Raw genomic sequence first — 72,089 nt, 5'->3', positions numbered from 1 at the left:
GCTCACCTCACCTCACCTCACCGCTCACCTCACCTCACCGCTCACCTCACCTCACCTCACAGCTCACCTCACCTCACCTCTCACCTCACCTCACCGCTCACCTCACCTCACCGCTCACCTCACCTCACCGCTCACCTCACCTCACCGCTCACCTCACCTCACCTCACCGCTCACCTCACCGCTCACCTCACCGCTCACCTCACCTCACCGCTCACCTCACCTCACCTCACCGCTCACCTCACCTCACCGCTCACCTCACCTCACCGCTCACCTCACCTCACCTCACCGCTCACCTCACCGCTCACCTCACCTCACCGCTCCGCTCACCTCAGCGCTCAGGTCACCTCACCGCTCAGCTCAGCTCACCGCTCAGCTCAGCTCACCGCTCAGCTCAGCTCACCGCTCAGCTCAGCTCACCGCTCAGCTCACCACCCAGCTCACCACCCAGCTCACCACCCAGCTCACCACTCAGCTCACCACTCAGCTCGCCACTCAGCTCGCCACTCAGCTCACCACTCAGCTCACCACACTCCACAGCTCACCACTCACCTCACCGCTCACCTCACCGCCCACCTCACCTCACCGCTCACCTCACCGCCCACCTCACCTCACCGCTCACCTCACCGCCCACCTCACCTCACTGCTCACCTCACCGCCCACCTCACCTCACCGCTCACCTCACCGCCCACCTCACCTCACCGCTCACCTCACCGCCCACCTCACCTCACCGCTCACCTCACCGCCCACCTCACCTCACCGCTCACCTCACCGCCCACCTCACCTCACCGCTCACCTCACCGCCCACCTCACCTCACCGCTCACCTCACCGCCCACCTCACCGCCCACCTCACCTCACCGCTCACCTCACCGCCCACCTCACCTCACCGCTCACCTCACCGCCCACCTCACCGCTCACCTCACCGCCCACCTCACCTCACCGCTCACCTCACCTCACCGCTCACCTCACCGCTCACCTCACCTCACCGCTCACCTCACCTCACCGCTCACCTCACCTCACCGCTCACCTCACCTCACCGCTCACCTCACCGCTCACCTCACCGCTCACCTCACCGCTCACCTCACCGCTCACCTCACCGCTCACCGCTCACCTCACCGCTCACCTCACCGCTCACCTCACCTCACCCCTCACCTCACCTCACCGCTCACCTCTCGCCTCACCGCTCACTTCACCGCTCACCTCACCTCACCGCTCAACTCCCCTCACCGCTCACCTCACCGCTCACCTCACCGCTCACCTCACCTCACCGCTCACCTCACCGCTCACCTCACCGCTCACTTCTCACCTCACCGCTCACCTCACCGCTCACCTCTCACCTCACCGCTCACCTCACCGCTCACCTCTCACCTCACCTCACCGCTCACCTCACCGCTCACCTCACCGCTCACCTCACCGCTCACCTCACCTCACCGCTCACCTCAACTCATCTCACCGCTCACCTCACCTCACCTCACCGCTCACCTCACCGCTCACCTCACCTCACCGCTCACCTCACCGCTCAGCTCACCGCTCCTCACCTCACCGCTCACCTCACCTCACACCTCACCTTACCTCACCGCTCACCTCAACTCACCTCGCCTCACCGCTCACCTCACCGCTCACCTCACCTCACCGCTCACCTCACCTCACCTCGCCTCACCGCTCACCTCGCCTCACCGCTCACCTCACCTCACCGCTCACCTCACCTCACCGCTCACCTCACCGCTCACCTCACCTCACCGCTCACCTCACCTCACCTCGCCTCACCGCTCACCTCACCGCTCACCTCACCTCACCGCTCACCTCACCTCACCTCGCCTCACGGCTCACCTCGCCTCACCGCTCACCTCACCTCACCTCACCGCTCACCTCACCTCATCGCTCACCTCACCTCACCGCTCACCTCACCTCACCGCTCACCTCACCTCACCGCTCACCTCACCCCACCTCACCGCTCACCTCATCTCACCGCTCACCTCACCTCACACCTCACCGCTCACCTCACCTCACCGCTCACCTCACCACTCACCTCACCTCACCGCTCACCTCATCTCACCTCACCGCTCACCTCACCTCACCTCACCGCTCACCTCACCTCACCTCACCGCTCACCTCACCTCACCTCACAGCTCACCTCACCTCACCTCTCACCTCACCTCACCGCTCACCTCACCTCACCGCTCACCTCACCTCACCGCTCACCTCACCTCACCGCTCACCTCACCTCACCGCTCACCTCACCTCACCGCTCACCTCACCTCACCGCTCACCTCACCTCACCTCACCGCTCACCTCACCTCACCTCACCGCTCACCTCACCTCACCTCACCGCTCACCTCACCTCACCTCACCGCTCACCTCACCGCACCGCTCACCTCACCGCTCACCTCACCTCACCTCACCGCTCACCTCACCTCACCGCTCACCTCACCTCACCGCTCACCTCACCTCACCGCTCACCTCACCTCACCGCTCACCTCACCGCTCAGCTCACCTCACCGCTCAGCTCACCTCACCGCTCAGCTCAGCTCACCGCTCAGCTCAGCTCACCGCTCAGCTCAGCTCACCGCTCAGCTCACCACCCAGCTCACCACCCAGCTCACTACCCAGCTCACCACTCAGCTCACCACTCAGCTCGCCACTCAGCTCGCCACTCAGCTCACCACTCAGCTCACCACTCAGCTCACCACACTCCACAGCTCATCACTCAGCTCACCACACTCCACAGCTCACCACACTCCACAACTCACCACACAGCTCACCACTCAGCTCACCACTCAGCTCACCACACTCCACAGCTCACCACTCAGCTCACCACACTCAGCTCACCACTCAGCTCACCACACTCCACAGCTCACCACACTAAGCTCACCACACTTCACAGCTCACCACTCAGCTCACCACACTCCACTGCTCACCACACTCCACTGCTCACCACACTCCACAGCTCACCACACTCTACACAGCTCCCAACACAACTCATCACATCAGCTCACCACATTCCAAAGCTCACAACACAACTCACCACACTCAGCTCACCACATTCCACAGCTCACCACATTCCACTGCTCACCACACTCCACAGCTCACCACGCTCAGCAGGTTTAAGCCTGGATACTACTGGCATCATAGACTCAACACAATGCATGACTGCACGGTTAAATAGGCGAGCGGGGACCACTACTTTCGCACCTAATGCCATCCTGATCATGGCCATCATCACCATTGGGTAGACTAATGTCTTTCAGTGTTCTTAACACAATTTATAAACGTGCGTTTAGAGAATTTAGCTGCTACACATGTCCACGTGATCGGCCACTTTCTTGAACTTTCATTCGTGATAGTCAGGTCGCTTCTGAAAAATACCTTTATAGCTCAGTTTGTTTCAATTACCTTTTATTGTTCACTTAATGCTTTCGTGACTGCAGGAATTCATATTCTTTGGGTCTTTCGGTAAAGTCACGGAGATAGGTTAAAAGAAAATAACAACAAATAACAACTACCACGTTTCGATCGCAACACAAGCGTTCGTCATGACGCTTGTGTTGCGATCGAAACGTCGTAGTTTTAATAATGTAATTTTTTGGTTATTTCCTTTGAACCTATCAACGTGACTTTCCCGAAAGACCCAAAGAATATCACCTTTAATTATTTTCACAACTTTATATCATCAAATATCAGAAGCAAAGCAGGCTTGAGCCTCGACCCTGGATCAGTGAGTGGTTTGCGCAGCCGATTGTTGATGTGTAAAGCTGCGTGGCCCTACCCGTTCACGCTGGCGGGACGTGTTGAAGAAGTCTCCTCCACACTGTACCCCAGCAGACATGACCTGCCCGTTCACTCAGTGGCGTTTACCATTCAAACTTTTGGGGCTGACAGAGGCGGGGTGAGGATCAACTGCTGCGCTGCGAGATCGAACTGGCAACCACCGCATTTGCCAGTCGAATGCGGGAACGAACAACACCACGGCAACATCATTCCAATGTGTGTGCGGAATTCCATCTTTATTGAGAAAGTATCAATTCTCTTTGTGAATGCGTATTAACGTTGTTCACTTGGCACCATTGTTGCGTGTTCAGTCTCCATTCACGGTCGTTGGTGACAAAGAGAACGAAAACGGAATGGGTGCACACACAATACTAGGATGATCTTGATTTTAAAAAATATGTAAATCAATGGGGCATTACTCTCTGGTTCTTTCGGTAAAGTCGCGTAGGTAGAAACAAAATAATAATAATAATAGATCACGACGTTTTGATCGCAACACAAGCGGCCGTTCTCAGGCGGAAAAAAAACAGCGAGAGAGCTGTTACAACAAGGTGATAAAGGTTATAACCTTGTTGTAACAGCGAGAGAGCTGTTACAACCTTGTTTTAAGAGCTGTTACAACAAGGTTGAAACAGTGGAACTGCTCGTTCAGCAGTTCAACTGCTGGATTATTTTTTTCCTCCTAAGGATGACCGCTTGTGTTGTGATCGAAACGTTGTGATCTATTATTATTTTTATAATAATAGATCACAGACACTCGCCAGTGGAGTGGACAACCTCCCGTTGCCATGGCTACGGGGCGGCCCGTTGGGTTCCAACCGTGGACTGTCGTTACGAACCAGTGGGCCACGTGACCACCCCACGTGGTTGAACACGTGGGCCACAGTCGAGTCTTACGAGGAGGAGCAGTGCAGCCGCTCTCTGCTGTTGTGATCGCGATCGAACGGCAAAGATGGATGTGTCCAGATGCAAGCCGTACCAAGTGATGCTCACGATGGCGTCTTTAGTCGGATTTGTCACTTGGCAAGGGGTGATGGAGCCGGCCATCTGGCTGCCACCCTCCATACTAAAGGTGAGCGATCACCTGGGGGTTAATTCCCTGATTGGATATCTCGATAACCTGGGTGGCAATGCTGCTAGTCTTGGAAATCCCGATGATCTTGGTGGCAATGTTGCTCCTCTTGGAAATCCCGATGATCTTGGTGGCAGTGCTGCTCTTCTTGGAAATCCCGATGATCTTGGTGGCAATGTTGCTCCTCTTGGAAATCCCGATGATCTTGGTGGCAGTGCTGCTCTTCTTGGAAATCCCGATGATCTTGGTGGCAATGTTGCTCCTCTTGGAAATCCCGATGATCTTGGTGGCAATGCCCCCATGGCATATGCCGACTTTGCTTCGACCGATTTTCCGAGCCAATCGATACCGGACAGCAACGAGAGAGAAGACGTCCCCGCCGAGCAGAGGCCGTGCGACATTCAACCACCGCCGGAGCCGCGAGAGCAGCACCGACATAGCCTCTTGTCGACCGTCATCTCCGCAATCAGCACGGGATTCAGTGCAGTGCAAGTGATCGCGTGGATTTGGGCACGCAAGGTACGTTCATCGCACCGCCGCACTACAACAGTCAAATAACACGTTAGCGTGGGGGTAGCGGTCAACTTTAAAATAAGTTAATATCAAATTTGTATACAGTAGATCGATCCCGGAGGGCATTTTGGTCGATTTGAGGCCGCCTCCCCCGCTACTCCCCTGCGCCCCCGCTACCCCCCACTACCCCCTCCGCTACCCCCCCACTACCCCTCACTACCCCCCCCCCCACTATCCCCACCGCTACCCCCCTCCGCTACCCCCCTCCGCTACCTCCCCTGCACACTCCCCCTCTACAACCACCACCACCCGAACCAACCCAACCCCGTTTTGGAGGCAGGTACGGGGGACCTGAACAGCGTCAGAATCTCTCTTGAGACTGGAGCAGTCCGATAAGCTATGAGGCTGTTTTAGTCTTTCACAGACGTCCAGTATGGGCGGGTCAGCAAGTTGTAGCGGCAAACAGAGCCGCGGGGCCTGCAGGAGAATGTGCGAGGCCTATAACAGGTCTCTATTCGGATGTTGCTGGCACGGCATCGGACAGGCGCATTAGCTAGTGAGCAGACGAGGCGACGTGACACATCGTGACTTAGTCGTTGTGTCCCTCTGGCCGCGGAGGGTGATGTGGGTGCGGACTGGGATGGTGGGGAGTTTTGGCCATACTTCACCTGGCTAGTCATTAGATCCGGTTCAGGGAGAGGGACGGACAGAGCGCATGCCCGGAGCTCCGTTTGTTTAAAATCATGGCCAGACGCGCAGCACGGCGTGATTCAGAAGTGTGCAGGGAAAGTTCGTTGTAAAGTGTTGCTCAGAGCAGTGTTGTGTAATTATTCAAGAAACACCTCTTACGTTTTATAATACGAGCAAATTAGGATTCAACGAGCTAGCATAAATAATGTTCGTACCTGTACGTCGAGTAATGTTTCTGAACTCCATTTGGAAATACGGAGCGTGAAGAGTTTTTTTGCATGCCAGAGATTCCACATCGTTAACGGGAGTGCGTGTGTGTGCCTCTTATTGTGCATCTTGGCTGTTGCTCTGAGAACAGAAGCCGCGTGATGGCGGCCTGAGTCCACAATTGGTGCGGAAGGCGTTTGTCTACAATTCCAAGGCCCGCTATTTCCAAAGGAGGAACCCGCGTGGGGTGAGTCGCAACACTGGGGGCGCACACAGCCGACAACACAACGCTCGTTGCTCGCGATCCACCGATGAGTCCCAGTGAGAAACGATCACGGGGAAACATTTATTATACTTCTTTTGTTCTTTCGGTAAAGTCACGTAGAATGAGAATAAAATAATAAATTGATAAAATAACACAATAATATTCTCACGACGTTTCGGCCATAGCGGGAAACAGAGCCGCGGGGCCGAAACGTCGTGAGAATATTATTGTGTTATTTTATTTTATCAATTTATTATTTTATTCTCATTCTACGTGACTTTACCGAAAGAACCAAAGAAGATGAATCATTGCAGTCACGAAAGCTTTAAATCGTAATTTATTATTCTTTTGATTTAAAGCTTTCGTGACTGCAGTAATTCATATACTTAGCTCTTTCAGTAAAGTCACGTTGAAGGGAAACAATAAAATATATAATATATATAAATAATGTAAATATATAAAAAATATAAATAATATATATAAATATATTTTTGTTCGTATATTATATATTTTATTGTTTCCCTTCAACGTGACTTTATAAAATAATAAAATATATAGAAATATATATTATTGTTTATATATTATATATTTTATTGTTTTCCTTCAACGTGACTTTACCGAAAGAGCTAAGAACATGAATTACTGCAGTCACGAAAGCTTTAAATCAAAAGTATAATAAATTTCGATTTAGAGCTTTCGTGACTGCAATGATTCATCTTCTTTGGTTCTTTCGGTAAAGTCACATAGAATGAGAATAAAATAATAAATTGATAAAATAAAATAACACAATAATATTCTCACGACGTTTCGGTCCCGCGGCTCTATTTCCCGCTATGGCCGAAACGTCGTGAGAATATTATTGTGTTATTTTATTTTATCAATTTATTATTTTATTCTCATTCTACGTGACTTACCGAAAGAACAAAAGAAGTATAATAAATGTTTCCCCGTGAATATATATAATATATTATTGTAATATATTATTGTTTAATATATAAACAATAATATATATTTCTATATATTTTATTATTTTATAAAGTCACGTTGAAGGGAAACAATAAAATATATATAATATATAAATATATATTTATACATAATATATTTATATATATTTATTATATATATTTATATATTTCTATATTATATATATTATATATTTTATTGTTTCCCTTCAACGTGACTTTATAAAATAATAAAATATATATTATTGTTTATATATTATATATTTTATTGTTTCCCTTCAACGTGACTTTACCGAAAGAGCTAAGCATATGAATTACTGCAGTCACGAAAGCTTTAAATCAAAAGTATAATAAATTTCGATTTAAAGCTTTCGTGACTGCAATGATTCATCTTCTTTGGTTCTTTTGGTAAAGTCACGTAGAATGAGAATAAAATAATAAATTGATAAAATAAAATAACACAATAATATTCTCACGACGTTTCGGCCCCGTGGCTCTGTTTCCCGCTATGGCCGAAACGTCGTGAGAATATTATTGTGTTATTTTATTTTATCAATTTATTATTTTATTCTCATTCTATGTGACTTTACCGAAAGAACAAAAGAAGTATAATAAATGTTTCCCCGTGAATATATATAATATATTATTGTTTAATATATAAACAATAATATATATTTATATATATTTTATTATTTTATAAAGTCACGTTGAAGGGAAACAATAAAATATATAATATATAAACAATAATATATATTTTATTATTTTATAAAGTCACGTTGAAGGGAAACAATAAAATATATAATATATAAACAACAATATATTTTTCGATTTAACGCTTTCGTGACTGCAATGATTCATCTTCTTTGGTTCTTTCGGTAAAGTCACGTAGAATGAGAATACAATAATAAATTGCTAAAGTTGAGGGTAAGAATCCACCCATTTTTTCGCCATATAGCATTGTGATATATAACGACTTATTGTTGGTAGCTTAGCTGATTGGAGAATATAGAGTTTATTGATAACATTAAGGTAATTTATATTTTAGTTTTTATTGGTTCACTATATAGTACTGTGAATAGCTCAGATGTGTAGGCCTTGACTTCAACATAGTCATTTCTGTGACCAGTCACTAGCTAATCACTCAGTTATTTCAATGCTAAATTCGCCTAGTTATTTCAATGCTAAATTCTCCTGTTTGATTTGTACTAAGTGCCTCGGTGAATGTGTATGGTCTGACTTTAACGTAGCTATTTCTGTGAGCAGTTACAAGCTAATCACTCAGCTATTTCAATGCTAAATTCTATGCTAATTCCATTGTCAAGGGGTGCCTCTGCGGATGTGTATGCTTTAACTTAGCTATTTCAATTGCTAAATTCTATGCTAATTCCATTGTCAAGGGGTGCCTCTGCAGATGTGTATGCTTTAACTTTTAACATAACTATTTCTGTGACCAGTCACAAGCTAATCATTCAGCCATTTCAATGCTAAATTATATGCTAATTCCTTTGTCAAGGCGCTTTGTTCCTCTCACACAGCTTAAAAGCCGTAATCTGAACGTGGCTCTTTCACTCCAGCGCTGTCCTACCAGACAGTCTCGTCCCTTCACCTGATGAAGGCCGCTTGTGTTGTGGCCGAAACGTCGTGAAAATATTATTGTGTTATTTTATTTTATCAATTTATTATTTTATTCTCATTCTACGTGACTTTATCGAAAGAACCAAAGAAGAACAATATATTTATATATATTTTATTATTTTCTTGTTTCCCTTCAACGTGACTTTACCGAAAGAGCTAAGAATATTTATTATACTCTTTGGTTCTTTCGGTAAAGTCACGTAGGTAGAAAAATAATAGATCACGACGTTTCGATCGCAACACAAGCAATCGTCATCAGGTGGGACAACCACAGCAAGACCACCTGATGACGATTGCTTGTGTTGCGATCGAAACTTCGTGATCTATTGTTTTTCTACCTACGTGACTTTTACCGAAAGAACCAAAGAAAATGGATTCCTGCAGTCACGAAAGCTTCAAATCAAGATTGAAACAAATATTGTTTGACTGGGTATTGCATTGTACATTCCTGCATCATACATTATACATCACACATTCTTGAAGATATGCCATGCGTATAAATTTTGGGTTGGATTGGAAATTGAGCTGTGTACATATCTGTCCATTCCATCCCTGGATTCCTCCCCTATCCATAAATGGTTCTGCATTCACGTGAGCCTATTGTTACAGTTGTCATTGTGAAGCTGACGGTGATTCTGATCACAGTTCTGTAGTATAAATATACACAGGTCTGTGCGTAACTCCGTACGATTGCAGCAGCTGAAATAGAACGCGACTTTGTCCCGCGTGCAAACCCAGGTGATGGTTATCCGCACGCTTCTCGTCAGCAAGGAGGACGCTGGGAGGCCCCGCAAGATGAAAGACTTCGCTGGCAGCGTGATGACCGGAAGAAGACGTGTCCAAGACGGCGGTGGCCCAGCGAAGACAACGAGCCCTTGGAGTCTTCCCAGCCTGCCAAGCTGGATTCGGCGGCAATAGCGAAATCGGGATAGAACTGTTATAAAACTGGGGGAAAAAAAATAATAATAACAAAAACATGTTCATTTATTATCTACTACAATAAATATTTATTTCCGAAGAAAATCACTTGTGATATTTCTTCTTGGTTGGTTCACTGCTTTATTTACACACCTGTGTTAAAATCCTATGGTTTACAATGTTTTTAAAAATAAAACTCATAATTAAGGCTATGGGGTTGTCACAGAAGCCGCGGTCATCACGTGAGTTGTGAATTTCAGGTCCGCTATAACCTGGACACGACTGCATAAATATTCAATCAAGCGCTCTCGAAGTTGGACTATCAGTAAAGAGGAGCCCTGGCAACCACGAGCAATTGGTCTGTGCAGATACACGCAGACACAGAGATACTACCACGTTACAGACACGGAGATACACAGCGATACAGAAGCACAGATACCACACTCTATAGCTCGCCACACTTTACAGCTCACCACACTCCACAGCTCACCACACTCCACAGCTCACCACACTCCAAAGTTCACAACAACTTACCACACTCAGCTCACCACACTCCACAGCTCACAACACTCCACAACTCACCACACTCCACAGCTCACCACTCTTAGCTCACCACACTCCACAGCTCACCACACAACTCACCACACTTCACAGCTCACCACACAACTCACCACACTTCACAACTCAACACTCCACAGCTCACCACACCCCACCGCTCACCACACAACTCACCACACTCAACACACCACACTCCACAGCTCACCACACTCCACAGCTCCCCAGACTCCAAAGCTCACCACACTCAACTCACCACACTCCCCACGCTATCGCTATGAGCCCCACATGCCGCTCACCTCACCTCACCGCTCACCTCACCGCCCACCTCACCTCACCGCTCACCTCACCGCCCACCTCACCTCACCGCTCACCTCACCGCTGACCTCACCTCACCGCTCACCTCACCGCTCACCTCACCTCACCTCACCGCTCACCTCACCGCTCACCTCACCGCTCACCGCTCACCTCACCACTCACCTCACCTCACCGCTCACCTCACCGCTCACCTCACCTCACCGCTCACCTCACCGCTCACCTCACCTCACCGCTCACCTCACCGCCCACCTCACCTCACCGCTCACCTCACCGCCCACCTCACCTCACCGCTCACCTCACCGTCCACCTCACCTCACCGCTCACCTCACCGCCCACCTCACCGCTCACCTCACCGCCCACCTCACCTCACCGCTCACCTCACCGCCCACCTCACCTCACCGCTCACCTCACCGCCCACCTCACCTCACCGCTCACCTCACCGCCCACCTCACCTCACCGCTCACCTCACCGCCCACCTCACCTCACCGCTCACCTCAACGCTCACCTCACCGCTCACCGCTGACCTCACCGCTCACCTCTCCGCTCACCTTACCGCTCACCTCACCGCTCACCGCTCACCTCACCGCTCACCTCACCGCTCACAGACACCTCACCGCTCACCTCACCTCAACGCTCACCTCACCTCACCGCTCACCTCACCTCACCTCACCCCTCACCTCACCTCACCGCTCACCTCACCGCCCACCTCACCTCACCGCTCACCTCACCGCCCACCTCACCTCACCGCACCTCACCGCTCACCTCACCGCCCACCTAACCTCACCGCTCACCTCACCGCCCACCTCACCTCACCGCTCACCTCACCGCCCACCTCACCTCACCGCTCACCTCACCGCCCACCTCACCTCACCGCTCACCTCACCGCCCACCTCACCTCACCGCTCACCTCACCGCCCACCTCACCTCACCGCTCACCTCACCGCCCACCTCACCTCACCGCTCACCTCACCGCCCACCTCACCTCACCGCTCACCTCACCGCCCACCTCACCTCACCGCTCACCTCACCGCCCACCTCACCTCACCGCACCGCTCACCTCACCGCCCACCTCACCTCACCTATATATAAACAATAATATATATTTCTATATATTTTATTATTTTATAAAGTCACGTTGAAGGGAAACAATAAAATATATAATATATAAACAATAATATATATTTTATTATTTTATAAAGTCACGTTGAAGGGAAACAATAAAATATATAATATATAAACAACAATATATTTTTCGATTTAACGCTTTCGTGACTGCAATGATTCATCTTCTTTGGTTCTTTCGGTAAAGTCACGTAGAATGAGAATACAATAATAAATTGCTAAAGTTGAGGGTAAGAATCCACCCATTTTTTCGCCATATAGCATTGTGATATATAACGACTTATTGTTGGTAGCTTAGCTGATTGGAGAATATAGAGTTTATTGATAACATTAAGGTAATTTATATTTTAGTTTTTATTGGTTCACTATATAGTACTGTGAATAGCTCAGATGTGTAGGCCTTGACTTCAACATAGTCATTTCTGTGACCAGTCACTAGCTAATCACTCAGTTATTTCAATGCTAAATTCGCCTAGTTATTTCAATGCTAAATTCTCCTGTTTGATTTGTACTAAGTGCCTCGGTGAATGTGTATGGTCTGACTTTAACGTAGCTATTTCTGTGAGCAGTTACAAGCTAATCACTCAGCTATTTCAATGCTAAATTCTATGCTAATTCCATTGTCAAGGGGTGCCTCTGCGGATGTGTATGCTTTAACTTAGCTATTTCAATTGCTAAATTCTATGCTAATTCCATTGTCAAGGGGTGCCTCTGCAGATGTGTATGCTTTAACTTTTAACATAACTATTTCTGTGACCAGTCACAAGCTAATCATTCAGCCATTTCAATGCTAAATTATATGCTAATTCCTTTGTCAAGGCGCTTTGTTCCTCTCACACAGCTTAAAAGCCGTAATCTGAACGTGGCTCTTTCACTCCAGCGCTGTCCTACCAGACAGTCTCGTCCCTTCACCTGATGAAGGCCGCTTGTGTTGTGGCCGAAACGTCGTGAAAATATTATTGTGTTATTTTATTTTATCAATTTATTATTTTATTCTCATTCTACGTGACTTTATCGAAAGAACCAAAGAAGAACAATATATTTATATATATTTTATTATTTTCTTGTTTCCCTTCAACGTGACTTTACCGAAAGAGCTAAGAATATTTATTATACTCTTTGGTTCTTTCGGTAAAGTCACGTAGGTAGAAAAATAATAGATCACGACGTTCGATCGCAACACAAGCAATCGTCATCAGGTGGGACAACCACAGCAAGACCACCTGATGACGATTGCTTGTGTTGCGATCGAAACTTCGTGATCTATTGTTTTTCTACCTACGTGACTTTTACCGAAAGAACCAAAGAAAATGGATTCCTGCAGTCACGAAAGCTTCAAATCAAGATTGAAACAAATATTGTTTGACTGGGTATTGCATTGTACATTCCTGCATCATACATTATACATCACACATTCTTGAAGATATGCCATGCGTATAAATTTTGGGTTGGATTGGAAATTGAGCTGTGTACATATCTGTCCATTCCATCCCTGGATTCCTCCCCTATCCATAAATGGTTCTGCATTCACGTGAGCCTATTGTTACAGTTGTCATTGTGAAGCTGACGGTGATTCTGATCACAGTTCTGTAGTATAAATATACACAGGTCTGTGCGTAACTCCGTACGATTGCAGCAGCTGAAATAGAACGCGACTTTGTCCCGCGTGCAAACCCAGGTGATGGTTATCCGCACGCTTCTCGTCAGCAAGGAGGACGCTGGGAGGCCCCGCAAGATGAAAGACTTCGCTGGCAGCGTGATGACCGGAAGAAGACGTGTCCAAGACGGCGGTGGCCCAGCGAAGACAACGAGCCCTTGGAGTCTTCCCAGCCTGCCAAGCTGGATTCGGCGGCAATAGCGAAATCGGGATAGAACTGTTATAAAACTGGGGGAAAAAAAATAATAATAACAAAAACATGTTCATTTATTATCTACTACAATAAATATTTATTTCCGAAGAAAATCACTTGTGATATTTCTTCTTGGTTGTTGGTTCACTGCTTTATTTACACACCTGTGTTAAAATCCTATGGTTTACAATGTTTTTAAAAATAAAACTCATAATTAAGGCTATGGGGTTGTCACAGAAGCCGCGGTCATCACGTGAGTTGTGAATTTCAGGTCCGCTATAACCTGGACACGACTGCATAAATATTCAATCAAGCGCTCTCGAAGTTGGACTATCAGTAAAGAGGAGCCCTGGCAACCACGAGCAATTGGTCTGTGCAGATACACGCAGACACAGAGATACTACCACGTTACAGACACGGAGATACACAGCGATACAGAAGCACAGATACCACACTCTATAGCTCACCACACTCTACAGCTCACCAGACTCCACAGCTCACCACACTCCACAGCTCACCACACTCCACAGCTCACCACACTCCAAAGTTCACAACAACTTACCACACTCAGCTCACCACACTCCACAGCTCACAACACTCCACAACTCACCACACTCCACAGCTCACCACTCTTAGCTCACCACACTCCACAGCTCACCACACAACTCACCACACTTCACAGCTCACCACACAACTCACCACACTTCACAACTCAACACTCCACAGCTCACCACACCCCACCGCTCACCACACAACTCACCACACTCAACACACCACACTCCACAGCTCACCACACTCCACAGCTCCCCAGACTCCAAAGCTCACCACACTCAACTCACCACACTCCCCACGCTATCGCTATGAGCCCCACAGCCGCTCACCTCACCTCACCGCTCACCTCACCGCCCACCTCACCTCACCGCTCACCTCACCGCCCACCTCACCTCACCGCTCACCTCACCGCTGACCTCACCTCACCGCTCACCTCACCGCTCACCTCACCTCACCTCACCGCTCACCTCACCGCTCACCTCACCGCTCACCGCTCACCTCACCACTCACCTCACCTCACCTCACCGCTCACCTCACCGCTCACCTCACCTCACCGCTCACCTCACCGCTCACCTCACCTCACCGCTCACCTCACCGCCCACCTCACCTCACCGCTCACCTCACCGCCCACCTCACCTCACCGCTCACCTCACCGTCCACCTCACCTCACCGCTCACCTCACCGCCCACCTCACCGCTCGCCTCACCGCCCACCTCACCTCACCGCTCGCCTCACCGCCCACCTCACCTCACCGCTCGCCTCACCGCCCACCTCACCTCACCGCTCACCTCACCGCCCACCTCACCTCACCGCTCACCTCTCCTCACCGCTCACCTCACCGCTCACCTCACCTCACCGCCCACCTCACCGCTCACCTCACCTCACCGCTCACCTCACCGCTCACCTCACCTCACCGCTCACCTCACCGCTCACCGCTCACCTCACCGCTCACCGCTCACCTCACCGCTCACCTCACCGCTCACCTCACCTCACCGCTCACCTCACCGCTCACCTCACCTCACCGCTCACCTCACCGCTCACCGCTCACCTCACCGCCCACCTCACCTCACCGCTCACCTCACCGCCCACCTCACCTCACCGCTCACCTCACCGCCCACCTCACCTCACCGCTCACCTCACCGCCCACCTCACCTCACCGCTCACCTCACCGCCCACCTCACCTCACCGCTCACCTCACCGCCCACCTCACCTCACCGCTCACCTCACCGCCCACCTCACCTCACCGCTCACCTCACCGCCCACCTCACCTCACCGCTCACCTCACCGCCCACCTCACCTCACCGCTCACCTCACCGCCCACCTCACCTCACCGCTCACCTCACCGCCCACCTCACCTCACCGCTCACCTCACCGCCCACCTCACCTCACTGCTCACCTCACCGCCCACCTCACCTCACCGCTCACCTCACCGCCCACCTCACCTCACCGCTCACCTCACCGCCCACCTCACCTCACCGCTCACCTCACCGCCCACCTCACCTCACCGCTCACCTCACCGCCCACCTCACCTCACCGCTCACCTCACCACCCACCTCACCTCACCGCTCACCTCACCGCCCACCTCACCTCACCGCTCACCTCACCGCCCACCTCACCTCACCGCTCACCTCACCGCCCACCTCACCTCACCGCTCACCTCACCGCCCACCTCACCTCACCGCTCACCTCACCGTCCACCTCACCTCACCGCTCACCTCACCGCCCACCTCACCTCACCGCTCACCTCACCGCCCACCTCACCTCACCGCTCACCTCACCGCCCACCTCACCTCACCGCTCACCTCACCGCCCACCTCACCTCACCGCTCACCTCACCGCCCACCTCACCTCACCGCTCACCTCACCCCCCACCTCACCTCACCGCTCACCTTACCGCTCACCTCACCGCTCACCGCTCACCTCACCGCTCACCTCACCGCTCACAGACACCTCACCGCTCACCTCACCTCAACGCTCACCTCACCTCACCGCTCACCTCACCTCACCTCACCCCTCACCTCACCGCTCACCTCACCGCCCACCTCACCTCACCGCTCACCTCACCGCCCACCTCACCTCACCGCACCTCACCGCTCACCTCACCGCCCACCTAACCTCACCGCTCACCTCACCGCCCACCTCACCTCACCGCTCACCTCACCGCCCACCTCACCTCACCGCTCACCTCACCGCCCACCTCACCTCACCGCTCACCTCACCGCCCACCTCACCTCACCGCTCACCTCACCGCCCACCTCACCTCACCGCTCACCTCACCGCCCACCTCACCTCACCGCTCACCTCACCGCCCACCTCACCTCACCGCTCACCTCACCGCCCACCTCACCTCACCGCTCACCTCACCGCCCACCTCACCTCACCGCACCGCTCACCTCACCGCCCACCTCACCTCACCGCACCGCTCACCTCACCGCCCACCTCACCTCACCGCTCACCTCACCGCCCACCTCACCTCACCGCTCACCTCACCGCCCACCTCACCTCACCGCTCACCTCACCGCCCACCTCACCTCACCGCTCACCTCACCGCCCACCTCACCTCACCGCTCACCTCACCGCCACCTCACCTCACCGCTCATCTCACCGCCCACCTCACCTCACCGCTCACCTCACCGCCCACCTCACCTCACCGCTCACCTCACCGCCCACCTCACCTCACCGCTCACCTCACCGCCCACCTCACCTCACCGCTCACCTCACCGCCCACCTCACCTCACCGCTCACCTCACCGCCCACCTCACCTCACCGCTCACCTCACCGCCCACCTCACCTCACCGCTCACCTCACCGCCCACCTCACCTCACCGCTCACCTCACCGCCCACCTCACCTCACCGCTCACCTCACCGCCCACCTCACCTCACCGCTCACCTCACCGCCCACCTCACCTCACCGCTCACCTCACCGCCCACCTCACCTCACCGCTCACCTCACCGCCCACCTCACCTCACCGCTCACCTCACCGCCCACCTCACCTCACCGCTCACCTCACCGCCCACCTCACCTCACCGCTCACCTCACCGCCCACCTCACCTCACCGCTCACCTCACCGCCCACATCACCTCACCGCTCACCTCACCGCCCACCTCACCTCACCGCCCACCTCACCTCACCGCTCACCTCACCGCCCACCTCACCTCACCGCTCACCTCACCGCCCACCTCACCTCACCGCTCACCTCACCGCCCACCTCACCTCACCGCTCACCTCACCGCTCACCTCTCCTCACCGCTCACCTCACCGCTCACCTCACCGCTCACCTCACCTCACCTCACCTCACCGCTCACCTCACCGCTCACCTCATCTCACCGCTCACCTCACCGCTCACCTCACCTCACCGCTCACCTCACCGCTCACCTCACCTCACCGCTCACCTCACCGCTCACATCACCTCACCGCTCACCTCACCGCTCACCTCACCTCACCGCTCACCTCACCGCTCACCTCACCGCTCACCTCTCACCTCACCGCTCACCTCACTGCTCACCTCACCGCTCACCTCTCACCTCACCTCACCGCTCACCTCTCACCTCACCGCTCACCTCACCGCTCACCTCACCGCTCACCTCACCGCTCACCGCTCACCTCACCGCTCACCTCACCGCTCACCGCTCACCTCACCGCTCACCTCACCGCTCGCCGCTCACCTCAACGCTCACCTCACCACCCCCCGCTGACCTCACCGCTCACCTCACCACTCACCTCACCGCTCACCGCTCACCTCACCGCTCACCTCACCGCTCACCTCTCACCTCACCGCTCACCTCACCGCTCACCGCTCACCTCACCGCTCACCGCTCACCTCACCGCTCACCTCACCTCACCGCTCACCTCACCGCTCACCTCACCTCACCGCTCACCTCACCGCTCACCTCACCTCACCGCTCACCTCACCTCACCACTCACCTCACCGCTCACCTCACCTCACCTAACCGCTCACCTCACCACTCACCTCACACCTCGCCTCACCGCTCACCTCACTGCTCACCTCACCTCACCGCTCACCTCACCGCCCACCTCACCTCACCGCTCACCTCACCGCTCACCTCACCTCACCGCTCACCTCACCGCTCACCTCACCTCACCGCTCACCTCACCGCTGACCTCACCGCTCACCTCACCTCACCGCTCACCTCACCGCTCACCTCACCTCACCGCTCACCTCACCGCTCACCTCACCTCACTGCTCACCTCACCGCTCACCTCACCACTCACCTCACCTCAACGCTCACCTCACCTCACCGCTCACCTCACCTCACCTCACCGCTCACCTCACCGCCCATCTCACTTCACCGCTCACCTCACCGCCCACCTCACCTCACCGCTCACCTCACCGCCCACCTCACCTCACCGCTCACCTCACCGCACCGCTCACCTCACCGCCCACCTCACCTCACCGCTCACCTCACCGCCCACCTCACCTCACCGCTCACCTCACCGCCCACCTCACCTCACCGCTCACCTCACCGCCCACCTCACCTCACCTCACCGCTCGCCTCACCGCCCACCTCACCTCACCGCTCGCCTCACCGCCCACCTCACCTCACCGCTCGCCTCACCGCCCACCTCACCTCACCGCTCACCTCACCGCCCACCTCACCTCACCGCTCACCTCTCCTCACCGCTCACCTCACCGCTCACCTCACCTCACCGCTCACCTCACCGCTCACCTCACCTCACCGCTCACCTCACCGCTCACCTCACCTCACCGCTCACCTCACCGCTCACCGCTCACCGCTCAACTCACCGCTCACCTCACCGCTCACCTCACCTCACCGCTCACCTCACCGCTCACCTCACCTCACCGCTCACCTCACCGCTCACCGCTCACCTCACCGCCCACCTCACCTCACCGCTCACCTCACCGCCCACTTCACCTCACCGCTCACCTCACCGCCCACCTCACCTCACCGCTCACCTCACCGCCCACCTCACCTCACTGCTAACCTCACCGCCCACCTCACCTCACCGCTCACCTCACCGCCCACCTCACCTCACCGCTCACCTCACCGCCCACCTCACCTCACCGCTCACCTCACCGCCCACCTCACCTCACCGCTCACCTCACCGCCCACCTCACCTCACCGCTCACCTCACCGCCCACCTCACCTCACCGCTCACCTCACCGCCCACCTCACCTCACCGCTCACCTCACCGCCCACCTCACCTCACCGCTCACCTCACCGCCCACCTCACCTCACCGCTCACCTCACCGCCCACCTCACCTCACCGCTCACCTAACCGCCCACCTCACCTCACCGCTCATCTCACCGCCCACCTCACCTCACCGCTCACCTCACCGCCCACCTCACCTCACCGCTCACCTCACCGCCCACCTCACCTCACCGCTCACCTCACCGCCCACCTCACCTCACCGCTCACCTCACCGCCCACCTCACCTCACCGCTCACCTCACCGCCCACCTCACCTCACCGCTCACCTCACCGCCCACCTCACCTCACCGCTCACCTCACCGCCCACCTCACCTCACCGCTCACCTGACCGCCCACCTCACCTCACCGCTCACCTCACCGCCCACCTCACCTCACCGCTCACCTCACCGCCCACCTCACCTCACCGCTCACCTCACCGCCCACCTCACCTCACCGCTCACCTCACCGCCCACCTCACCTCACCGCTCACCTCACCGCCCACCTCACCTCACCGCTCAGCTCACCGCCCACCTCACCTCACCGCTCACCTCACCGCCCACATCACCTCACCGCTCACCTCACCGCCCACCTCACCTCACCGCCCACCTCACCTCACCGCTCACCTCACCGCCCACCTCACCTCACCGCTCACCTCACCGCCCACCTCACCTCACCGCTCACCTCACCGCCCACCTCACCTCACCGCTCACCTCACCGCCCACCTCACCTCACCGCTCACCTCACCGCTCACCTCTCCTCACCGCTCACCTCACCGCTCACCTCACCTCACCGCTCACCTCACCGCTCACCTCACCTCACCGCTCACCTCACCGCTCACCTCACCTCACCGCTCACCTCACCGCTCACCTCACCGCTCACCTCACCTCACCACTCACCTCACCGCTCACCTCACCTCACCGCTCACCTCACCGCTCACCTCACCGCTCACCTCACCTCACCTCACCGCTCACCTCACCTCACCACTCACCTCACCGCTCTCCTCACCTCACCGCTCACCTCACCGCTCACCGCTCACCTCACCGCTCACCTCACCTCACCGCTCACCTCACCGCTCACCTCACCTCACCGCTCACCTCACCTCACCCCTCACCTCACCTCACCCCTCACCTCACCTCACCGCTCACCTCTCGCCTCACCGCTCACTTCACCGCTCACCTCACCGCTCAACTCACCTCACCGCTCACCTCACCTCACCGCTCACCTCACCGCTCACCTCACCGCTCACCTCTCACCTCACCGCTCACCTCTCACCTCACCGCCCACCTCACCTCACCGCTCACCTCACCGCTCACCTCTCCTCACCGCTCACCTCACCGCTCACCTCACCTCACCGCTCACCTCACCGCTCACCTCACCTCACCACTCACCTCACCGCTCACCTCACCTCACCGCTCACCTCATCGCTCACCTCACCTCACCACTCACCTCACCGCTCACCTCACCTCACCGCTCACCTCACCGCTCACCTCACCGCTCACCTCACCTCACCTCACCGCTCACCTCTCCGCTCACCTCACCGCTCTCCTCACCTCACCGCTCACCTCACCGCTCACCGCTCACCTCACCGCTCACCTCACCTCACCGCTCACCTCACCGCTCACCTCACCTCACCGCTCACCTCACCTCACCCCTCACCTCACCTCACCCCTCACCTCACCTCACCGCTCACCTCACCACTCACCTCTCGCCTCACCGCTCACTTCACCGCTCACCTCACCGCTCAACTCACCTCACCGCTCACCTCACCTCACCGCTCACCTCACCGCTCACCTCACCGCTCACCTCTCACCTCACCGCTCACCTCTCACCTCACCGCTCACCTCACCGCTCACCTCTCACCTCACCTCACCGCTCACCGCTCACCTCTCACCTCACCTCACCGCTCACCTCACCGCTCACCTCACCGCTCACCTCACCGCTCACCTCACCGCTCACCGCTCACCTCACCGCTCACCTCACCGCTCACCGCTCACCTCACCGCTCACCTCACCGCTCACCTCACCGCTCACCGCTCACCTCACCGCTCACCTCACCGCTCACCGCTCACCTCACCGCTCACCTCACCGCTCACCGCACCGCTCACCTCACCTCACCGCTCACCTCACCGCTCACCTCACCTCACCGCTCACCTCACCGCTCACCTCACCTCACCGCTCACCTCACCTCACCGCTCACCTCACCTCACCGCTCACCTCACCGCTCACCTCACCTAACCGCTCACCTCACCGCTCACCTCACCTCACCGCTCACCTCACCGCTCACCTCACCTCACCGCTCACCTCACCGCTCACCTCACCTCACCGCTCACCTCACCGCCAACCTCACCTCACCGCTCACCTCACCGCTCACCTCACCTCACCGCTCACCTCACCTCACCGCTCACCTCACCTCACCGCTCACCTCACCGCTCACCTCACCTCACCGCTCACCTCACCGCTCACCTCACCTCACTGCTCACCTCACCTCACCGCTCACCTCACCGCTCACCTCACCTAAACGCTCACCTCACCGCTCACCTCACCTCACCGCTCACCTCACCGCTCACCTCACCTCACCGCTCACCTCACCGCTCACCTCACCTCACCGCTCACCTCACCGCTCACCTCACCTCACCGCTCACCTCACCTCACCGCTCACCTCACCGCTCACCTCACCTCACCGCTCACCTCACCGCTCACCTCACCGTTCACCTCACCGCTCACCTCACCGCTCACCTCACCGCTCACCTCACCCCTCACCTCACCGCTCAACGCTCACCTCACCCCTCACCTCACCGCTCACCTCACCGCTCACCTCACCCCTCACCTCACCGCTCAACGCTCACCTCACCCCTCACCTCACCGCTCACCGCTCACCTCACCTCACCGCTCACCTCACCGCTCACCTCACCTCACCGCTCACCTCACCGCTCACCTCACCTCACCGCTCACCTCACCGCTCACCTCACCTCACCGCTCACCTCAACTCATCTCACCGCTCACCTCACCGCTCACCTCACCTCACCTCACCGCTCACCTCACCTCACCTCACCGCTCACCTCACCTCACCTCACCGCTCACCTCACCTCACCTCACACCTCACCTCACCGCTCACCTCACCGCTCACCTCACCTCACCTCACCGCTCACCTCACCGCTCACCTCACCTCACCGCTCACCTCACCTCACCTCGCCTCACCGCTCACCTCACCGCTCACCTCACCTCACCGCTCACCTCACCTCACCTCGCCTCACCGCTCACCTCGCCTCACCGCTCACCTCACCGCTCACCTCACCTCACCGCTCACCTGACCGCTCACCTCACCTCACCTCGCCTCACCGCTCAACTCACCGCTCACCTCACCTCACCGCTCACCTCACCTCACCTCACCTCGCCTCACCGCTCACCTCGCATCACCGCTCACCTCACCTCACCTCACCGCTCACCTCACCTCATCGCTCACCTCACCTCACCGCTCACCTCACCTCACCGCTCACCTCACCGCTCACCTCACCCCACCTCACCGCTCACCTCATCTCACCGCTCACCTCACCTCACACCTCACCGCTCACCTCACCTCACCGCTCACCGCTCACCTCACCTCACCGCTCACCTCACCTCACCGCTCACCTCACCTCACCTAACCTCACCGCTCACCTCACCTCACCGCTCACCTCACCTCACCTCACCGCTCACCTCACCTCACCTCACCGCTCACCTCACCTCACCTCACCTCTCACCTCACCTCACCTCACCGCTCACCTCACCTCACCGCTCACCTCACCTCACCGCTCACCTCACCTCACCTCACCGCTCACCTCACCGCTCACCTCACCTCACCGCTCACCTCACCTCACCTCACCGCTCACCTCACCTCACCGCTCACCTCACCGCTCACCTCACCTCACCTCACCGCTCACCTCACCTCACCTCACCGCTCACCTCACCTCACCGCTCACCTCACCTCACCGCTCACCTCACCTCACCTCACACCTCACCGCTCACCTCACCGCTCACCTCACCGCTCACCTCACCTCTCTGCTCAGCTCACCTCACCGCTCAGCTCACCTCACCTCACCGCTCACCTCACCGCCCACCTCACCTCACCGCTCACCTCACCGCCCACCTCACCTCACCGCTCACCTCACCGCCCACCTCACCTCACCGCTCACCTCACCGCCCACCTCACCTCACCGCTCACCTCACCGCTCACCTCTCCTCACCGCTCACCTCACCGCTCACCTCACCTCACCGCTCACCTCACCGCTCACCTCACCTCACCGCTCACCTCACCGCTCACCTCACCTCACCGCTCACCTCACCGCTCACCTCACCGCTCACCTCACCTCACCACTCACCTCACCGCTCACCTCACCTCACCGCTCACCTCACCGCTCACCTCACCGCTCACCTCACCTCACCTCACCGCTCACCTCACCTCACCACTCACCTCACCGCTCTCCTCACCTCACCGCTCACCTCACCGCTCACCGCTCACCTCACCGCTCACCTCACCTCACCGCTCACCTCACCGCTCACCTCACCTCACCGCTCACCTCACCTCACCCCTCACCTCACCTCACCCCTCACCTCACCTCACCGCTCACCTCTCGCCTCACCGCTCACTTCACCGCTCACCTCACCGCTCAACTCACCTCACCGCTCACCTCACCTCACCGCTCACCTCACCGCTCACCTCACCGCTCACCTCTCACCTCACCGCTCACCTCTCACCTCACCGCCCACCTCACCTCACCGCTCACCTCACCGCTCACCTCTCCTCACCGCTCACCTCACCGCTCACCTCACCTCACCGCTCACCTCACCGCTCACCTCACCTCACCACTCACCTCACCGCTCACCTCACCTCACCGCTCACCTCATCGCTCACCTCACCTCACCACTCACCTCACCGCTCACCTCACCTCACCGCTCACCTCACCGCTCACCTCACCGCTCACCTCACCTCACCTCACCGCTCACCTCTCCGCTCACCTCACCGCTCTCCTCACCTCACCGCTCACCTCACCGCTCACCGCTCACCTCACCGCTCACCTCACCTCACCGCTCACCTCACCGCTCACCTCACCTCACCGCTCACCTCACCTCACCCCTCACCTCACCTCACCCCTCACCTCACCTCACCGCTCACCTCACCACTCACCTCTCGCCTCACCGCTCACTTCACCGCTCACCTCACCGCTCAACTCACCTCACCGCTCACCTCACCTCACCGCTCACCTCACCGCTCACCTCACCGCTCACCTCTCACCTCACCGCTCACCTCTCACCTCACCGCTCACCTCACCGCTCACCTCTCACCTCACCTCACCGCTCACCGCTCACCTCTCACCTCACCTCACCGCTCACCTCACCGCTCACCTCACCGCTCACCTCACCGCTCACCTCACCGCTCACCGCTCACCTCACCGCTCACCTCACCGCTCACCGCTCACCTCACCGCTCACCTCACCGCTCACCTCACCGCTCACCGCTCACCTCACCGCTCACCTCACCGCTCACCGCTCACCTCACCGCTCACCTCACCGCTCACCGCACCGCTCACCTCACCTCACCGCTCACCTCACCGCTCACCTCACCTCACCGCTCACCTCACCGCTCACCTCACCTCACCGCTCACCTCACCTCACCGCTCACCTCACCTCACCGCTCACCTCACCGCTCACCTCACCTAACCGCTCACCTCACCGCTCACCTCACCTCACCGCTCACCTCACCGCTCACCTCACCTCACCGCTCACCTCACCGCTCACCTCACCTCACCGCTCACCTCACCGCCAACCTCACCTCACCGCTCACCTCACCGCTCACCTCACCTCACCGCTCACCTCACCTCACCGCTCACCTCACCTCACCGCTCACCTCACCGCTCACCTCACCTCACCGCTCACCTCACCGCTCACCTCACCTCACTGCTCACCTCACCTCACCGCTCACCTCACCGCTCACCTCACCTAAACGCTCACCTCACCGCTCACCTCACCTCACCGCTCACCTCACCGCTCACCTCACCTCACCGCTCACCTCACCGCTCACCTCACCTCACCGCTCACCTCACCGCTCACCTCACCTCACCGCTCACCTCACCTCACCGCTCACCTCACCGCTCACCTCACCTCACCGCTCACCTCACCGCTCACCTCACCGTTCACCTCACCGCTCACCTCACCGCTCACCTCACCGCTCACCTCACCCCTCACCTCACCGCTCAACGCTCACCTCACCCCTCACCTCACCGCTCACCTCACCGCTCACCTCACCCCTCACCTCACCGCTCAACGCTCACCTCACCCCTCACCTCACCGCTCACCGCTCACCTCACCTCACCGCTCACCTCACCGCTCACCTCACCTCACCGCTCACCTCACCGCTCACCTCACCTCACCGCTCACCTCACCGCTCACCTCACCTCACCGCTCACCTCAACTCATCTCACCGCTCACCTCACCGCTCACCTCACCTCACCTCACCGCTCACCTCACCTCACCTCACCGCTCACCTCACCTCACCTCACCGCTCACCTCACCTCACCTCACACCTCACCTCACCGCTCACCTCACCGCTCACCTCACCTCACCTCACCGCTCACCTCACCGCTCACCTCACCTCACCGCTCACCTCACCTCACCTCGCCTCACCGCTCACCTCACCGCTCACCTCACCTCACCGCTCACCTCACCTCACCTCGCCTCACCGCTCACCTCGCCTCACCGCTCACCTCACCTCACCGCTCACCTCACCTCACCGCTCACCTGACCGCTCACCTCACCTCACCTCGCCTCACCGCTCAACTCACCGCTCACCTCACCTCACCGCTCACCTCACCTCACCTCACCTCGCCTCACCGCTCACCTCGCATCACCGCTCACCTCACCTCACCTCACCGCTCACCTCACCTCATCGCTCACCTCACCTCACCGCTCACCTCACCTCACCGCTCACCTCACCGCTCACCTCACCCCACCTCACCGCTCACCTCATCTCACCGCTCACCTCACCTCACACCTCACCGCTCACCTCACCTCACCGCTCACCGCTCACCTCACCTCACCGCTCACCTCACCTCACCGCTCACCTCACCTCACCTAACCTCACCGCTCACCTCACCTCACCGCTCACCTCACCTCACCTCACCGCTCACCTCACCTCACCTCACCGCTCACCTCACCTCACCTCACCTCTCACCTCACCTCACCTCACCGCTCACCTCACCTCACCGCTCACCTCACCTCACCGCTCACCTCACCTCACCTCACCGCTCACCTCACCGCTCACCTCACCTCACCGCTCACCTCACCTCACCTCACCGCTCACCTCACCTCACCGCTCACCTCACCGCTCACCTCACCTCACCTCACCGCTCACCTCACCTCACCTCACCGCTCACCTCACCTCACCGCTCACCTCACCTCACCGCTCACCTCACCTCACCTCACACCTCACCGCTCACCTCACCGCTCATCTCACCGCTCACCTCACCTCTCTGCTCAGCTCACCTCACCGCTCAGCTCACCTCACCGCTCCGCTCACCTCAGCGCTCAGGTCACCTCACCGCTCAGCTCAGCTCACCGCTCAGCTCAGGTCACCACTCTGCTCAGCTCACCGCTCAGCTCAGCTCACCGCTCAGCTCACCACCCAGCTCACCACCCAGCTCACCACCCAGCTCACCACTCAGCTCACCACTTAGCTCGCCACTCAGCTCGCCACTCAGCTCACCACTCAGCTCACCACTCAGCTCACCACACTCCACAGCTCACCACTCACCTCACCGCTCACCTCACCGCCCACCTCACCTCACCGCTCACCTCACCGCCCACCTCACCTCACCGCTCACCTCACCGCCCACCTCACCTCACCGCTCACCTCACCGCCCACCTCACCTCACCGCTCACCTCACCGCCCACCTCACCTCACCGCTCACCTCACCGCCCACCTCACCTCACCGCTCACCTCACCGCTCACCTCACCGCCCACCTCACCTCACCGCTCACCTCACAGCCCACCTCACCTCACCGCTCACCTCACCGCCCACCTCACCTCACCGCTCACCTCACCGCCCACCTCACCTCACCGCTCACCTCACCGCCCACCTCACCGCCCACCTCACCTCACCGCTCACCTCACCGCCCACCTCACCGCTCACCTCACCGCCCACCTCACCGCTCACCTCACCGCCCACCTCACCTCACCGCTCACCTCACCGCCCACCTCACCTCACCGCTCACCTCACCGCCCACCTCACCTCACCGCTCACCTCACCGCCCACCTCACCTCACCGCTCACCTCACCGCCCACCTCACCTCACCGCTCACCTCACCGCCCACCTCACCTCACCGCTCACCTCACCGCCCACATCACCTCACCGCTCACCTCACCGCCCACCTCACCTCACCGCCCACCTCACCTCACCGCTCACCTCACCGCCCACCTCACCTCACCGCTCACCTCACCGCCCACCTCACCTCACCGCTCACCTCACCGCCCACCTCACCTCACCGCTCACCTCACCGCTCACCTCTCCTCACCGCTCACCTCACCGCTCACCTCACCGCTCACCTCACCTCACCGCTCACCTCACCGCTCACCTCACCTCACCGCTCACCTCACCTCACCGCTCACCTCACCGCTCACCTCACCTCACCGCTCACCTCACCTCACCGCTCACCTCACCGCTCACCTCACCGCTCACCTCACCGCTCACCTCACCTCACCGCTCACCTCACCTCACCCCTCACCTCACCTCACCGCTCACCTCACCGCACCGCTCACCTCACCGCTCACCTCTCGCCTCACCGCTCACCGCTCACCTCACCTCACCGCTCAACTCCCCTCACCGCTCACCTCACCGCTCACCTCACCTCACCGCTCACCTCACCGCTCACCTCACCGCTCACCTCACCGCTCACCTCACCGCTCACCTCTCACCTCACCGCTCACCTCTCACCTCACCTCACCGCTCACCTCTCACCTCACCTCACCGCTCACCTCTCACCTCACCTCACCGCTCACCTCACCTCACCGCTCACCTCAACTCATCTCACCGCTCACCTCACCTCACCTCACCGCTCACCTCACCTCACCTCACCGCTCACCTCACCTCACCTCACCGCTCACCTCACCTCACCTCACCGCTCACCTCACCTCACCGCTCACCTCTCGCCTCACCGCTCACTTCACCGCTCACCTCACCTCACCGCTCAACTCCCCTCACCGCTCACCTCACCGCTCACCTCACCGCTCACCTCACCTCACCGCTCACCTCACCGCTCACCTCACCGCTCACCTCTCACCTCACCTCTCACCTCACCGCTCACCTCTCACCTCACCTCTCACCTCACCGCTCACCTCTCACCTCACCGCTCACCTCACCGCTCACCTCACCGCTCACCTCTCACCTCACCTCACCGCTCACCTCACCGCTCACCTCACCGCTCACCTCACCTCACCGCTCACCTCACCGCTCACCTCACCTCACCGCTCACCTCAACTCATCTCACCGCTCACCTCACCTCACCTCACCGCTCACCTCACCGCTCACCTCACCTCACCGCTCACCTCACCGCTCACCTCACCGCTCCTCACCTCACCGCTCACCTCACCTCACACCTCACCTCACCTCACCGCTCACCTCAACTCACCTCGCCTCACCGCTCACCTCACCGCTCACCTCACCTCACCGCTCACCTCACCTCACCTCACCTCGCCTCACCGCTCACCTCGCCTCACCGCTCACCTCACCTCACCGCTCACCTCACCTCACCGCTCACCTCACCGCTCACCTCACCTCACCGCTCACCTCACCTCACCTCGCCTCACCGCTCACCTCACCGCTCACCTCACCTCACCGCTCACCTCACCTCACCTCACCTCGCCTCACCGCTCACCTCGCCTCACCGCTCACCTCACCTCACCTCACCGCTCACCTCACCTCATCGCTCACCTCACCTCACCGCTCACCTCACCTCACCGCTCACCTCACCTCACCGCTCACCTCACCCCACCTCACCGCTCACCTCATCTCACCGCTCACCTCACCTCACACCTCACCGCTCACCTCACCTCACCGCTCACCTCACCGCTCACCTCACCTCACCGCTCACCTCATCTCACCTCACCGCTCACCTCACCTCACCTCACCGCTCACCTCACCTCACCTCACCGCTCACCTCACCTCACCTCACCTCACCTCTCACCTCACCTCACCGCTCACCTCACCTCACCGCTCACCTCACCTCACCGCTCACCTCACCTCACCGCTCACCTCACCTCACCACTCACCTCACCGCTCACCTCACCTCACCGCTCACCTCACCTCACCTCACCGCTCACCTCACCTCACCGCTCACCTCACCTCACCGCTCACCTCACCTCACCTCACCGCTCACCTCACCGCTCACCTCACCTCACCGCTCAGCTCACCTCACCGCTCAGCTCACCTCACCGCTCCGCTCACCTCAGCGCTCAGGTCACCTCACCGCTCAGCTCAGCTCACCGCTCAGCTCAGCTCACCGCTCAGCTCACCGCTCAGCTCAGCTCACCGCTCAGCTCACCACCCAGCTCACCACCCAGCTCACCACCCAGCTCACCACTCAGCTCGCCACTCAGCTCGCCACTCAGCTCACCACTCAGCTCACCACACTCCACAGCTCACCACTCACCTCACCGCTCACCTCACCGCCCACCTCACCTCACCGCTCACCTCACCGCCCACCTCACCTCACCGCTCACCTCACCGCCCACCTCACCTCACCGCTCACCTCACCGCCCACCTCACCTCACCGCTCACCTCACCGCCCACCTCACCTCACCGCTCACCTCACCGACCACCTCACCTCACCGCTCACCTCACCGCCCACCTCACCTCACCGCTCACCTCACCGCCCACCTCACCTCACCGCTCACCTCACCGCCCACCTCACCTCACCGCTCACCTCACCGCCCACCTCACCGCTCACCTCACCGCCCACCTCACCTCACCGCTCACCTCACCGCCCACCTCACCTCACCGCTCATCTCACCGCCCACCTCACCTCACCGCTCACCTCACCGCCCACCTCACCTCACCGCTCACCTCACCGCCCACCTCACCTCACCGCTCACCTCACCGCCCACCTCACCTCACCGCTCACCTCACCGCCCACATCACCTCACCGCTCACCTCACCGCCCACCTCACCTCACCGCCCACCTCACCTCACCGCTCACCTCACCGCCCACCTCACCTCACCGCTCACCTCACCTCAGCGCTCAACTCAACTCATCTCACCGCTCACCTCACCTCACCTCACCGCTCACCTCACCTCACCTCACCGCTCACCTCACCTCACCTCACCGCTCACCTCACCTCACCGCTCACCTCTCGCCTCACCGCTCACTTCACCGCTCACCTCACCTCACCGCTCAACTCCCCTCACCGCTCACCTCACCGCTCACCTCACCGCTCACCTCACCTCACCGCTCACCTCACCGCTCACCTCACCGCTCACCTCTCACCTCACCTCTCACCTCACCGCTCACCTCTCACCTCACCTCTCACCTCACCGCTCACCTCTCACCTCACCGCTCACCTCACCGCTCACCTCACCGCTCACCTCTCACCTCACCTCACCGCTCACCTCACCTCACCTCACCGCTCACCTCACCTCACCGCTCACCTCTCGCCTCACCGCTCACTTCACCGCTCACCTCACCTCACCGCTCAACTCCCCTCACCGCTCACCTCACCGCTCACCTCACCGCTCACCTCACCTCACCGCTCACCTCACCGCTCACCTCACCGCTCACCTCTCACCTCACCTCTCACCTCACCGCTCACCTCTCACCTCACCTCTCACCTCACCGCTCACCTCTCACCTCACCGCTCACCTCACCGCTCACCTCACCGCTCACCTCTCACCTCACCTCACCGCTCACCTCACCGCTCACCTCACCGCTCACCTCACCTCACTGCTCACCTCACCGCTCACCTCACCTCACCGCTCACCTCAACTCATCTCACCGCTCACCTCACCTCACCTCACCGCTCACCTCACCGCTCACCTCACCTCACCGCTCACCTCACCGCTCACCTCACCGCTCCTCACCTCACCGCTCACCTCACCTCACACCTCACCTCACCTCACCGCTCACCTCAACTCACCTCGCCTCACCGCTCACCTCACCGCTCACCTCACCTCACCGCTCACCTCACCTCACCTCACCTCGCCTCACCGCTCACCTCGCCTCACCGCTCACCTCACCTCACCGCTCACCTCACCTCACCGCTCACCTCACCGCTCACCTCACCTCACCGCTCACCTCACCTCACCTCGCCTCACCGCTCACCTCACCGCTCACCTCACCTCACCGCTCACCTCACCTCACCTCACCTCGCCTCACCGCTCACCTCGCCTCACCGCTCACCTCACCTCACCTCACCGCTCACCTCACCTCATCGCTCACCTCACCTCACCGCTCACCTCACCTCACCGCTCACCTCACCTCACCGCTCACCTCACCCCACCTCACCGCTCACCTCATCTCACCGCTCACCTCACCTCACACCTCACCGCTCACCTCACCTCACCGCTCACCTCACCGCTCACCTCACCTCACCGCTCACCTCATCTCACCTCACCGCTCACCTCACCTCACCTCACCGCTCACCTCACCTCACCTCACCGCTCACCTCACCTCACCTCACCTCACCTCTCACCTCACCTCACCGCTCACCTCACCTCACCGCTCACCTCACCTCACCGCTCACCTCACCTCACCGCTCACCTCACCTCACCACTCACCTCACCGCTCACCTCACCTCACCGCTCACCTCACCTCACCTCACCGCTCACCTCACCTCACCGCTCACCTCACCTCACCGCTCACCTCACCTCACCTCACCGCTCACCTCACCGCTCACCTCACCTCACCGCTCAGCTCACCTCACCGCTCAGCTCACCTCACCGCTCCGCTCACCTCAGCGCTCAGGTCACCTCACCGCTCAGCTCAGCTCACCGCTCAGCTCAGCTCACCGCTCAGCTCACCGCTCAGCTCAGCTCACCGCTCAGCTCACCACCCAGCTCACCACCCAGCTCACCACCCAGCTCACCACTCAGCTCGCCACTCAGCTCGCCACTCAGCTCACCACTCAGCTCACCACACTCCACAGCTCACCACTCACCTCACCGCTCACCTCACCGCCCACCTCACCTCACCGCTCACCTCACCGCCCACCTCACCTCACCGCTCACCTCACCGCCCACCTCACCTCACCGCTCACCTCACCGCCCACCTCACCTCACCGCTCACCTCACCGCCCACCTCACCTCACCGCTCACCTCACCGACCACCTCACCTCACCGCTCACCTCACCGCCCACCTCACCTCACCGCTCACCTCACCGCCCACCTCACCTCACCGCTCACCTCACCGCCCACCTCACCTCACCGCTCACCTCACCGCCCACCTCACCGCTCACCTCACCGCCCACCTCACCTCACCGCTCACCTCACCGCCCACCTCACCTCACCGCTCATCTCACCGCCCACCTCACCTCACCGCTCACCTCACCGCCCACCTCACCTCACCGCTCACCTCACCGCCCACCTCACCTCACCGCTCACCTCACCGCCCACCTCACCTCACCGCTCACCTCACCGCCCACATCACCTCACCGCTCACCTCACCGCCCACCTCACCTCACCGCCCACCTCACCTCACCGCTCACCTCACCGCCCACCTCACCTCACCGCTCACCTCACCTCAGCGCTCAACTCAACTCATCTCACCGCTCACCTCACCTCACCTCACCGCTCACCTCACCTCACCTCACCGCTCACCTCACCTCACCTCACCGCTCACCTCACCTCACCGCTCACCTCTCGCCTCACCGCTCACTTCACCGCTCACCTCACCTCACCGCTCAACTCCCCTCACCGCTCACCTCACCGCTCACCTCACCGCTCACCTCACCTCACCGCTCACCTCACCGCTCACCTCACCGCTCACCTCTCACCTCACCTCTCACCTCACCGCTCACCTCTCACCTCACCTCTCACCTCACCGCTCACCTCTCACCTCACCGCTCACCTCACCGCTCACCTCACCGCTCACCTCTCACCTCACCTCACCGCTCACCTCACCGCTCACCTCACCGCTCACCTCACCTCACCGCTCACCTCACCGCTCACCTCACCTCACAGCTCACCTCAACTCATCTCACCGCTCACCTCAACTCACCTCACCGCTCACCTCACCGCTCACCTCACCTCACCGCTCACCTCACCGCTCACCTCACCGCTCCTCACCTCACCGCTCACCTCACCTCACACCTCACCTCACCTCACCGCTCACCTCAACTCACCTCGCCTCACCGCTCACCTCACCGCTCACCTCACCTCACCGCTCACCTCACCTCACCTCACCTCGCCTCACCGCTCACCTCGCCTCACCGCTCACCTCACCTCACCGCTCACCTCACCTCACCGCTCACCTCACCGCTCACCTCACCTCACCGCTCACCTCACCTCACCTCGCCTCACCGCTCACCTCACCGCCCACCTCACCTCACCGCTCACCTCACCGCCCACCTCACCTCACCGCTCACCTCACCGCCCACCTCACCTCACCGCTCACCTCACCGCCCACCTCACCTCACCGCTCACCTCACCACCCACCTCACCTCACCGCTCACCTCACCGCCCACCTCACCTCACCGCTCACCTCACCGCCCACATCACCTCACCGCTCACCTCACCGCCCACCTCACCTCACCGCCCACCTCACCTCACCGCTCACCTCACCGCCCACCTCACCTCACCGCTCACCTCACCGCCCACCTCACCTCACCGCTCACCTCACCGCCCACCTCACCTCACCGCTCACCTCACCGCTCACCTCTCCTCACCGCTCACCTCACCGCTCACCTCACCGCTCACCTCACCTCACCGCTCACCTCACCGCTCACCTCACCTCACCGCTCACCTCACCTCACCGCTCACCTCACCGCTCACCTCACCTCACCGCTCACCTCACCTCACCGCTCACCTCACCGCTCACCTCACCGCTCACCTCACCGCTCACCTCACCTCACCCCTCACCTCACCTCACCGCTCACCTCACCGCACCGCTCACCTCACCGCTCACCTCTCGCCTCACCGCTCACCGCTCACCTCACCTCACCGCTCAACTCCCCTCACCGCTCACCTCACCGCTCACCTCACCTCACCGCTCACCTCACCGCTCACCTCACCGCTCACCTCACCGCTCACCTCTCACCTCACCGCTCACCTCTCACCTCACCTCACCGCTCACCTCTCACCTCACCTCACCGCTCACCTCTCACCTCACCTCACCGCTCACCTCTCACCTCACCTCACCGCTCACCTCTCACCTCACCTCACCGCTCACCTCACCGCTCACCTCACCGCTCACCTCACCTCACCGCTCACCTCACCTCACCGCTCACCTCACCTCACCGCTCACCTCAACTCATCTCACCGCTCACCTCACCTCACCTCACCGCTCACCTCACCTCACCTCACCGCTCACCTCACCTCACCGCTCACCTCTCGCCTCACCGCTCACTTCACCGCTCACCTCACCTCACCGCTCAACTCCCCTCACCGCTCACCTCACCGCTCACCTCACCGCTCACCTCACCTCACCGCTCACCTCACCGCTCACCTCACCGCTCACCTCTCACCTCACCTCTCACCTCACCGCTCACCTCTCACCTCACCTCTCACCTCACCGCTCACCTCTCACCTCACCGCTCACCTCACCGCTCACCTCACCGCTCACCTCTCACCTCACCTCACCGCTCACCTCACCGCTCACCTCACCGCTCACCTCACCTCACCGCTCACCTCACCGCTCACCTCACCTCACCGCTCACCTCAACTCATCTCACCGCTCACCTCACCTCACCTCACCGCTCACCTCACCGCTCACCTCACCTCACCGCTCACCTCACCGCTCACCTCACCGCTCCTCACCTCACCGCTCACCTCACCTCACACCTCACCTCACCTCACCGCTCACCTCAACTCACCTCGCCTCACCGCTCACCTCACCGCTCACCTCACCTCACCGCTCACCTCACCTCACCTCACCTCGCCTCACCGCTCACCTCGCCTCACCGCTCACCTCACCTCACCGCTCACCTCACCTCACCGCTCACCTCACCGCTCACCTCACCTCACCGCTCACCTCACCTCACCTCGCCTCACCGCTCACCTCACCGCTCACCTCACCTCACCGCTCACCTCACCTCACCTCACCTCGCCTCACCGCTCACCTCGCCTCACCGCTCACCTCACCTCACCTCACCGCTCACCTCACCTCATCGCTCACCTCACCTCACCGCTCACCTCACCTCACCGCTCACCTCACCTCACCGCTCACCTCACCCCACCTCACCGCTCACCTCATCTCACCACTCACCTCACCTCACACCTCACCGCTCACCTCACCTCACCGCTCACCTCACCGCTCACCTCACCTCACCGCTCACCTCATCTCACCTCACCGCTCACCTCACCTCACCTCACCGCTCACCTCACCTCACCTCACCGCTCACCTCACCTCACCTCACAGCTCACCTCACCTCACCTCTCACCTCACCTCACCGCTCACCTCACCTCACCGCTCACCTCACCTCACCGCTCACCTCACCTCACCGCTCACCTCACCTCACCTCACCACTCACCTCACCGCTCACCTCACCTCACCGCTCACCTCACCTCACCTCACCGCTCACCTCACCTCACCGCTCACCTCACCTCACCGCTCACCTCACCTCACCTCACCGCTCACCTCACCGCTCACCTCACCGCCCACCTCACCTCACCGCTCACCTCACCGCCCACCTCACCTCACCGCTCATCTCACCGCCCACCTCACCTCACCGCTCACCTCACCGCCCACCTCACCTCACCGCTCACCTCACCGCCCACTTCACCTCACCGCTCACCTCACCGCCCACCTCACCTCACCGCTCACCTCACCGCCCACATCACCTCACCGCTCACCTCACCGCCCACCTCACCTCACCGCCCACCTCACCTCACCGCTCACCTCACCTCACCGCTCACCTCACCTCACCTCGCCTCACCGCTCACCTCACCGCTCACCTCACCTCACCGCTCACCTCACCTCACCTCACCTCGCCTCACCGCTCACCTCGCCTCACCGCTCACCTCACCTCACCTCACCGCTCACCTCACCTCATCGCTTACCTCACCTCACCGCTCACCTCACCTCACCGCTCACCTCACCTCACCGCTCACCTCACCCCACCTCACCGCTCACCTCATCTCACCGCTCACCTCACCTCACACCTCACCGCTCACCTCACCTCACCGCTCACCTCACCGCTCACCTCACCTCACCGCTCACCTCATCTCACCTCACCGCTCACCTCACCTCACCTCACCGCTCACCTCACCTCACCTCACCGCTCACCTCACCTCACCTCACAGCTCACCTCACCTCACCTCTCACCTCACCTCACCGCTCACCTCACCTCACCGCTCACCTCACCTCACCGCTCACCTCACCTCACCGCTCACCTCACCTCACCTCACCACTCACCTCACCGCTCACCTCACCTCACCGCTCACCTCACCTCACCTCACCGCTCACCTCACCTCACCGCTCACCTCACCTCACCGCTCACCTCACCTCACCTCACCGCTCACCTCACCGCTCACCTCACCGCCCACCTCACCTCACCGCTCACCTCACCGCCCACCTCACCTCACCGCTCATCTCACCGCCCACCTCACCTCACCGCTCACCTCACCGCCCACCTCACCTCACCGCTCACCTCACCGCCCACCTCACCTCACCGCTCCCCTCACCGCCCACCTCACCTCACCGCTCACCTCACCGCCCACATCACCTCACCGCTCACCTCACCGCCCACCTCACCTCACCGCCCACCTCACCTCACCGCTCACCTCACCGCCCACCTCACCTCACCGCTCACCTCACCTCAGCGCTCAACTCAACTCATCTCACCGCTCACCTCACCTCACCTCACCGCTCACCTCACCTCACCTCACCGCTCACCTCACCTCACCTCACCGCTCACCTCACCTCACCGCTCACCTCTCGCCTCACCGCTCACTTCACCGCTCACCTCACCTCACCGCTCAACTCCCCTCACCGCTCACCTCACCGCTCACCTCACCGCTCACCTCACCGCTCACCTCACCTCACCGCTCACCTCACCGCTCACCTCACCGCTCACCTCTCACCTCACCTCTCACCTCACCGCTCACCTCTCACCTCACCTCTCACCTCACCGCTCACCTCTCACCTCACCGCTCACCTCACCGCTCACCTCACCGCTCACCTCTCACCTCACCTCACCGCTCACCTCACCGCTCACCTCACCGCTCACCTCACCTCACCGCTCACCTCACCGCTCACCTCACCTCACAGCTCACCTCAACTCATCTCACCGCTCACCTCAACTCACCTCACCGCTCACCTCACCGCTCACCTCACCTCACCGCTCACCTCACCGCTCACCTCACCGCTCCTCACCTCACCGCTCACCTCACCTCACACCTCACCTCACCTCACCGCTCACCTCAACTCACCTCGCCTCACCGCTCACCTCACCGCTCACCTCACCTCACCGCTCACCTCACCTCACCTCACCTCGCCTCACCGCTCACCTCGCCTCACCGCTCACCTCACCTCACCGCTCACCTCACCTCACCGCTCACCTCACCGCTCACCTCACCTCACCGCTCACCTCACCTCACCTCGCCTCACCGCTCACCTCACCGCTCACCTCACCTCACCGCTCACCTCACCTCACCTCACCTCGCCTCACCGCTCACCTCGCCTCACCGCTCACCTCACCTCACCTCACCGCTCACCTCACCTCATCGCTCACCTCACCTCACCGCTCACCTCACCTCACCGCTCACCTCACCTCACCGCTCACCTCACCCCACCTCACCGCTCACCTCATCACACCGCTCACCTCACCTCACACCTCACCGCTCAGCTCACCTCACCGCTCACCTCACTGCTCACCTCACCTCACCGCTCACCTCATCTCACCTCACCGCCCACCTCACCTCACCGCTCACCTCACCGCCCACCTCACCTCACCGCTCACCTCACCGCTCACCTCTCCTCACCGCTCACCTCACCGCTCACCTCACCGCTCACCTCACCTCACCGCTCACCTCACCGCTCACCTCACCTCACCGCTCACCTCACCTCACCGCTCACCTCACCGCTCACCTCACCTCACCGCTCACCTCACCTCACCGCTCACCTCACCGCTCACCTCACCGCTCACCTCACCGCTCACCTCACCTCACCCCTCACCTCACCTCACCGCTCACCTCACCGCACCGCTCACCTCACCGCTCACCTCTCGCCTCACCGCTCACCGCTCACCTCACCTCACCGCTCAACTCCCCTCACCGCTCACCTCACCGCTCACCTCACCTCACCGCTCACCTCACCGCTCACCTCACCGCTCACCTCACCGCTCACCTCTCACCTCACCGCTCACCTCTCACCTCACCTCACCGCTCACCTCTCACCTCACCTCACCGCTCACCTCTCACCTCACCTCACCGCTCACCTCTCACCTCACCTCACCGCTCACCTCTCACCTCACCTCACCGCTCACCTCACCGCTCACCTCACCGCTCACCTCACCGCTCACCTCACCTCACCGCTCACCTCACCTCACCGCTCACCTCAACTCATCTCACCGCTCACCTCACCTCACCTCACCGCTCACCTCACCTCACCTCACCGCTCACCTCACCTCACCGCTCACCTCTCGCCTCACCGCTCACTTCACCGCTCACCTCACCTCACCGCTCAACTCCCCTCACCGCTCACCTCACCGCTCACCTCACCGCTCACCTCACCTCACCGCTCACCTCACCGCTCACCTCACCGCTCACCTCTCACCTCACCTCTCACCTCACCGCTCACCTCTCACCTCACCTCTCACCTCACCGCTCACCTCTCCTCACCGCTCACCTCACCGCTCACCTCACCGCTCACCTCACCTCACCGCTCACCTCACCGCTCACCTCACCTCACCGCTCACCTCACCTCACCGCTCACCTCACCGCTCACCTCACCTCACCGCTCACCTCACCTCACCGCTCACCTCACCGCTCACCTCACCGCTCACCTCACCGCTCACCTCACCTCACCCCTCACCTCACCTCACCGCTCACCTCACCGCACCGCTCACCTCACCGCTCACCTCTCGCCTCACCGCTCACCGCTCACCTCACCTCACCGCTCAACTCCCCTCACCGCTCACCTCACCGCTCACCTCACCTCACCGCTCACCTCACCGCTCACCTCACCGCTCACCTCACCGCTCACCTCTCACCTCACCGCTCACCTCTCACCTCACCTCACCGCTCACCTCTCACCTCACCTCACCGCTCACCTCTCACCTCACCTCACCGCTCACCTCTCACCTCACCTCACCGCTCACCTCTCACCTCACCTCACCGCTCACCTCACCGCTCACCTCACCGCTCACCTCACCGCTCACCTCACCTCACCGCTCACCTCACCTCACCGCTCACCTCAACTCATCTCACCGCTCACCTCACCTCACCTCACCGCTCACCTCACCTCACCTCACCGCTCACCTCACCTCACCGCTCACCTCTCGCCTCACCGCTCACTTCACCGCTCACCTCACCTCACCGCTCAACTCCCCTCACCGCTCACCTCACCGCTCACCTCACCGCTCACCTCACCTCACCGCTCACCTCACCGCTCACCTCACCGCTCACCTCTCACCTCACCTCTCACCTCACCGCTCACCTCTCACCTCACCTCTCACCTCACCGCTCACCTCTCACCTCACCGCTCACCTCACCGCTCACCTCACCGCTCACCTCTCACCTCACCTCACCGCTCACCTCACCGCTCACCTCACCGCTCACCTCACCTCACCGCTCACCTCACCGCTCACCTCACCTCACCGCTCACCTCAACTCATCTCACCGCTCACCTCACCTCACCTCACCGCTCACCTCACCGCTCACCTCACCTCACCGCTCACCTCACCGCTCACCTCACCGCTCCTCACCTCACCGCTCACCTCACCTCACACCTCACCTCACCTCACCGCTCACCTCAACTCACCTCGCCTCACCGCTCACCTCACCGCTCACCTCACCTCACCGCTCACCTCACCTCACCTCACCTCGCCTCACCGCTCACCTCGCCTCACCGCTCACCTCACCTCACCGCTCACCTCACCTCACCGCTCACCTCACCGCTCACCTCACCTCACCGCTCACCTCACCTCACCTCGCCTCACCGCTCACCTCACCGCTCACCTCACCTCACCGCTCACCTCACCTCACCTCACCTCGCCTCACCGCTCACCTCGCCTCACCGCTCACCTCACCTCACCTCACCGCTCACCTCACCTCATCGCTCACCTCACCTCACCGCTCACCTCACCTCACCGCTCACCTCACCTCACCGCTCACCTCACCCCACCTCACCGCTCACCTCATCTCACCACTCACCTCACCTCACACCTCACCGCTCACCTCACCTCACCGCTCACCTCACCGCTCACCTCACCTCACCGCTCACCTCATCTCACCTCACCGCTCACCTCACCTCACCTCACCGCTCACCTCACCTCACCTCACCGCTCACCTCACCTCACCTCACAGCTCACCTCACCTCACCTCTCACCTCACCTCACCGCTCACCTCACCTCACCGCTCACCTCACCTCACCGCTCACCTCACCTCACCGCTCACCTCACCTCACCTCACCACTCACCTCACCGCTCACCTCACCTCACCGCTCACCTCACCTCACCTCACCGCTCACCTCACCTCACCGCTCACCTCACCTCACCGCTCACCTCACCTCACCTCACCGCTCACCTCACCGCTCACCTCACCGCCCACCTCACCTCACCGCTCACCTCACCGCCCACCTCACCTCACCGCTCATCTCACCGCCCACCTCACCTCACCGCTCACCTCACCGCCCACCTCACCTCACCGCTCACCTCACCGCCCACCTCACCTCACCGCTCACCTCACCGCCCACCTCACCTCACCGCTCACCTCACCGCCCACATCACCTCACCGCTCACCTCACCGCCCACCTCACCTCACCGCCCACCTCACCTCACCGCTCACCTCACCTCACCGCTCACCTCACCTCACCTCGCCTCACCGCTCACCTCACCGCTCACCTCACCTCACCGCTCACCTCACCTCACCTCACCTCGCCTCACCGCTCACCTCGCCTCACCGCTCACCTCACCTCACCTCACCGCTCACCTCACCTCATCGCTTACCTCACCTCACCGCTCACCTCACCTCACCGCTCACCTCACCTCACCGCTCACCTCACCCCACCTCACCGCTCACCTCATCTCACCGCTCACCTCACCTCACACCTCACCGCTCACCTCACCTCACCGCTCACCTCACCGCTCACCTCACCTCACCGCTCACCTCATCTCACCTCACCGCTCACCTCACCTCACCTCACCGCTCACCTCACCTCACCTCACCGCTCACCTCACCTCACCTCACAGCTCACCTCACCTCACCTCTCACCTCACCTCACCGCTCACCTCACCTCACCGCTCACCTCACCTCACCGCTCACCTCACCTCACCGCTCACCTCACCTCACCTCACCACTCACCTCACCGCTCACCTCACCTCACCGCTCACCTCACCTCACCTCACCGCTCACCTCACCTCACCGCTCACCTCACCTCACCGCTCACCTCACCTCACCTCACCGCTCACCTCACCGCTCACCTCACCGCCCACCTCACCTCACCGCTCACCTCACCGCCCACCTCACCTCACCGCTCATCTCACCGCCCACCTCACCTCACCGCTCACCTCACCGCCCACCTCACCTCACCGCTCACCTCACCGCCCACCTCACCTCACCGCTCCCCTCACCGCCCACCTCACCTCACCGCTCACCTCACCGCCCACATCACCTCACCGCTCACCTCACCGCCCACCTCACCTCACCGCCCACCTCACCTCACCGCTCACCTCACCGCCCACCTCACCTCACCGCTCACCTCACCTCAGCGCTCAACTCAACTCATCTCACCGCTCACCTCACCTCACCTCACCGCTCACCTCACCTCACCTCACCGCTCACCTCACCTCACCTCACCGCTCACCTCACCTCACCGCTCACCTCTCGCCTCACCGCTCACTTCACCGCTCACCTCACCTCACCGCTCAACTCCCCTCACCGCTCACCTCACCGCTCACCTCACCGCTCACCTCACCGCTCACCTCACCTCACCGCTCACCTCACCGCTCACCTCACCGCTCACCTCTCACCTCACCTCTAACCTCACCGCTCACCTCTCACCTCACCTCTCACCTCACCGCTCACCTCTCACCTCACCGCTCACCTCACCGCTCACCTCACCGCTCACCTCTCACCTCACCTCACCGCTCACCTCACCGCTCACCTCACCGCTCACCTCACCTCACCGCTCACCTCACCGCTCACCTCACCTCACAGCTCACCTCAACTCATCTCACCGCTCACCTCAACTCACCTCACCGCTCACCTCACCGCTCACCTCACCTCACCGCTCACCTCACCGCTCACCTCACCGCTCCTCACCTCACCGCTCACCTCACCTCACACCTCACCTCACCTCACCGCTCACCTCAACTCACCTCGCCTCACCGCTCACCTCACCGCTCACCTCACCTCACCGCTCACCTCACCTCACCTCACCTCGCCTCACCGCTCACCTCGCCTCACCGCTCACCTCACCTCACCGCTCACCTCACCTCACCGCTCACCTCACCGCTCACCTCACCTCACCGCTCACCTCACCTCACCTCGCCTCACCGCTCACCTCACCGCTCACCTCACCTCACCGCTCACCTCACCTCACCTCACCTCGCCTCACCGCTCACCTCGCCTCACCGCTCACCTCACCTCACCTCACCGCTCACCTCACCTCATCGCTCACCTCACCTCACCGCTCACCTCACCTCACCGCTCACCTCACCTCACCGCTCACCTCACCCCACCTCACCGCTCACCTCATCACACCGCTCACCTCACCTCACACCTCACCGCTCAGCTCACCTCACCGCTCACCTCACTGCTCACCTCACCTCACCGCTCACCTCATCTCACCTCACCGCTCACCTCACCTCACCTCACCGCTCACCTCACCTCACCGCTCACCTCACCTCACCTCACAGCTCACCTCACCTCACCTCTCACCTCACCTCACCGCTCACCTCACCTCACCGCTCACCTCACCTCACCGCTCACCTCACCTCACCGCTCACCTCACCTCACCTCACCGCTCACCTCACCGCTCACCTCACCGCTCACCTCACCTCACCGCTCACCTCACCTCACCGCTCACCTCACCTCACCGCTCACCTCACCTCACCGCTCACCTCACCTCACCTCACCGCTCACCTCACCGCTCACCTCACCTCACCGCTCAGCTCACCTCACCGCTCAGCTCACCTCACCGCTCCGCTCACCTCAGCGCTCAGGTCACCTCACCGCTCAGCTCAGCTCACCGCTCAGCTCAGCTCACCGCTCAGCTCAGCTCACCGCTCAGCTCACCACCCAGCTCACCACCCAGCTCACCACCCAGCTCACCACTCAGCTCACCACTCAGCTCGCCACTCAGCTCGCCACTCAGCTCACCACTCAGCTCACCACACTCCACAGCTCACCACTCACCTCACCGCTCACCTCACCGCCCACCTCACCTCACCGCTCACCTCACCGCCCACCTCACCTCACCGCTCACCTCACCGCCCACCTCACCTCACTGCTCACCTCACCGCCCACCTCACCTCACCGCTCACCTCACCGCCCACCTCACCTCACCGCTCACCTCACCGCCCACCTCACCTCACCGCTCACCTCACCGCCCACCTCACCTCACCGCTCACCTCACCGCCCACCTCACCTCACCGCTCACCTCACCGCCCACCTCACCTCACCGCTCACCTCACCGCCCACCTCACCGCCCACCTCACCTCACCGCTCACCTCACCGCCCACCTCACCTCACCGCTCACCTCACCGCCCACCTCACCGCTCACCTCACCGCCCACCTCACCTCACCGCTCACCTCACCGCTCACCTCACCTCACCGCTCACCTCACCGCTCACCTCACCTCACCGCTCACCTCACCTCACCGCTCACCTCACCTCACCGCTCACCTCACCGCTCACCTCACCGCTCACCTCACCGCTCACCGCTCACCTCACCGCTCACCTCACCGCTCACCTCACCTCACCCCTCACCTCACCTCACCGCTCACCTCTCGCCTCACCGCTCACTTCACCGCTCACCTCACCTCACCGCTCAACTCCCCTCACCGCTCACCTCACCGCTCACCTCACCGCTCACCTCACCTCACCGCTCACCTCACCGCTCACCTCACCGCTCACTTCTCACCTCACCGCTCACCTCACCGCTCACCTCTCACCTCACCGCTCACCTCACCGCTCACCTCTCACCTCACCTCACCGCTCACCTCACCGCTCACCTCACCGCTCACCTCACCGCTCACCTCACCTCACCGCTCACCTCAACTCATCTCACCGCTCACCTCACCTCACCTCACCGCTCACCTCACCGCTCACCTCACCTCACCGCTCACCTCACCGCTCAGCTCACCGCTCCTCACCTCACCGCTCACCTCACCTCACACCTCACCTTACCTCACCGCTCACCTCAACTCACCTCGCCTCACCGCTCACCTCACCGCTCACCTCACCTCACCGCTCACCTCACCTCACCTCGCCTCACCGCTCACCTCGCCTCACCGCTCACCTCACCTCACCGCTCACCTCACCTCACCGCTCACCTCACCGCTCACCTCACCTCACCGCTCACCTCACCTCACCTCGCCTCACCGCTCACCTCACCGCTCACCTCACCTCACCGCTCACCTCACCTCACCTCGCCTCACGGCTCACCTCGCCTCACCGCTCACCTCACCTCACCTCACCGCTCACCTCACCTCATCGCTCACCTCACCTCACCGCTCACCTCACCTCACCGCTCACCTCACCTCACCGCTCACCTCACCCCACCTCACCGCTCACCTCATCTCACCGCTCACCTCACCTCACACCTCACCGCTCACCTCACCTCACCGCTCACCTCACCACTCACCTCACCTCACCGCTCACCTCATCTCACCTCACCGCTCACCTCACCTCACCTCACCGCTCACCTCACCTCACCTCACCGCTCACCTCACCTCACCTCACAGCTCACCTCACCTCACCTCTCACCTCACCTCACCGCTCACCTCACCTCACCGCTCACCTCACCTCACCGCTCACCTCACCTCACCGCTCACCTCACCTCACCTCACCGCTCACCTCACCTCACCGCTCACCTCACCTCACCGCTCACCTCACCTCACCTCACCGCTCACCTCACCTCACCTCACCGCTCACCTCACCTCACCTCACCGCTCACCTCACCTCACCTCACCGCTCACCTCACCTCACCGCACCGCTCACCTCACCGCTCACCTCACCTCACCTCACCGCTCACCTCACCTCACCGCTCACCTCACCTCACCGCTCACCTCACCTCACCGCTCACCTCACCTCACCGCTCACCTCACCGCTCAGCTCACCTCACCGCTCAGCTCACCTCACCGCTCAGCTCAGCTCACCGCTCAGCTCAGCTCACCGCTCAGCTCAGCTCACCGCTCAGCTCACCACCCAGCTCACCACCCAGCTCACTACCCAGCTCACCACTCAGCTCACCACTCAGCTCGCCACTCAGCTCGCCACTCAGCTCACCACTCAGCTCACCACTCAGCTCACCACACTCCACAGCTCATCACTCAGCTCACCACACTCCACAGCTCACCACACTCCACAACTCACCACACAGCTCACCACTCAGCTCACCACTCAGCTCACCACACTCCACAGCTCACCACTCAGCTCACCACACTCAGCTCACCACTCAGCTCACCACACTCCACAGCTCACCACACTAAGCTCACCACACTTCACAGCTCACCACTCAGCTCACCACACTCCACTGCTCACCACACTCCACTGCTCACCACACTCCACAGCTCACCACACTCTACACAGCTCCCAACACAACTCATCACATCAGCTCACCACATTCCAAAGCTCACAACACAACTCACCACACTCAGCTCACCACATTCCACAGCTCACCACATTCCACTGCTCACCACACTCCACAGCTCACCACGCTCAGCAGGTTTAAGCCTGGATACTACTGGCATCATAGACTCAACACAATGCATGACTGCACGGTTAAATAGGCGAGCGGGGACCACTACTTTCGCACCTAATGCCATCCTGATCATGGCCATCATCACCATTGGGTAGACTAATGTCTTTCAGTGTTCTTAACACAATTTATAAACGTGCGTTTAGAGAATTTAGCTGCTACACATGTCCACGTGATCGGCCACTTTCTTGAACTTTCATTCGTGATAGTCAGGTCGCTTCTGAAAAATACCTTTATAGCTCAGTTTGTTTCAATTACCTTTTATTGTTCACTTAATGCTTTCGTGACTGCAGGAATTCATATTCTTTGGGTCTTTCGGTAAAGTCACGGAGATAGGTTAAAAGAAAATAACAACAAATAACAACTACCACGTTTCGATCGCAACACAAGCGTTCGTCATCACGCTTGTGTTGCGATCGAAACGTCGTAGTTTTAATAATGTAATTTTTTGGTTATTTCCTTTGAACCTATCAACGTGACTTTCCCGAAAGACCCAAAGAATATCACCTTTAATTATTTTCACAACTTTATATCATCAAATATCAGAAGCAAAGCAGGCTTGAGCCTCGACCCTGGATCAGTGAGTGGTTTGCGCAGCCGATTGTTGATGTGTAAAGCTGCGTGGCCCTACCCGTTCACGCTGGCGGGACGTGTTGAAGAAGTCTCCTCCACACTGTACCCCAGCAGACATGACCTGCCCGTTCACTCAGTGGCGTTTACCATTCAAACTTTTGGGGCTGACAGAGGCGGGGTGAGGATCAACTGCTGCGCTGCGAGATCGAACTGGCAACCACCGCATTTGCCAGTCGAATGCGGGAACGAACAACACCACGGCAACATCATTCCAATGTGTGTGCGGAATTCCATCTTTATTTAGAAAGTATCAATTCTCTTTGTGAATGCGTATTAACGTTGTTCACTTGGCACCATTGTTGCGTGTTCAGTCTCCATTCACGGTCGTTGGTGACAAAGAGAACGAAAACGGAATGGGTGCACACACAATACTAGGATGATCTTGATTTTAAAAAATATGTAAATCAATGGGCCATTACTCTCTGGTTCTTTCGGTAAAGTCGCGTAGGTAGAAACAAAATAATAATAATAGATCACGACGTTTCGATCGCAACACAAGCGGCCGTTCTCAGGCGGAAAAAAACAGCGAGAGAGCTGTTACAACAAGGTGATAAAGGTTATAACCTTGTTGTAACAGCGAGAGAGCTGTTACAACAAGGTGATAAAGGTTATAACCTTGTTGTAACAGCGAGAGAGCTGTTACAACCTTGTTTTAAGAGCTGTTACAACAAGGTTGAAACAGTGGAACTGCTCGTTCAGCAGTTCAACTGCTGGATTATTTTTTTCCTCCTAAGGATGACCGCTTGTGTTGTGATCGAAACGTTGTGATCTATTATTATTTTTATAATAATAGATCACAGACACTCGCCAGTGGAGTGGACAACCTCCCGTTGCCATGGCTACGGGGCGGCCCGTTGGGTTCCAACCGTGGACTGTCGTTACGAACCAGTGGGCCACGTGACCACCCCACGTGGTTGAACACGTGGGCCACAGTCGAGTCTTACGAGGAGGAGCAGTGCAGCCGCTCTCTGCTGTTGTGATCGCGATCGAACGGCAAAGATGGATGTGTCCAGATGCAACCCGTACCAAGTGATGCTCACGATGGCGTCTTTAGTCGGATTTGTCACTTGGCAAGGGGTGATGGAGCCGGCCATCTGGCTGCCACCCTCCATACTAAAGGTGAGCGATCACCTGGGGGTTAATTCCCTGATTGGATATCTCGATAACCTGGGTGGCAATGCTGCTAGTCTTGGAAATCCCGATGATCTGGGTGGCAATGTTGCTCCTCTTGGAAATCCCGATGATCTTGGTGGCAGTGCTGCTCTTCTTGGAAATCCCGATGATCTTGGTGGCAATGTTGCTCCTCTTGGAAATCCCGATGATCTTGGTGGCAGTGCTGCTCTTCTTGGAAATCCCGATGATCTTGGTGGCAATGTTGCTCCTCTTGGAAATCCCGATGATCTTGGTGGCAATGTTGCTCCTCTTGGAAATCCCGATGATCTTGGTGGCAGTGCTGCTCCTCTTGGAAATCCCGATGATCTTGGTGGCAATGCCCCCATGGCATATGCCGACTTTGCTTCGACCGATTTTCCGAGCCAATCGATACCGGACAGCAACGAGAGAGAAGACGTCCCCGCCGAGCAGAGGCCGTGCGACATTCAACCACCGCCGGAGCCGCGAGAGCAGCACCGACATAGCCTCTTGTCGACCGTCATCTCCGTAATCAGCACGGGATTCAGTGCAGTGCAAGTGATCGCGTGGATTTGGGCACGCAAGGTACGTTCATCGCATCGCCGCACTACAACAGTCAAATAACACGTTAGCGTGGGGGTAGCGGTCAACTTTAAAATAAGTTAATATCAAATTTGTATACAGTAGATCGATCCCGGAGGGCATTTTGGTCGATTTGAGGCCGCCTCCCCCGCTATTCCCCTGCGCCCCCGCTACCCCCCCCACTACCCCCTCTGCTACCCCCCCACTACCCCTCACTACCCCCCCACTATCCCCACCGCTACCCCCCTCCGCTACCCCCCTCCGCTACCTCCCCTGCACACTCCCCCTCTACAACCACCACCACCCGAACCAACCCAACCCCGTTTTGGAGGCAGGTACGGGGGACCTGAACAGCGTCAGAATCTCTCTTGAGACTGGAGCAGTCCGATAAGCTATGAGGCTGTTTTAGTCTTTCACAGACGTCCAGTATGGGCGGGTCAGCAAGTTGTAGCGGCAAACAGAGCCGCGGGGCCTGCAGGAGAATGTGCGAGGCCTATAACAGGTCTCTATTCGGATGTTGCTGGCACGGCATCGGACAGGCGCATTAGCTAGTGAGCAGATGAGGCGACGTGACACATCGTGACTTAGTCGTTGTGTCCCTCTGGCCGCGGAGGGTGATGTGGGTGCGGACTGGGATGGTGGGGAGTTTTGGCCATACTTCACCTGGCTAGTCATTAGATCCGGTTCAGGGAGAGGGACGGACAGAGCGCATGCCCGGAGCTCCGTTTGTTTAAAATCATGGCCAGACGCGCAGCACGGCGTGATTCAGAAGTGTCCAGGGAAAGTTCGTTGTAAAGTGTTGCTCAGAGCAGTGTTGTGTAATTATTCAAGAAACACCTCTTACGTTTTATAATACGAGCAAATTAGGAATCAACGAGCTAGTATAAATAATGTTCGTACCTGTACGTCGAGTAATGTTTCTGAACTCCATTTGGAAATACGGCGAGTGAAGAGGTTTTTTTTGCATGCCAGAGATTCCACATCGTTAACGGGAGTGCGTGTGTGTGCCTCTTATTGTGCATCTTGGCTGTTGCTCTGAGAACAGAAGCCGCGTGATGGCGGCCTGAGTCCACAATTGGTGCGGAAGGCGTTTGTCTACAATTCCAAGGCCCGCTATTTCCAAAGGAGGAACCCGTGTGGGGTGAGTCGCAACACAACGCTCGTTGCTCGCGATCCACCGATGAGTCCCAGTGAGAAACGATCACGGGGAAACATTTATTATACTTCTTTTGTTCTTTCGGTAAAGTCACGTAGAATGAGAATAAAATAATAAATTGATGAAATAAAATAACACAATAATATTCTCACGACGTTTCGGCCATAGCGGGAAACAGAGCCGTGGGGCCGAAACGTCGTGAGAATATTTGTGTTATTTTATTTTATCAATTTATTATTTTATTCTCATTCTACGTGACTTTACCGAAAGAACCAAATTAGATGAATCATTGCAGTCACGAAAGCTTTAAATCGTAATTTATTATTCTTTTGATTTAAAGCTTTCGTGACTGCAGTAATTCATATACTTAGCTCTTTCGGTAAAGTCACGTTGAAGGGAAACAATAAAATATATAATATATATAAATAATATAAATATATAAATAATATATAAAAATATATTTTTGTTCATATATTATATATTTTATTGTTTCCCTTCAGCGTGACTTTATAAAATAATAAAATATATAGAAATATATTATTGTTTATATATTATATATTTTATTCTTTTCCTTCAACGTGACTTTACCGAAAGAGCTAAGAACATGAATTACTGCAGTCACGAAAGCTTTAAATCAAAAGTATAATAAATTTCGATTTAGAGCTTTCGTGACTGCAATGATTCATCTTCTTTGGTTCTTTCGGTAAAGTCACGTAGAATGAGAATAAAATAATCAATTGATAAAATAAAATAACACAATAATATTCTCACGACGTTTCGGCCCCGCGGCTCTGTTTCCCGCTATGGCCGAAACGTCGTGAGAATATTATTGTGTTATTTTATTTTATCAATTTATTATTTTATTCTCATTCTACGTGACTTTACCGAAAGAACAAAAGAAGTATAATAAATGTTTCCCCGTGAATATATATAATATATTATTGTTTAATATATAAACAATAATATATATTTATATATTTTATTATTTTAGAAAGTCACGTTGAAGGGAAACAATAAAATATATAATATATAAACAATAATATATACTTATATATATTTTATTATTTTATTGTTTCCCTTCAACGTGACTTTACCGAAAGAGCTAAGAATATTTATTATACTCTTTGGTTCTTTCGGTAAAGTCACGTAGGTAGAAAAATAATAGATCACGACGTTTCGATCGCAACACAAGCAATCGTCATCAGGTGGGACAACCACAGCAAGACCACCTGATGACGATTGCTTGTGTTGCGATCGAAACTTCGTGATCTATTGTTTTTCTACCTACGTGACTTTTACCGAAAGAACCAAAGAAAATGGATTCCTGCAGTCACGAAAGCTTCAAATCAAGATTGAAACAAATATTGTTTGACTGGGTATTGCATTGTACATTCCTGCATCATACATTATACATCACACATTCTTGAAGATATGCCATGCGTATAAATTTTGGGTTGGATTGGAAATTGAGCTGTGTACATATCTGTCCATTCCATCCCTGGATTCCTCCCCTATCCATAAATGGTTCTGCATTCACGTGATCCTATTGTTACAGTTGTCATTGTGAAGCTGACGGTGATTCTGATCACAGTTCTGTAGTATAAATATACACAGGTCTGTGCGTAACTCCGTACGATTGCAGCAGCTGAAATAGAACGCGACTTTGTCCCGCGTGCAAACCCAGGTGATGGTTATCCGCACGCTTCTCGTCAGCAAGGAGGACGCTGGGAGGCCCCGCAAGATGAAAGACTTCGCTGGCAGCGTGATGACCGGAAGAAGACGTGTCCAAGACGGCGGTGGCCCAGCGAAGACAACGAGCCCTTGGAGTCTTCCCAGCCTGCCAAGCTGGATTCGGCGGCAATAGCGAAATCGGGATAGAACTGTTATAAAACTGGGGGAAAAAAAATAATAATAACAAAAACATGTTCATTTATTATCTACTACAATAAATATTTATTTCCGAAGAAAATCACTTGTGATATTTCTTCTTGGTTGGTTCACTGCTTTATTTACACACCTGTGTTAAAATCCTATGGTTTACAATGTTTTTAAAAATAAAACTCATAATTAAGGCTATGGGGTTGTCACAGAAGCCGCGGTCATCACGTGAGTTGTGAATTTCAGGTCCGCTATAACCTGGACACGACTGCATAAATATTCAATCAAGCGCTCTCGAAGTTGGACTATCAGTAAAGAGGAGCCCTGGCAACCACGAGCAATTGGTCTGTGCAGATACACGCAGACACAGAGATACTACCACGTTACAGACACGGAGATACACAGCGATACAGAAGCACAGATACCACACTCTATAGCTCGCCACACTTTACAGCTCACCACACTCCACAGCTCACCACACTCCACAGCTCACCACACTCCAAAGTTCACAACAACTTACCACACTCAGCTCACCACACTCCACAGCTCACAACACTCCACAACTCACCACACTCCACAGCTCACCACTCTTAGCTCACCACACTCCACAGCTCACCACACAACTCACCACACTTCACAGCTCACCACACAACTCACCACACTTCACAACTCAACACTCCACAGCTCACCACACCCCACCGCTCACCACACAACTCACCACACTCAACACACCACACTCCACAGCTCACCACACTCCACAGCTCCCCAGACTCCAAAGCTCACCACACTCAACTCACCACACTCCCCACGCTATCGCTATGAGCCCCACATGCCGCTCACCTCACCTCACCGCTCACCTCACCGCCCACCTCACCTCACCGCTCACCTCACCGCCCACCTCACCTCACCGCTCACCTCACCGCTGACCTCACCTCACCGCTCACCTCACCGCTCACCTCACCTCACCTCACCGCTCACCTCACCGCTCACCTCACCGCTCACCGCTCACCTCACCACTCACCTCACCTCACCGCTCACCTCACCGCTCACCTCACCTCACCGCTCACCTCACCGCTCACCTCACCTCACCGCTCACCTCACCGCCCACCTCACCTCACCGCTCACCTCACCGCCCACCTCACCTCACCGCTCACCTCACCGTCCACCTCACCTCACCGCTCACCTCACCGCCCACCTCACCGCTCACCTCACCGCCCACCTCACCTCACCGCTCACCTCACCGCCCACCTCACCTCACCGCTCACCTCACCGCCCACCTCACCTCACCGCTCACCTCACCGCCCACCTCACCTCACCGCTCACCTCACCGCCCACCTCACCTCACCGCTCACCTCAACGCTCACCTCACCGCTCACCGCTGACCTCACCGCTCACCTCTCCGCTCACCTTACCGCTCACCTCACCGCTCACCGCTCACCTCACCGCTCACCTCACCGCTCACAGACACCTCACCGCTCACCTCACCTCAACGCTCACCTCACCTCACCGCTCACCTCACCTCACCTCACCCCTCACCTCACCTCACCGCTCACCTCACCGCCCACCTCACCTCACCGCTCACCTCACCGCCCACCTCACCTCACCGCACCTCACCGCTCACCTCACCGCCCACCTAACCTCACCGCTCACCTCACCGCCCACCTCACCTCACCGCTCACCTCACCGCCCACCTCACCTCACCGCTCACCTCACCGCCCACCTCACCTCACCGCTCACCTCACCGCCCACCTCACCTCACCGCACCGCTCACCTCACCGCCCACCTCACCTCACCTATATATAAACAATAATATATATTTCTATATATTTTATTATTTTATAAAGTCACGTTGAAGGGAAACAATAAAATATATAATATATAAACAATAATATATATTTTATTATTTTATAAAGTCACGTTGAAGGGAAACAATAAAATATATAATATATAAACAACAATATATTTTTCGATTTAACGCTTTCGTGACTGCAATGATTCATCTTCTTTGGTTCTTTCGGTAGTCACGTAGAATGAGAATACAATAATAAATTGCTAAAGTTGAGGGTAAGAATCCACCCATTTTTTCGCCATATAGCATTGTGATATATAACGACTTATTGTTGGTAGCTTAGCTGATTGGAGAATATAGAGTTTATTGATAACATTAAGGTAATTTATATTTTAGTTTTTATTGGTTCACTATATAGTACTGTGAATAGCTCAGATGTGTAGGCCTTGACTTCAACATAGTCATTTCTGTGACCAGTCACTAGCTAATCACTCAGTTATTTCAATGCTAAATTCGCCTAGTTATTTCAATGCTAAATTCTCCTGTTTGATTTGTACTAAGTGCCTCGGTGAATGTGTATGGTCTGACTTTAACGTAGCTATTTCTGTGAGCAGTTACAAGCTAATCACTCAGCTATTTCAATGCTAAATTCTATGCTAATTCCATTGTCAAGGGGTGCCTCTGCGGATGTGTATGCTTTAACTTAGCTATTTCAATTGCTAAATTCTATGCTAATTCCATTGTCAAGGGGTGCCTCTGCAGATGTGTATGCTTTAACTTTTAACATAACTATTTCTGTGACCAGTCACAAGCTAATCATTCAGCCATTTCAATGCTAAATTATATGCTAATTCCTTTGTCAAGGCGCTTTGTTCCTCTCACACAGCTTAAAAGCCGTAATCTGAACGTGGCTCTTTCACTCCAGCGCTGTCCTACCAGACAGTCTCGTCCCTTCACCTGATGAAGGCCGCTTGTGTTGTGGCCGAAACGTCGTGAAAATATTATTGTGTTATTTTATTTTATCAATTTATTATTTTATTCTCATTCTACGTGACTTTATCGAAAGAACCAAAGAAGAACAATATATTTATATATATTTTATTATTTTCTTGTTTCCCTTCAACGTGACTTTACCGAAAGAGCTAAGAATATTTATTATACTCTTTGGTTCTTTCGGTAAAGTCACGTAGGTAGAAAAATAATAGATCACGACGTTTCGATCGCAACACAAGCAATCGTCATCAGGTGGGACAACCACAGCAAGACCACCTGATGACGATTGCTTGTGTTGCGATCGAAACTTCGTGATCTATTGTTTTTCTACCTACGTGACTTTTACCGAAAGAACCAAAGAAAATGGATTCCTGCAGTCACGAAAGCTTCAAATCAAGATTGAAACAAATATTGTTTGACTGGGTATTGCATTGTACATTCCTGCATCATACATTATACATCACACATTCTTGAAGATATGCCATGCGTATAAATTTTGGGTTGGATTGGAAATTGAGCTGTGTACATATCTGTCCATTCCATCCCTGGATTCCTCCCCTATCCATAAATGGTTCTGCATTCACGTGAGCCTATTGTTACAGTTGTCATTGTGAAGCTGACGGTGATTCTGATCACAGTTCTGTAGTATAAATATACACAGGTCTGTGCGTAACTCCGTACGATTGCAGCAGCTGAAATAGAACGCGACTTTGTCCCGCGTGCAAACCCAGGTGATGGTTATCCGCACGCTTCTCGTCAGCAAGGAGGACGCTGGGAGGCCCCGCAAGATGAAAGACTTCGCTGGCAGCGTGATGACCGGAAGAAGACGTGTCCAAGACGGCGGTGGCCCAGCGAAGACAACGAGCCCTTGGAGTCTTCCCAGCCTGCCAAGCTGGATTCGGCGGCAATAGCGAAATCGGGATAGAACTGTTATAAAACTGGGGGAAAAAAAATAATAATAACAAAAACATGTTCATTTATTATCTACTACAATAAATATTTATTTCCGAAGAAAATCACTTGTGATATTTCTTCTTGGTTGGTTCACTGCTTTATTTACACACCTGTGTTAAAATCCTATGGTTTACAATGTTTTTAAAAATAAAACTCATAATTAAGGCTATGGGGTTGTCACAGAAGCCGCGGTCATCACGTGAGTTGTGAATTTCAGGTCCGCTATAACCTGGACACGACTGCATAAATATTCAATCAAGCGCTCTCGAAGTTGGACTATCAGTAAAGAGGAGCCCTGGCAACCACGAGCAATTGGTCTGTGCAGATACACGCAGACACAGAGATACTACCACGTTACAGACACGGAGATACACAGCGATACAGAAGCACAGATACCACACTCTATAGCTCGCCACACTTTACAGCTCACCACACTCCACAGCTCACCACACTCCACAGCTCACCACACTCCAAAGTTCACAACAACTTACCACACTCAGCTCACCACACTCCACAGCTCACAACACTCCACAACTCACCACACTCCACAGCTCACCACTCTTAGCTCACCACACTCCACAGCTCACCACACAACTCACCACACTTCACAGCTCACCACACAACTCACCACACTTCACAACTCAACACTCCACAGCTCACCACACCCCACCGCTCACCACACAACTCACCACACTCAACACACCACACTCCACAGCTCACCACACTCCACAGCTCCCCAGACTCCAAAGCTCACCACACTCAACTCACCACACTCCCCACGCTATCGCTATGAGCCCCACATGCCGCTCACCTCACCTCACCGCTCACCTCACCGCCCACCTCACCTCACCGCTCACCTCACCGCCCACCTCACCTCACCGCTCACCTCACCGCTGACCTCACCTCACCGCTCACCTCACCGCTCACCTCACCTCACCTCACCGCTCACCTCACCGCTCACCTCACCGCTCACCGCTCACCTCACCACTCACCTCACCTCACCTCACCGCTCACCTCACCGCCCACCTCACCTCACCGCTCACCTCACCGTCCACCTCACCTCACCGCTCACCTCACCGCCCACCTCACCGCTCACCTCACCGCCCACCTCACCTCACCGCTCACCTCACCGCCCACCTCACCTCACCGCTCACCTCACCGCCCACCTCACCTCACCGCTCACCTCACCGCCCACCTCACCTCACCGCTCACCTCACCGCCCACCTCACCTCACCGCTCACCTCAACGCTCACCTCACCGCTCACCGCTGACCTCACCGCTCACCTCTCCGCTCACCTTACCGCTCACCTCACCGCTCACCGCTCACCTCACCGCTCACCTCACCGCTCACAGACACCTCACCGCTCACCTCACCTCAACGCTCACCTCACCTCACCGCTCACCTCACCTCACCTCACCCCTCACCTCACCTCACCGCTCACCTCACCGCCCACCTCACCTCACCGCTCACCTCACCGCCCACCTCACCTCACCGCACGTCACCGCTCACCTCACCGCCCACCTAACCTCACCGCTCACCTCACCGCCCACCTCACCTCACCGCTCACCTCACCGCCCACCTCACCTCACCGCTCACCTCACCGCCCACCTCACCTCACCGCTCACCTCACCGCCCACCTCACCTCACCGCTCACCTCACCGCCCACCTCACCTCACCGCTCACCTCACCGCCCACCTCACCTCACCGCTCACCTCACCGCCCACCTCACCTCACCGCTCACCTCACCGCCCACCTCACCTCACCGCTCACCTCACCGCCCACCTCACCTCACCGCTCACCTCACCGCCCACCTCACCTCACCGCTCACCTCACCGCCCACCTCACCTCACCGCACCGCTCACCTCACCGCCCACCTCACCTCACCTATATATAAACAATAATATATATTTCTATATATTTTATTATTTTATAAAGTCACGTTGAAGGGAAACAATAAAATATATAATATATAAACAATAATATATATTTTATTATTTTATAAAGTCACGTTGAAGGGAAACAATAAAATATATAATATATAAACAACAATATATTTTTCGATTTAACGCTTTCGTGACTGCAATGATTCATCTTCTTTGGTTCTTTCGGTAAAGTCACGTAGAATGAGAATACAATAATAAATTGCTAAAGGTGAGGGTAAGAATCCACCCATTTTTTCGCCATATAGCATTGTGATATATAACGACTTATTGTTGGTAGCTTAGCTGATTGGAGAATATAGAGTTTATTGATAACATTAAGGTAATTTATATTTTAGTTTTTATTGGTTCACTATATAGTACTGTGAATAGCTCAGATGTGTAGGCCTTGACTTCAACATAGTCATTTCTGTGACCAGTCACTAGCTAATCACTCAGTTATTTCAATGCTAAATTCGCCTAGTTATTTCAATGCTAAATTCTCCTGTTTGATTTGTACTAAGTGCCTCGGTGAATGTGTATGGTCTGACTTTAACGTAGCTATTTCTGTGAGCAGTTACAAGCTAATCACTCAGCTATTTCAATGCTAAATTCTATGCTAATTCCATTGTCAAGGGGTGCCTCTGCGGATGTGTATGCTTTAACTTAGCTATTTCAATTGCTAAATTCTATGCTAATTCCATTGTCAAGGGGTGCCTCTGCAGATGTGTATGCTTTAACTTTTAACATAACTATTTCTGTGACCAGTCACAAGCTAATCATTCAGCCATTTCAATGCTAAATTATATGCTAATTCCTTTGTCAAGGCGCTTTGTTCCTCTCACACAGCTTAAAAGCCGTAATCTGAACGTGGCTCTTTCACTCCAGCGCTGTCCTACCAGACAGTCTCGTCCCTTCACCTGATGAAGGCCGCTTGTGTTGTGGCCGAAACGTCGTGAAAATATTATTGTGTTATTTTATTTTATCAATTTATTATTTTATTCTCATTCTACGTGACTTTATCGAAAGAACCAAAGAAGAACAATATATTTATATATATTTTATTATTTTCTTGTTTCCCTTCAACGTGACTTTACCGAAAGAGCTAAGAATATTTATTATACTCTTTGGTTCTTTCGGTAAAGTCACGTAGGTAGAAAAATAATAGATCACGACGTTTCGATCGCAACACAAGCAATCGTCATCAGGTGGGACAACCACAGCAAGACCACCTGATGACGATTGCTTGTGTTGCGATCGAAACTTCGTGATCTATTGTTTTTCTACCTACGTGACTTTTACCGAAAGAACCAAAGAAAATGGATTCCTGCAGTCACGAAAGCTTCAAATCAAGATTGAAACAAATATTGTTTGACTGGGTATTGCATTGTACATTCCTGCATCATACATTATACATCACACATTCTTGAAGATATGCCATGCGTATAAATTTTGGGTTGGATTGGAAATTGAGCTGTGTACATATCTGTCCATTCCATCCCTGGATTCCTCCCCTATCCATAAATGGTTCTGCATTCACGTGAGCCTATTGTTACAGTTGTCATTGTGAAGCTGACGGTGATTCTGATCACAGTTCTGTAGTATAAATATACACAGGTCTGTGCGTAACTCCGTACGATTGCAGCAGCTGAAATAGAACGCGACTTTGTCCCGCGTGCAAACCCAGGTGATGGTTATCCGCACGCTTCTCGTCAGCAAGGAGGACGCTGGGAGGCCCCGCAAGATGAAAGACTTCGCTGGCAGCGTGATGACCGGAAGAAGACGTGTCCAAGACGGCGGTGGCCCAGCGAAGACAACGAGCCCTTGGAGTCTTCCCAGCCTGCCAAGCTGGATTCGGCGGCAATAGCGAAATCGGGATAGAACTGTTATAAAACTGGGGGGAAAAAAATAATAATAACAAAAACATGTTCATTTATTATCTACTACAATAAATATTTATTTCCGAAGAAAATCACTTGTGATATTTCTTCTTGGTTGGTTCACTGCTTTATTTACACACCTGTGTTAAAATCCTATGGTTTACAATGTTTTTAAAAATAAAACTCATAATTAAGGCTATGGGGTTGTCACAGAAGCCGCGGTCATCACGTGAGTTGTGAATTTCAGGTCCGCTATAACCTGGACACGACTGCATAAATATTCAATCAAGCGCTCTCGAAGTTGGACTATCAGTAAAGAGGAGCCCTGGCAACCACGAGCAATTGGTCTGTGCAGATACACGCAGACACAGAGATACTACCACGTTACAGACACGGAGATACACAGCGATACAGAAGCACAGATACCACACTCTATAGCTCGCCACACTTTACAGCTCACCACACTCCACAGCTCACCACACTCCACAGCTCACCACACTCCAAAGTTCACAACAACTTACCACACTCAGCTCACCACACTCCACAGCTCACAACACTCCACAACTCACCACACTCCACAGCTCACCACTCTTAGCTCACCACACTCCACAGCTCACCACACAACTCACCACACTTCACAGCTCACCACACAACTCACCACACTTCACAACTCAACACTCCACAGCTCACCACACCCCACCGCTCACCACACAACTCACCACACTCAACACACCACACTCCACAGCTCACCACACTCCACAGCTCCCCAGACTCCAAAGCTCACCACACTCAACTCACCACACTCCCCACGCTATCGCTATGAGCCCCACATGCCGCTCACCTCACCTCACCGCTCACCTCACCGCCCACCTCACCTCACCGCTCACCTCACCGCCCACCTCACCTCACCGCTCACCTCACCGCTGACCTCACCTCACCGCTCACCTCACCGCTCACCTCACCTCACCTCACCGCTCACCTCACCGCTCACCTCACCGCTCACCGCTCACCTCACCACTCACCTCACCTCACCTCACCGCTCACCTCACCGCCCACCTCACCTCACCGCTCACCTCACCGTCCACCTCACCTCACCGCTCACCTCACCGCCCACCTCACCGCTCACCTCACCGCCCACCTCACCTCACCGCTCACCTCACCGCCCACCTCACCTCACCGCTCACCTCACCGCCCACCTCACCTCACCGCTCACCTCACCGCCCACCTCACCTCACCGCTCACCTCACCGCCCACCTCACCTCACCGCTCACCTCAACGCTCACCTCACCGCTCACCGCTGACCTCACCGCTCACCTCTCCGCTCACCTTACCGCTCACCTCACCGCTCACCGCTCACCTCACCGCTCACCTCACCGCTCACAGACACCTCACCGCTCACCTCACCTCAACGCTCACCTCACCTCACCGCTCACCTCACCTCACCTCACCCCTCACCTCACCTCACCGCTCACCTCACCGCCCACCTCACCTCACCGCTCACCTCACCGCCCACCTCACCTCACCGCACCTCACCGCTCACCTCACCGCCCACCTAACCTCACCGCTCACCTCACCGCCCACCTCACCTCACCGCTCACCTCACCGCCCACCTCACCTCACCGCTCACCTCACCGCCCACCTCACCTCACCGCTCATCTCACCGCCCACCTCACCTCACCGCTCACCTCACCGCCCACCTCACCTCACCGCTCACCTCACCGCCCACCTCACCTCACCGCTCACCTCACCGCCCACCTCACCTCACCGCTCACCTCACCGCCCACCTCACCTCACCGCACCGCTCACCTCACCGCCCACCTCACCTCACCTATATATAAACAATAATATATATTTCTATATATTTTATTATTTTATAAAGTCACGTTGAAGGGAAACATTAAAATATATAATATATAAACAATAATATATATTTTATTATTTTATAAAGTCACGTTGAAGGGAAACAATAAAATATATAATATATAAACAACAATATATTTTTCGATTTAACGCTTTCGTGACTGCAATGATTCATCTTCTTTGGTTCTTTCGGTAAAGTCACGTAGAATGAGAATACAATAATAAATTGCTAAAGTTGAGGGTAAGAATCCACCCATTTTTTCGCCATATAGCATTGTGATATATAACGACTTATTGTTGGTAGCTTAGCTGATTGGAGAATATAGAGTTTATTGATAACATTAAGGTAATTTATATTTTAGTTTTTATTGGTTCACTATATAGTACTGTGAATAGCTCAGATGTGTAGGCCTTGACTTCAACATAGTCATTTCTGTGACCAGTCACTAGCTAATCACTCAGTTATTTCAATGCTAAATTCGCCTAGTTATTTCAATGCTAAATTCTCCTGTTTGATTTGTACTAAGTGCCTCGGTGAATGTGTATGGTCTGACTTTAACGTAGCTATTTCTGTGAGCAGTTACAAGCTAATCACTCAGCTATTTCAATGCTAAATTCTATGCTAATTCCATTGTCAAGGGGTGCCTCTGCGGATGTGTATGCTTTAACTTAGCTATTTCAATTGCTAAATTATATGCTAATTCCATTGTCAAGGGGTGCCTCTGCAGATGTGTATGCTTTAACTTTTAACATAACTATTTCTGTGACCAGTCACAAGCTAATCATTCAGCCATTTCAATGCTAAATTATATGCTAATTCCTTTGTCAAGGCGCTTTGTTCCTCTCACACAGCTTAAAAGCCGTAATCTGAACGTGGCTCTTTCACTCCAGCGCTGTCCTACCAGACAGTCTCGTCCCTTCACCTGATGAAGGCCGCTTGTGTTGTGGCCGAAACGTCGTGAAAATATTATTGTGTTATTTTATTTTATCAATTTATTATTTTATTCTCATTCTACGTGACTTTATCGAAAGAACCAAAGAAGAACAATATATTTATATATATTTTATTATTTTCTTGTTTCCCTTCAACGTGACTTTACCGAAAGAGCTAAGAATATTTATTATACTCTTTGGTTCTTTCGGTAAAGTCACGTAGGTAGAAAAATAATAGATCACGACGTTTCGATCGCAACACAAGCAATCGTCATCAGGTGGGACAACCACAGCAAGACCACCTGATGACGATTGCTTGTGTTGCGATCGAAACTTCGTGATCTATTGTTTTTCTACCTACGTGACTTTTACCGAAAGAACCAAAGAAAATGGATTCCTGCAGTCACGAAAGCTTCAAATCAAGATTGAAACAAATATTGTTTGACTGGGTATTGCATTGTACATTCCTGCATCATACATTATACATCACACATTCTTGAAGATATGCCATGCGTATAAATTTTGGGTTGGATTGGAAATTGAGCTGTGTACATATCTGTCCATTCCATCCCTGGATTCCTCCCCTATCCATAAATGGTTCTGCATTCACGTGAGCCTATTGTTACAGTTGTCATTGTGAAGCTGACGGTGATTCTGATCACAGTTCTGTAGTATAAATATACACAGGTCTGTGCGTAACTCCGTACGATTGCAGCAGCTGAAATAGAACGCGACTTTGTCCCGCGTGCAAACCCAGGTGATGGTTATCCGCACGCTTCTCGTCAGCAAGGAGGACGCTGGGAGGCCCCGCAAGATGAAAGACTTCGCTGGCAGCGTGATGACCGGAAGAAGACGTGTCCAAGACGGCGGTGGCCCAGCGAAGACAACGAGCCCTTGGAGTCTTCCCAGCCTGCCAAGCTGGATTCGGCGGCAATAGCGAAATCGGGATAGAACTGTTATAAAACTGGGGGAAAAAAAATAATAATAACAAAAACATGTTCATTTATTATCTACTACAATAAATATTTATTTCCGAAGAAAATCACTTGTGATATTTCTTCTTGGTTGGTTCACTGCTTTATTTACACACCTGTGTTAAAATCCTATGGTTTACAATGTTTTTAAAAATAAAACTCATAATTAAGGCTATGGGGTTGTCACAGAAGCCGCGGTCATCACGTGAGTTGTGAATTTCAGGTCCGCTATAACCTGGACACGACTGCATAAATATTCAATCAAGCGCTCTCGAAGTTGGACTATCAGTAAAGAGGAGCCCTGGCAACCACGAGCAATTGGTCTGTGCAGATACACGCAGACACAGAGATACTACCACGTTACAGACACGGAGATACACAGCGATACAGAAGCACAGATACCACACTCTATAGCTCGCCACACTTTACAGCTCACCACACTCCACAGCTCACCACACTCCACAGCTCACCACACTCCAAAGTTCACAACAACTTACCACACTCAGCTCACCACACTCCACAGCTCACAACACTCCACAACTCACCACACTCCACAGCTCACCACTCTTAGCTCACCACACTCCACAGCTCACCACACAACTCACCACACTTCACAGCTCACCACACAACTCACCACACTTCACAACTCAACACTCCACAGCTCACCACACCCCACCGCTCACCACACAACTCACCACACTCAACACACCACACTCCACAGCTCACCACACTCCACAGCTCCCCAGACTCCAAAGCTCACCACACTCAACTCACCACACTCCCCACGCTATCGCTATGAGCCCCACATGCCGCTCACCTCACCTCACCGCTCACCTCACCGCCCACCTCACCTCACCGCTCACCTCACCGCCCACCTCACCTCACCGCTCACCTCACCGCTGACCTCACCTCACCGCTCACCTCACCGCTCACCTCACCTCACCTCACCGCTCACCTCACCGCTCACCTCACCGCTCACCGCTCACCTCACCACTCACCTCACCTCACCTCACCGCTCACCTCACCGCCCACCTCACCTCACCGCTCACCTCACCGTCCACCTCACCTCACCGCTCACCTCACCGCCCACCTCACCGCTCACCTCACCGCCCACCTCACCTCACCGCTCACCTCACCGCCCACCTCACCTCACCGCTCACCTCACCGCCCACCTCACCTCACCGCTCACCTCACCGCCCACCTCACCTCACCGCTCACCTCACCGCCCACCTCACCTCACCGCTCACCTCAACGCTCACCTCACCGCTCACCGCTGACCTCACCGCTCACCTCTCCGCTCACCTTACCGCTCACCTCACCGCTCACCGCTCACCTCACCGCTCACCTCACCGCTCACAGACACCTCACCGCTCACCTCACCTCAACGCTCACCTCACCTCACCGCTCACCTCACCTCACCTCACCCCTCACCTCACCTCACCGCTCACCTCACCGCCCACCTCACCTCACCGCTCACCTCACCGCCCACCTCACCTCACCGCACCTCACCGCTCACCTCACCGCCCACCTAACCTCACCGCTCACCTCACCGCCCACCTCACCTCACCGCTCACCTCACCGCCCACCTCACCTCACCGCTCACCTCACCGCCCACCTCACCTCACCGCTCATCTCACCGCCCACCTCACCTCACCGCTCACCTCACCGCCCACCTCACCTCACCGCTCACCTCACCGCCCACCTCACCTCACCGCTCACCTCACCGCCCACCTCACCTCACCGCTCACCTCACCGCCCACCTCACCTCACCGCACCGCTCACCTCACCGCCCACCTCACCTCACCTATATATAAACAATAATATATATTTCTATATATTTTATTATTTTATAAAGTCACGTTGAAGGGAAACAATAAAATATATAATATATAAACAATAATATATATTTTATTATTTTATAAAGTCACGTTGAAGGGAAACAATAAAATATATAATATATAAACAACAATATATTTTTCGATTTAACGCTTTCGTGACTGCAATGATTCATCTTCTTTGGTTCTTTCGGTAAAGTCACGTAGAATGAGAATACAATAATAAATTGCTAAAGTTGAGGGTAAGAATCCACCCATTTTTTCGCCATATAGCATTGTGATATATAACGACTTATTGTTGGTAGCTTAGCTGATTGGAGAATATAGAGTTTATTGATAACATTAAGGTAATTTATATTTTAGTTTTTATTGGTTCACTATATAGTACTGTGAATAGCTCAGATGTGTAGGCCTTGACTTCAACATAGTCATTTCTGTGACCAGTCACTAGCTAATCACTCAGTTATTTCAATGCTAAATTCGCCTAGTTATTTCAATGCTAAATTCTCCTGTTTGATTTGTACTAAGTGCCTCGGTGAATGTGTATGGTCTGACTTTAACGTAGCTATTTCTGTGAGCAGTTACAAGCTAATCACTCAGCTATTTCAATGCTAAATTCTATGCTAATTCCATTGTCAAGGGGTGCCTCTGCGGATGTGTATGCTTTAACTTAGCTATTTCAATTGCTAAATTCTATGCTAATTCCATTGTCAAGGGGTGCCTCTGCAGATGTGTATGCTTTAACTTTTAACATAACTATTTCTGTGACCAGTCACAAGCTAATCATTCAGCCATTTCAATGCTAAATTATATGCTAATTCCTTTGTCAAGGCGCTTTGTTCCTCTCACACAGCTTAAAAGCCGTAATCTGAACGTGGCTCTTTCACTCCAGCGCTGTCCTACCAGACAGTCTCGTCCCTTCACCTGATGAAGGCCGCTTGTGTTGTGGCCGAAACGTCGTGAAAATATTATTGTGTTATTTTATTTTATCAATTTATTATTTTATTCTCATTCTACGTGACTTTATCGAAAGAACCAAAGAAGAACAATATATTTATATATATTTTATTATTTTCTTGTTTCCCTTCAACGTGACTTTACCGAAAGAGCTAAGAATATTTATTATACTCTTTGGTTCTTTCGGTAAAGTCACGTAGGTAGAAAAATAATAGATCACGACGTTTCGATCGCAACACAAGCAATCGTCATCAGGTGGGACAACCACAGCAAGACCACCTGATGACGATTGCTTGTGTTGCGATCGAAACTTCGTGATCTATTGTTTTTCTACCTACGTGACTTTTACCGAAAGAACCAAAGAAAATGGATTCCTGCAGTCACGAAAGCTTCAAATCAAGATTGAAACAAATATTGTTTGACTGGGTATTGCATTGTACATTCCTGCATCATACATTATACATCACACATTCTTGAAGATATGCCATGCGTATAAATTTTGGGTTGGATTGGAAATTGAGCTGTGTACATATCTGTCCATTCCATCCCTGGATTCCTCCCCTATCCATAAATGGTTCTGCATTCACGTGAGCCTATTGTTACAGTTGTCATTGTGAAGCTGACGGTGATTCTGATCACAGTCCTGTAGTATAAATATACACAGGTCTGTGCGTAACTCCGTACGATTGCAGCAGCTGAAATAGAACGCGACTTTGTCCCGCGTGCAAACCCAGGTGATGGTTATCCGCACGCTTCTCGTCAGCAAGGAGGACGCTGGGAGGCCCCGCAAGATGAAAGACTTCGCTGGCAGCGTGATGACCGGAAGAAGACGTGTCCAAGACGGCGGTGGCCCAGCGAAGACAACGAGCCCTTGGAGTCTTCCCAGCCTGCCAAGCTGGATTCGGCGGCAATAGCGAAATCGGGATAGAACTGTTATAAAACTGGGGGAAAAAAAATAATAATAACAAAAACATGTTCATTTATTATCTACTACAATAAATATTTATTTCCGAAGAAAATCACTTGTGATATTTCTTCTTGGTTGGTTCACTGCTTTATTTACACACCTGTGTTAAAATCCTATGGTTTACAATGTTTTTAAAAATAAAACTCATAATTAAGGCTATGGGGTTGTCACAGAAGCCGCGGTCATCACGTGAGTTGTGAATTTCAGGTCCGCTATAACCTGGACACAACTGCAGAAATATTCAATCAAGCGCTCTCGAAGTTGGACTAGCAGTAAAGAGGAGCCCTGGCAACCACGAGCAATTGGTCTGTGCAGATACACGCAGACACAGAGATACTACCACGTTACAGACACGGAGATACACAGCGATACAGAAGCACAGATACCACACTCTATAGCTCGCCACACTTTACAGCTCACCACACTCCACAGCTCACCACACTCCACAGCTCACCACACTCCAAAGTTCACAACAACTTACCACACTCAGCTCACCACACTCCACAGCTCACAACACTCCACAACTCACCACACTCCACAGCTCACCACTCTTAGCTCACCACACTCCACAGCTCACCACACAACTCACCACACTTCACAGCTCACCACACAACTCACCACACTTCACAACTCAACACTCCACAGCTCACCACACCCCACCGCTCACCACACAACTCACCACACTCAACACACCACACTCCACAGCTCACCACACTCCACAGCTCCCAGACTCCAAAGCTCACCACACTCAACTCACCACACTCCCCACGCTATCGCTATGAGCCCCACATGCCGCTCACCTCACCTCACCGCTCACCTCACCGCCCACCTCACCTCACCGCTCACCTCACCGCCCACCTCACCTCACCGCTCACCTCACCGCTGACCTCACCTCACCGCTCACCTCACCGCTCACCTCACCTCACCTCACCGCTCACCTCACCGCTCACCTCACCGCTCACCGCTCACCTCACCACTCACCTCACCTCACCTCACCGCTCACCTCACCGCTCACCTCACCTCACCGCTCACCTCACCGCTCACCTCACCTCACCGCTCACCTCACCGCCCACCTCACCTCACCGCTCACCTCACCGCCCACCTCACCTCACCGCTCACCTCACCGTCCACCTCACCTCACCGCTCACCTCACCGCCCACCTCACCGCTCACCTCACCGCCCACCTCACCTCACCGCTCACCTCACCGCCCACCTCACCTCACCGCTCACCTCACCGCCCACCTCACCTCACCGCTCACCTCACCGCCCACCTCACCTCACCGCTCACCTCACCGCCCACCTCACCTCACCGCTCACCTCAACGCTCACCTCACCGCTCACCGCTGACCTCGCCGCTCACCTCTCCGCTCACCTTACCGCTCACCTCACCGCTCACCGCTCACCTCACCGCTCACCTCACCGCTCACAGACACCTCACCACTCACCTCACCTCAACGCTCACCTCACCTCACCGCTCACCTCACCTCACCTCACCCCTCACCTCACCTCACCGCTCACCTCACCGCCCACCTCACCTCACCGCTCACCTCACCGCCCACCTCACCTCACCGCACCTCACCGCTCACCTCACCGCCCACCTAACCTCACCGCTCACCTCACCGCCCACCTCACCTCACCGCTCACCTCACCGCCCACCTCACCTCACCGCTCACCTCACCGCCCACCTCACCTCACCGCTCACCTCACCGCCCACCTCACCTCACCGCTCACCTCACCGCCCACCTCACCTCACCGCTCACCTCACCGCCCACCTCACCTCACCGCTCACCTCACCGCCCACCTCACCTCACCGCTCACCTCACCGCCCACCTCACCTCACCGCTCACCTCACCGCCCACCTCACCTCACCGCTCACCTCACCGCCCACCTCACCTCACCGCACCGCTCACCTCACCGCCCACCTCACCTCACCTATATATAAACAATAATATATTTCTATATATTTTATTATTTTATAAAGTCACGTTGAAGGGAAACAATAAAATATATAATATATAAACAATAATATATATTTTATTATTTTATAAAGTCACGTTGAAGGGAAACAATAAAATATATAATATATAAACAACAATATATTTTTCGATTTAACGCTTTCGTGACTGCAATGATTCATCTTCTTTGGTTCTTTCGGTAAAGTCACGTAGAATGAGAATACAATAATAAATTGCTAAAGTTGAGGGTAAGAATCCACCCATTTTTTCGCCATATAGCATTGTGATATATAACGACTTATTGTTGGTAGCTTAGCTGATTGGAGAATATAGAGTTTATTGATAACATTAAGGTAATTTATATTTTAGTTTTTATTGGTTCACTATATAGTACTGTGAATAGCTCAGATGTGTAGGCCTTGACTTCAACATAGTCATTTCTGTGACCAGTCACTAGCTAATCACTCAGTTATTTCAATGCTAAATTCGCCTAGTTATTTCAATGCTAAATTCTCCTGTTTGATTTGTACTAAGTGCCTCGGTGAATGTGTATGGTCTGACTTTAACGTAGCTATTTCTGTGAGCAGTTACAAGCTAATCACTCAGCTATTTCAATGCTAAATTCTATGCTAATTCCATTGTCAAGGGGTGCCTCTGCGGATGTGTATGCTTTAACTTAGCTATTTCAATTGCTAAATTCTATGCTAATTCCATTGTCAAGGGGTGCCTCTGCAGATGTGTATGCTTTAACTTTTAACATAACTATTTCTGTGACCAGTCACAAGCTAATCATTCAGCCATTTCAATGCTAAATTATATGCTAATTCCTTTGTCAAGGCGCTTTGTTCCTCTCACACAGCTTAAAAGCCGTAATCTGAACGTGGCTCTTTCACTCCAGCGCTGTCCTACCAGACAGTCTCGTCCCTTCACCTGATGAAGGCCGCTTGTGTTGTGGCCGAAACGTCGTGAAAATATTATTGTGTTATTTTATTTTATCAATTTATTATTTTATTCTCATTCTACGTGACTTTATCGAAAGAACCAAAGAAGAACAATATATTTATATATATTTTATTATTTTCTTGTTTCCCTTCAACGTGACTTTACCGAAAGAGCTAAGAATATTTATTATACTCTTTGGTTCTTTCGGTAAAGTCACGTAGGTAGAAAAATAATAGATCACGACGTTTCGATCGCAACACAAGCAATCGTCATCAGGTGGGACAACCACAGCAAGACCACCTGATGACGATTGCTTGTGTTGCGATCGAAACTTCGTGATCTATTGTTTTTCTACCTACGTGACTTTTACCGAAAGAACCAAAGAAAATGGATTCCTGCAGTCACGAAAGCTTCAAATCAAGATTGAAACAAATATTGTTTGACTGGGTATTGCATTGTACATTCCTGCATCATACATTATACATCACACATTCTTGACGATATGCCATGCGTATAAATTTTGGGTTGGATTGGAAATTGAGCTGTGTACATATCTGTCCATTCCATCCCTGGATTCCTCCCCTATCCATAAATGGTTCTGCATTCACGTGAGCCTATTGTTACAGTTGTCATTGTGAAGCTGACGGTGATTCTGATCACAGTTCTGTAGTATAAATATACACAGGTCTGTGCGTAACTCCGTACGATTGCAGCAGCTGAAATAGAACGCGACTTTGTCCCGCGTGCAAACCCAGGTGATGGTTATCCGCACGCTTCTCGTCAGCAAGGAGGACGCTGGGAGGCCCCGCAAGATGAAAGACTTCGCTGGCAGCGTGATGACCGGAAGAAGACGTGTCCAAGACGGCGGTGGCCCAGCGAAGACAACGAGCCCTTGGAGTCTTCCCAGCCTGCCAAGCTGGATTCGGCGGCAATAGCGAAATCGGGATAGAACTGTTATAAAACTGGGGGAAAAAAAATAATAATAACAAAAACATGTTCATTTATTATCTACTACAATAAATATTTATTTCCGAAGAAAATCACTTGTGATATTTCTTCTTGGTTGGTTCACTGCTTTATTTACACACCTGTGTTAAAATCCTATGGTTTACAATGTTTTTAAAAATAAAACTCATAATTAAGGCTATGGGGTTGTCACAGAAGCCGCGGTCATCACGTGAGTTGTGAATTTCAGGTCCGCTATAACCTGGACACGACTGCATAAATATTCAATCAAGCGCTCTCGAAGTTGGACTATCAGTAAAGAGGAGCCCTGGCAACCACGAGCAATTGGTCTGTGCAGATACACGCAGACACAGAGATACTACCACGTTACAGACACGGAGATACACAGCGATACAGAAGCACAGATACCACACTCTATAGCTCGCCACACTTTACAGCTCACCACACTCCACAGCTCACCACACTCCACAGCTCACCACACTCCAAAGTTCACAACAACTTACCACACTCAGCTCACCACACTCCACAGCTCACAACACTCCACAACTCACCACACTCCACAGCTCACCACTCTTAGCTCACCACACTCCACAGCTCACCACACAACTCACCACACTTCACAGCTCACCACACAACTCACCACACTTCACAACTCAACACTCCACAGCTCACCACACCCCACCGCTCACCACACAACTCACCACACTCAACACACCACACTCCACAGCTCACCACACTCCACAGCTCCCCAGACTCCAAAGCTCACCACACTCAACTCACCACACTCCCCACGCTATCGCTATGAGCCCCACATGCCGCTCACCTCACCTCACCGCTCACCTCACCGCCCACCTCACCTCACCGCTCAC

This window comes from Petromyzon marinus, chromosome 50 (genome assembly GCF_048934315.1).
Source record: "Petromyzon marinus isolate PM22_M1 ecotype Great Lakes invasive population chromosome 50, UKy_Petmar_22M1.pri1.0, whole genome shotgun sequence".
Classification (NCBI taxonomy): Eukaryota; Metazoa; Chordata; class Hyperoartia; order Petromyzontiformes; family Petromyzontidae; genus Petromyzon; species Petromyzon marinus.
The sequence above is the reverse complement of the archived record's forward strand: the minus strand, read 5'-3'. Positions refer to the sequence as shown.